Here is a 72,089-nt window from a genome sequence, read left to right on the forward strand (position 1 = left end):
ACTCCTTTCTCCCACCATGCATAGCCCCCAGAGTCAACTGATCCCACACTTCGACACTCCGAAGAGCTATTCACTTTTCCAATTAGAGATACGGGCCTCTCTCCCAGTGCACTTGAAGCGGGGCAAGATGAGATCGCATGTAGAGATGCACAAATATTTGAGCAGCCATGTGCACATGAAGGCAACGGTGGGAATGTGTAACAAGAGGTGGACAATGATGAAACACAATAGCTGGAAAGTCAGGAGGAGGACCAGGGTGTGGAAGTGGAAGACAAGGTGGTGGATGATATAGTAACTGACCCAAGCTGGCAGGAGGACATGCAGAGCGACAACAGCAGCAAACAGTTGAAGGGAGTCATAGCACCCCAGCAGGCAGGAAGAAGCAATGTGGTGGCTGCAGACAAAAGACAGTCAACTATTCCCCGTAACACCAACACGATGGAAGTTGCCAGTACAAGTGTTAGGTGTTTTTTAAAGACTCTGCCGATAACCCCAAACAGGCCATTTGCACCACCTGCCATGCCCACATCAGCAGGTGTAGCAAAACTACCAGCCTGACCACCACCAGCATGATCAGGAACATGGCAGCAAAGCACCCGACTTTGTGGGCCAAATCCCAGGGTCCAGGAACAGTTTGCAAGTGACACACCTGATGCTTCCGCTCTTGTGCGTGTAAGTGAATCCCCTGTCCATAGTGCCTGCAGAGATGCCTCCTGCACTGCACCTGTCATTGCACACACTCAACTAGCACCATCATCAAGCACGTCCACGTCCTTGTCCCAGTGCAGCATTCAGTTGTCCATACCCCAGTACTTGGAACGCAAGTGTAAACATGCTGCCAATGCCCCACAGGCCATCCTACCAAATTCACACATTTCTCATCTGCTTGCGCTCAAAATATTGCCATTTATGCTCATGGAGATGGAAGCTTTCCGCAACCTGATGGGGGTGGCCATCCCAATGTACTTAGTCCCCAGCTGCCACTATTTCTCCTGGTGCACCATCTCCGCATTACACAAGCACATGTCCCACAACATTAGCCATGCCCCCAACAATGCTGTTACTGGGAAAGTGCACCTAACCACAGACACGTGGACAAGTGCTTGTGGGCAGGGACGGTACATCTAACTGATGGCACACTGCGTTAACATAGTGCAAGCCAGAACCCAGTCGGACCTTGGGATGAAACACGTCCTCCGACGCTGAGGATTGCAGGCCGTACGTCAATCAGGGTTGACCTCACAATCCATAACTCCTGCACCTCCTCCTCCTCTTCAGCCTCCATCTTCAAAATGATCACATCAGTCACAAGCTGGAAGCACTGCAGTACTGCCTTAGGCAAACGGCAACAGGCTTTTCTGAAGATAATATGCTCAGGTAACAAACTGCACAATGCTGAAGAGTTGTGGACAGCTCTGAAAGAGCAGGCAGATCTGTGGATGACAACACTGAACCTACAGCCATGCATGGTCATGTGTGACAATCGCTGTATCCTGATGGCGGCTCTGAGGCGACACGAGCTCACACACATACCATGCCTGGCCCATGTGCTTAACCTCATTGTTCAACAGTTTCTCAAAAGCTACCCAGAGCTGCCGGATCTGCTTGTGAAAGTACACTGCATTTGTGCCCATTTTAGAAGGTCAGCTACAGCTCCACCGCCCTTGGCAGTTTTGCAGCTTCCAACTCACCGACTGATGTGTGATGTCCCCATGCAATGCAACTCTACAATGCATATGTTGGAAAGAATTTGTGAGCTGAAGAGGGCAGTTGTTGACTACCAGCATCAACAAGGCCGTCGGTATTTAGTTCAGACTCCACACATAAAACCTCAGGAGTGGACATGGATGTCAGACATATGTACCATCCTCCAAAATATTGAGAGGTCCACCAAGAAGGTGAGCGGCGATGATGCCTTAAATACTATCACCATTCCGCTTTTCTGTGTTTTGAAATGCTCTCTGCTCACAATCAAAGGGGATGCATTGCAGGCGGAGCATGATGAGATGGAGCAAGGAATCATACAGGGTGATTACGCACAGCCCAGCCTCATGTCATCCCAACATGGATTGGGTGACAATGAGGAAGAGGAGGATGAGGAAGAACAGGAGCTACTTTCATGCTCTATAAACAATACTACCTGCACAACTGTCATACCGTCTGTTCAGCGTGGATGGCCTGAGGACAGGGAGGAGGAGGAGAGCATGGTCAGTTGTCCTCTTGGTGAGGACATGGAGGTCTTGCCTGTTAGCAGTCTGGCACACGTGGCTGACTTTATGCTGTGCTGTCTTTCTAGTGACCCTCGTATTCTCCATATTTTGGGTGACATTCATTACTGGTTGGTGACATTTCTAGACCCACTCTACAAGTTATACTTTCAATCTCTTCTTCTAAAGGCAGACAGGTGTACTAAAATGTTGCAGTACCAGAAGACCCTTGTTGTGAAATTATTAAAAGAATTCCCATCTGAAAACGCTGGTGGCAAAGGTCCCAGTTTGTTGGACAACCAAGGAGTACAGGCAAGAGAGACACAACTCCATTCCAGCAGAGGCAGGGCAACACTGACAAAGATCTGGGAGAGTTCTCTCAGACTCTCCCATCGCAGTGGCCCAGAGATGGGGGGTACTGTCACAAGGAGTGCAAAGTTTTGGAAGATGCTGAGGGAGTACCTTGCTGACCACACCAACATCCTCCTTGTTTCTTCTGTGCCTTTTAATTATTGGGTATCCAAGCTGAATACGCGGCATGAACTGGCTCTTTACGCTTTGGAGGTCCTGGCCTGCCTGCCGCTAGTGTGGAGCGGGATTTTAGTGATGCTGGTGGAATTATAACTGATAAGCGCATCTACCTGTCAACTGAAAATGCTGACAGGCTGACTCTTTTAAAAATGAACAAGAGCTGGTTTGGGCCACACTTCTGTACACCACCAAATGATAACAGCAAAGCATAACCTCAAATCCAGTGTCATTTTTGGGAGGTATATTCACATGCACATCTTCACACCCTCACATGGTTATACACTTTCTGATTTGGGCTATTTGCTGTTATCCTCCTCCTTCTCCCCATCCTAATCATCCAACATAACTAGATCACCATCGTGACTGTGGTCCTCGATGGAATAGCCATGTTATTGTGCTAAAGAGTGTTCTTGATGCACGTAAAATAAATGTTTACACAGTATGTTGATGTGAACCCCCAGGGATAAATTTTTTCAGCCCATACACTTATATGTACATACTATATGTATACACTACACTTACAAGTGTAGGAGACCCGCTCCTTTAAATTGGGAAAAGATTTTTAGGAGGTCCTCCTCCACGTCTCTTGCAAAGGATATTGGGGTGCATCCAAACTTTGAGCAGGCCTTGCGTTCACTTAATGGGCAAACGTTCTGAGAGTAAAAAAAAATCATAATAATGGGAACTTTGATTTCATGTGGCCATCCAGTGAGTTGGTTCAAAGGGTTTTTGGAGTGCGTTAAACTTTGGGGCAGGCCTTGCATTCACTTCATGAGCAAACTTTCTGGTAGTAAAAATAAACATAATAATGGGCACTTTGGTTTCATGTGGGCATACAGGACTTCTGTTTTTTAGGTTAATGGAGTGCTTCCAAATTTTGAGCAGGCCTTGCACTCACTTCAAGAGCAAACTTTCTGGGTGGTAAAAAAAATTCATAATAATGTGAACTTTGGTTTCATGTGGCCATCCAGTACATTGGTTAAAAGGGTTATTGGGGTGCGTGTAACTTTGGGGCAGGGCAGGCTTTGCATTCAATGCATAAGCAATAACAGTATAGGCGACACACTGTTTAATAATGGGAACAAGAAAGCATAGCCGGCTGAAGGCCCTTAGTGAGGAACAACTGCTGTCCCTTTAAGAATATTAAAGTAGTTCAGAAATGAAACAGGATGTGACTGATGATGTGTCACATGCACCATGGCCAGCTAAGGTTGTAAAATGTTAAAATTACATTTCACAGTGAATGCATTTGTCTTGGTTGAAAGCAATGCTAAAGTTGAAAAAAAAGCATCAAAAACGCTATCATAACCCAAGTGGTGGAGGAACATTTTTGTTTTGAGTTATTTATTTTGCCTAACATACATATCATTACCCTGGAAAGGATGTTCCATAACATATTTCCCAGGAAAATCAATTTTGGTTTTGTTTTTGGTATGTTTTAATGTGCGCCCAGAAAAATGGCGTAAAACTCTGACAACATTGTTCACAGCAGTGACCTGGAAATGCTTCCAGGGCTCTTTGCCATGTAGTTCCCATGTCATTTGAGAACTGTTCCCATCGATTTCTGACATTTTTAGACCATAATAAGACCCCCAGGGTGTTGCAGCAAAAATGACATGGTTTCCCATAGATTTACATTGGGCTTGTTGATCGGGTCGAGCACCCGAGTATTCCAATTTGCTCGACCCGAGCAATGAGCACCTAAGCATTTTAGTGCTCGCCCATCACTACAGATGACATCAAGCTCACGGCTTATTAATGGAGAAGCATCTTTAAGACATCTATCCATTACTAATACTATAGTTGTATTGTAAATAAAGACACAGCCAGAATAAAGTATTTTATTAGAAATAAAACAAAACACACTTTTACTTTTTATTTAAAAATAACAAACACAGTTATACTCACCAAACGCCTATTCCACCGAAGACCTCGTTATCCTATAATAAATTACAAATAAAAAAACAACAATATTCCTCACCTCTCCGTTCGGTCCCACACCGTAATCCATGTCTGGGGGAAAAACAGTTTTCAATCTGAACGGTGCCAACATGCGACTGTCCAGGCTGAGAACCACTGGTGAATGAGCTGCTGCAAGTTCAGTGTCAGGGACCGGCGGTGACGGCATTGAGGTTACCTCCAATCAGTGAAGCTGCGTTCCCAGCCGGGCTGAGTTTTTTGCTCATTGTGTTAGCAGGGATCTCACCGAGATCACGGCAGTTCAGCCCAGCCTCAGTGACCTTTTCTGGGCAGTTGTTATCTGCTATTTTTAGGCTGGGGGGCAAATATCCATGGCCTCTTACCAGCCTGAGAATACCAGCTACCAGCCCTCAGCTGTCTGCTTTAGCAAGGCTGGTTGTCAAAAATGGGGGGGACCCCACGCCATTTATTTTTTTTAAATTATTTATTTAAATAATTAAAAAATATGGCATGGGGACCTCTATACTTGATAAACAGCCTTGTTCAAGCTGACAACTGTGGGCTGCAGCTCCAAGCTGTTAGTTTTGCCTTGCTGGTTATCAAAAATACAGGGGAACCCATGCCATTTTTTTAATTATTTATTTTCAGCACAGGACCCAAATAATGAATACACCCACAAGTCACTCCTCGCTGTTATTAGTGACAGCAGGTGTCAAATGTTGAGAGCAGTAGTCCCATCCACTGACATCAGTAACCAGAGGTAAACTTTATACCTCCGATTACAGCTGAGCACTCATGCTATCTTTTGACGGAGTGGGAACTGCGTCTCTCTGACTGGCGGGGATGATTTCACTGCCAATCACAAGTAACCTTTGCCACGCTGTCATGCACATGACAGCATAACAAACACCCTTTGTTCGGGCAGCTGAACCCGAACAGTAACATGGACCTCCTGATGAAGTCTGTGTTCAGTGTCCGTGCCAGACATCTCTACAGCCTATTATTGCTTATTCTTCATTTTCAGTAAAAAAAAATGATATTGTGTTCATTTTTTAATTTGGAATTGAATGTGCAGTGCCCCCAGTGCTTTTGTGTATATGGAAGTAAATACTATATGAGGATTGAGCTTTTGCTTATTTGTTTTAAACACATTGTGGGGAGTTCTGAAGCAAAAAGTGGAGCATCTCTCTCCATACAGAAACAAAGCTGTAAAATAGGTTGTTCTTGAAGATGTTGCAACATGTCACCAACTTGTTCATTCCATCCCTAGAAGACTTGGTGTTGTCCTTAAAAATCATGGAGGTTATATATAATAAATACTAGATGTATTTTTTTATGTTCATTTTTGTATCATCTAATTTGAGTAAAAATGAAGACTTTGTTTTGAAAGGGTCACTGATGGGCGAGATTTCCATCGCGAATGCCGGAAGTGCACTTTAAATGCCGATATCAGAGTTTGACAGCGGCATTTAATGGGTTATCTGAGGGAGAGACGAGGGGAAGGGAAAAGTTGGAGCTGAAGTAGAGAAGGAGGAAGGGAATTTACAGCACGTCAATCCAGTGCAGGTAAAATTTCCAAGTTTATTAGAATATTTTAAAAAACAATTTTTTAAAAAGAGAGAGAGAGACTCTCTGCATGACGCATTTCGGCGCACCACGGCACCCTTAGTCATAGGATCTCGCCATGGTGCCCCAGAAATGCGTCAGGAAGAGAGTCTCTCTCTCTCTCTTTTTTAGAAAATTGTTTTTTAAAATGTTCTAATAAACTTGGAAATTTTACCTACACTGGATGGACGTGCTGGAAATTCCCTTCCTCCTTCTCATTTAATGGGTTAACAGCCGCAGGTGGATCACGATTCCACATGCAGCTTTTCCGGTCACATATCATCTTGGTTAAGCTCTCCCTCCTTGTCACAGTTAGACGCACAGCTAACCCTTGCTGATCAGACAGTTTCATGAAAAAGGCCCAGTTGGTGGACATTTTCCTGCCACCTGAGTTGCACCTGGGGTGCGTGTCCCTCCCCTGTAATCCTTGTGGGTGAAAAGATCTGGTACCTCTGCCAGCAGCAATGTCTGAGGGTAATCTTTTCAGCAACTCTTTAACAATAACCATTTGGCATGCATGCACTGAAAATGGCACGTCTGACTCCTACATGAGAAAATATATTTTCTCCTTGTTCCATGGGTCAAGAAAGGTGCATAACCAGTATTTCATGGCGGACAAAATGTCTTTCAAATGTTGGTCTTAGGGAAATGTCATGTGTGGCAGACCACAAAGAGTAAAACCTTCAATGTCCCCACTACGACGGAAACTAACCATCCTCTTCTCCTCACGGTGCCTCGCATCCTCCTTTTCCTCCTTTGCTTCAGGCTAAAAATGCTGAAGAGGAATGAAGCTGGGATTGGAAGCCCATCTGTTGCACAGACCAAAAACTCTCCTCATCCTCCTCCTCTTCATCCTCTTCTTTCTCGTCATCACCCAATGTGGCCTGAGAATATTGTCTGAGGCTGGGCTGTGTGATATTAGCCAATGTGAAATATTGCTCCAGTGCCACCTGCTCGGCATTCAAAGCTTCCTGTTTGAGATTCTGCAGTGAACATTTTAATATACAAAGCAGCAGTATGGTAACACTGAATATAGCATCATCAGTGCTCACCATCTTGGTGCAGTACACAAAGATTTGAAGAACCTTTAAATAGGTCAGAGATCCATAAACACTCAGCAGCTGTTATGTATGGGGACTGAGTATTACTCTGATGTGCATTGATGTGTATTGAGAAGCTGGAATTGAGGCACTGTCCTCTGCTGCTTAGTAAGCCTTGCCAACATATGAAATGTCGAATTCCATCGCATGAAAAGGTCACAAATCAATTGGTGATGAGGCAAATTAAAGCGCTGCAGCAGCGCAGCAAGTCTAAAAACCTGAGATAACTTTCTGAAATGAGAACTGATGCAGTGTACCTTGTGTTGGTCCGGCAAGTCAGGATAGGTTATTAAAAACCACTGTACAACCAAGTTCAGCACAAGGGCAATGTATGGAATGTGTACCAGCTTGCCAGCTTTAAAGCCGCCATCAAGTTACAACCATTATCGCACACATCCAGACCTGGTTTGAGGTTCAGCTGGGAGAGCCATTAATTGGTCTGGTCTTTTATCCCTTCCATCATCTCTTTTACGTTGGGAGCTTCATCACCTAAACAGATGAGCTTCAGCAGAGCATGCTGTGACTTCACCAAGGCAGTGCTGCCAAGCTCCCAGCTGGGGAGTGATGGGGCAGCTAGTTCAGCGGAGGATGAGGAGGAAAGACATGAACTGGCATACGAGGAAATTGAAACCCTGATGGAAGTTGGGCATGCTGTTTTGGTATGGGCAAGATGTGTGGTGTCCCAAACTCTGTCTATGTCCTAGCCTCCACCAGGTTCACCCAGTGTGCCATCAGGGAAATGTAGCGCCTCTGTCCACAAAAAACTTGTTCACGTGTCTGTTTAGGTGGACGTTCCCTGTGACTGCATTGGCAAGTCTTACCTGATATTGTCTAACACATGATTCTGTAATGTGGAGATGGCACATTGGGAAAAATAGTGACAACTGAGAAGTGAGTACCATGCATCTGCCACTGCCAAGAGGTCAAGACATGACTCTGTTCCCACAAGTCAAAATGGCAACATTTCCAAAGGTAGCAATCTGGCAATGTGGGCACTTAGCATTTGGGTCTGTGGGTGGGTTTTTCTGCTTCCTGTTAAACATCTGGGGCAGGGACAACTGAACACTGTGCTGTGACTTCAAAATAGATGTGGTTGCTGACTGTTGAGTCTGTGCAACCACAGATTGTGGGCAGGAGGCATCATCTTCCTGAACAGCAGATTTGGGAGGCTGTAACACAGGAAAAGGGGCAGTGGTTACACCATCAGACACAGATTTTGTACACAGGCGTTCTGTCCACCTACTGTGGTGTGTTGGATGCTTGACTGCTATGTGATTCCGGCTGCTCATGGTGCTCAGGTTGGCAGCGTTCTTGCCTTTTCTCAGTTTGGTATGACAAATGCTGCAAATAACAGTTGTTTTGTTTGAATGCCTTTCGGAAAAATACTGTCATACAGGAGAACAACGCACCCTTGAGCTTTTATCTAGCAGAGTGGGGGGCTCTGTTGGACAGTTGACCGAGTTCTCCCTCTGGTCAAACAACTACCTCTCCTTGCCTGTTTGCATTCTATGGATTCATTTCTCTCTGCAATGCTGTGCTTGCTATGGTTACAACGGTGCCAGGTTGGATCAGTGGTCTCATCATCGACCACGTTGTTTTTCCAATTCATCAATCTGATCCTCCTTCTGAGTTTCGATTTTAGGCTGACCTGAGGGCAACTGTGCATCAATATTATCCTCCATTTCTTCAGACATGAATTAACGTTCCCCTTCTTGGCTTTCTTCTGGCGGTGGGTGCTCAAATGTTTGTGCAACATTGCACTCCACCTCCTCATGACCATCTTTAATGGTAAAGGGTGAGAGGCCATAATAATTACAAAGGAGCATAAACAGTTCCTTGGAGTGGCCAACTTTGGGTTCATATGTCTCCTGTGACTGTTGATGGGGGGAGGAAGGAGGGCCAGGTTGAGGATTGTGAGTCCCAGCTTCTTGGCCTCTGAGACTAGACCGTATGGAAGACTTTGTGGTGCAGCTTGTTAATACACTGGAGCCTTTGTCTGCCATCCAACTCACAACATCCTCACACTTGTCTAGGTTCGACTGTGGTGTGGCATGCAGACTAAATTTTGAAGGGGGCTAGAACTTAATAAAGTCACCTTCTAATCTCTCACATGGCTTTGGCTGGCACTACCACATCCACATTTACATTCCTTGACATCACTATTCCCCATATTGAATGCATTATGAAAATAAATTCTGGCTTTATTTTTCACCAGTACTCTCACAGAGGTGCTTTGTACAAATTCCCTTTGTCTAGCAATGTGTGGGTACTTACACATGCCAACAGCAGTCTCAAGAAAATTACTGGTAAATATTAACATTTGCGTATCTCAGCAGGCATTGCACCAGTCGTGCAACTGCTTGATAAATATATACTATTTAACCAATAAGCAGAGCAATTTTTTAAATATCACTTTTATTTTATATCGCCTTTATTACACACGACAAAAGCAGACACAGGAAAATGACTGGTAAATAGTGATGTTTGCGTATGTCAGCAGGTTTTACGCCAGTCGCACAAATTCTAGATAAATATATGCTACTAGATGGTGGCCCGATTCTAATGTATCGGGTATTCTAGAATATGTAGGTAGTATATAGCACAGGCTACGTACTATATTGCACAGTGACGTAATATAACACACAACCAACGTAGTATATAACATAGCTATGTATTATATAACATAGCCACGTAGTGTATTGCACAGGCACGTAGTATATTGGTCAGCCACATAGTATATAGCAGAGCCATGTAGTATATAACATAGCCACGTAGTATATTGTAGAGACACGAAGTATATTGCACAGGCACGTAGTATATTGCACAGCCACGTAATAAATAACACAGTCACGTAGTATATTGCACAGCCACGTAGTATATAACACAGTCATGTAGTTTATTGCACAGCTATGTAGTGAATTGCACAGCTATGCAGTATATTGGTCAGCGATGTAGTATATAGCAGAGCCACGTAGAACATAACATAGCCACGTAGTATATTGTAGAGGCACGTAGTATACTGCATAGCTACGTAGTATATTGCACAGCCACATAGTGTATAACAGAGACACGTAGTATATTGCACAGTCGATGTAGTATATAGCAGAACCGACACAGCCACATAGTATGTTGCACAGCTACTTAGTATATAACACAGAGCACGTAGTATATTGCACAGCCACGTAGTATATTGGACAGTCAAGTTGTATATTGCCCAGCTACATAGTATATAGCACAGAGATGTAGTATATAACAGAGCCCACGCAGTATGTAACACAGCCCACATAGCGTATAGCAATGTGGGCACTATATGCATGGTTAAAAAAGACTTAAAATAAAAAATAAACATATACTCACCTTCCAAAGGCCCCTTGAAGTCCTGGCGCCGATGTGCGGTGCATGCGGCAGCTTCCGGTCCCAGGGTCGGTATGAGGGCAGGACCTGTGATGACGTCACGGTCACATGACCGTGTCTTCATTGCAGGTTCTTCTTGCATAGCATCCTTGGCACCGGAACCTGCCGCTTGCACTGCCCAGGACAGCGTGCGATGTCAGATGGTGACAATAACCTTTTTTATTATTATTATTTGTAACACTAGATCTTTTTACTATTGATGCTGCATACGCCAACACTAAGTCAGAGTCAATAACGTTCATGGACGACCCGCAAATCACGAAGGCAGAAGTAGGCACAGAGCCACTCCCACAGCAAAGTTCCACTTCCAACAAAATTTTTGATCATGCAGAAAAAGGTACCTGAGAGTCTGCGTGACTTCTATGGTAATCACACAGACTCGGCCGCTTGGTAGTCGGTGGACAGGAGGGGCAGTCCTTTTTCCAATGTCCAGAACCTATGCAGTAAAAACACATCTTTCCTACACGTCACTGTCTCCTCTCCTCCTCTCCAGAACCAGCAGGGAGCAACGGAACCTCTCACTGTGTAACAACTCTCTCCCACAGTCTCCGATCCATACAGATAGCCTGAGTCATAGCTTCCTCCTATGAGCTGAGAGGTGGATGTAGAGCCAGAGTGTCCTTCAGGTAATTTGACAGTCCACTCCTAAACTGAAATCTCTGCGAGGAGTCATCCCTGGACACCTCAGTGGACTATCGACAGAACTCAGAGCTGTACCACTCGGCTAAGCACTTTCCCTGAACCAGACCCAAAATAGTGTCCTATGCCAACCTGATATGGTCTGGTTCATCATAGATAAGTCCTAGGGCCTCAAAGAATCTATCTAACGACATCCATTCAGGAGCAGTAAGGGGCAGTGAGAAAGCCCAAGATTGGGGACCCTCCCTAAGTAAGGAGATAATAATCCCTATCTGCTGAGTCTCATTCCCAGATGATCGGGGTCAAGAGAAAACAATAATTTACAATTCTCCCTGAACATACAAAATGTATGTTTTTCTCCAGAAAAGGTGTCAGGAAGCTTAACTCAGGGTTCGGGAGACTGCAAAACAACATCTACTGAATCACCAGGTCGACAGCATGAGGGGTGGTTCCCTCCATGGGCTTAACAGTTTCCGTCAGCTTTTTTCTTAAGTGAATATGAGACGTGGCAAGTGTCCGATGTTCCACCAAAAAAACCTGCATCATCTGTGTCAAACTGGACACTTGATGTTACCAAGCGGATCCATGACCAGAGATAAAAAAAGCAAAATCCCCTTTTAAATGTGTGGTCAGTGATGATGTGATGTGGCTGTAGTACAGTTTAGGGCAACCTCCACCTTGGGGTGCTGGTGAGGGAAGAGAGGTTGAACACTCACAGCGTAGCAACTCTGAGCACAGGTGACACAGGTAACGAAAGAGTGGTCAGATGAGCAGAAACTGTCAGGGACAGAAGTACCAGATGTAACAGCAATGCACGAAGTCAGAGACAAACCAGAAGTCAGAGCCAAACAGGAGTGCAGTATCCAAAACATGAGACGCAAGACAAAGTCAGAGTACAAGCCAGAAGTCAAAGCCGGTCGGGGAGCTAGGTATCAGAGATGGAAAGCAAGAGGCGGAGTTCAGAGATCAGGCACATCATATACTGTAAGGAAAACCACCAGATGAACACTAAGTCAAGGATAGGGAACGGGTCTCACACAAATACCGGAAGTCAGAGGCAGAAGGATCACCAGGGTATATGGGTCATCTGCTCTAGACTGGAAGCATGAACTATCACTGATGCTGGCCAGCAGACTGCAGAGGATTGAAAAAGCCCAGCCAGCTCCAAAATGAGGCAGAGGGGGTTAACCCCCGCATGACCAGTCCAGATAGAGAATAGCAGAAAACAAACTCTGGACAGGATCATGACATCACTCCTGGCTTTTTTCTAAACCCAGATAACCACCTAACACATGTTTATGTGCCAAATGTAACATCTTGCATCTCTATGGCCCTTGCACCAGTAACTGCTCGATTACCTCCCCTCTCAGCTTGGTGACCCGGGATAGTAACTCCCCATTTATGGCAAAGTATGGGTATCGGGTGTCAGCTCCCGGCTCTTGAGCAACATCGTTAAGTATAGACACTTTATCAAATGCCCTTTTAGGGTTAAACCCCTGAGATGGGCATTTCCAAAGTTTCTCTGCTACACCTCCAGCTCAAGGATATTGACCTCTGGGCATGATACCTCATCTTCATTGCCAACAAGCACACAAAAGGAAAACTGGTCAGCGGGGGCCTGCATTGAGGTTCTTTTAGAAGCGACCTGGCTGTTGTTAGGGCAAACAGATGTCCTCCCTTTCCCTCACAAGTCCCAAAATAATGCAAATTCTCGCACAATTAAAACAGAGTGGGATAGGTCTTTGACTACGCCCACCTCACGGGACTCGGTGCCTCAGTTTGTGTCTATGACCACTCAGACCACAGTGTAGTCCTTAGCATCCTCATGGATACAGAAGATGCTCACCATCTTCCCAAGATTTAGCAGATGAAGATTTGTGGCCCTTATTAAACTTACCAAACTACCCGAATCCAACAGGCCAATTATTTGCAATCTGTTAACTGTTACAGGACATACCTGTGGCCCCTCACTTGGTTGAGGGACAGCACTGCAGGCAGTATATACCAATACCATGGGTCCAATAGTTACATAATGGGGTCTTGTAACATCCTTATAAATTAATTAAATATCGCTATCGCAGTTGACAGAAGCATTTAAAGGATTAATCTGCCCTGATCGGATCCAAAGCCAAGGCCTATTTCATTGGGTGTCAGCTGTCATGTACTACAGCTTACATATGTGGAAATTTCAGCCTCGGAACAGCACTATACCCTTATTCCACAGCACTGCTAAAATGTGGTGCTGAGAAATAAGGCCCCTTTAAAAGGTGTATCCACCGTCATTAAGGGGTTATATCTTCTCAGAATAATTTTATTGCAATAAGTACCCACAATAATATGTAAAAATATTTCGCTGCTACCTTTTGTTTTCATTAAAGTTTCCTTTTAAGTCTAAAAAAGTGAGCATTTGTTCGTCCTCAAAAAACGTGATTCTAGTCCCCTATCAAGCATTACCAATTAGATTTTACTTGACTGTTACAAATATAATTAAGAAAAACAGCCATCCGTAAAAATTTAGAAGTTCTGTTTTTCTTCTGATTAATATGTAAATGCAATTTTTTTGTAATGTGATTTGTTCGTCTGAATGACCAGCCAGAATTTTAAATTGATATGAAATAAATAAACAAATCTCTTGTAACCATGTTTATTTTTAATTTGTAATTTTCTAAAGCACATTACATTCTGGAGTATGGAGAATTATAAAAACTGCATGCATACTAATCATTTAATTTAAGCATTATCATTCCTACTATTAGTAGTTCAATTGTCAAATTTTTGCTCCCATATTTATCTTATTAGAATGTTGCAAACTGTTTTTGTATGAATGGATCATACTATGAATTATCTCACTTTAAGTGCTCATACTCATCATGGGTAAAAAATCAGTCCGATGTTGTTACTGAAAAGTTGGCTGGTAATGTTATGGCCATGTCATGCGAGTACAATGTGATTTTTCTCACCTATAAGTCATATGACATCTGTATGACATGTGTATGCAATGTGTTCTTAGCATCAGCTTTCACATACAGGTACTCTCTATGCCATTTAAAGTTAATTTAATAACTGATAAAGCAATCCTAGATACATATGTGGCACCCCAGAGTCCAGTTGTCACGGTGACATTGCCTCCTTCTGAAGGGTGATGTCATGCCTGGAAGCGGGAAGAGGTCCCCATGCAAGGTAAAACAAAGCATGCATCACAATACCTGCTCCAGGCCAGAAGGGGGAGCTCTAGAGCCGACTTCAGGGGAGCTGCTCTCTCTGTTCGGGAGGACGAGTCAATGAAAGCTGTTAGGAAGTTAGTCGGAGGAGAGGAGAGAGTGGAGCGGAGACAGGGCTCTGGGGAATTGCAGCTGCGTCAGAGCTGACCCCAGGGAGGAGTGCTGACAAGAATGAAGCCAGAGTCCTTGGCTGTGCGGGTGCTGTTTGCCCTGACAGCCGAATCTGGAGGGCAGAGGATTGCAAGCTCCCTGGTCACACCGAACACCCGGAGGCACCGCAGCATACCAAGAGCCCAAGTCTGCTAGTAAACAGGCAGTGCCCGTGATAGAATCGCTCTGTCTGCCATACAGGTCAAAGCCAACACACAGGAGAGGACCTCAGCTAGCTAAAGGCAGCAGGGACCCACAAATAGAGTGCAGCAGGAAGGTCCCCAACCCCACTTGGAAATTCCCTGAATGCTTCCAGGCTAGCCAGACTCCTGCTGTTATCTGTAACTGGTAACCTGGACTGCATGTTCATCTACCAAGAAGTAAAAGTAAAGAAAGCTGCACTTATTCTCTGCACCACAACTTTCAGCACCACCTAAACTGACTGGTATATCTGCCCTGGGGCCCTGCTCTACCCATGGAGAGCTGTACCATCTTTGCTGCATCACCAACGGCCCCAGTGGACCTGAACCACAGTGTTGGCCATCCCTTGCTGAAGTCGCTGTAACATGTGCATAGTTGAATTCCATGATATTGTCACATCGCATATCAACCGGTTAACCGGTAGGCCAAAAAGTTTCTATACCAGCTTAAGTTGATGACCCCAGGGTTGAGAATGGCAGAAGTGAGCACACAACAACAGTAGTTTCTGCAGCAGCACATCCAGGCTGGGACAGAGGAATTGCTGTACCATCAGGTTGAGGATGCAAACCATGTAGGGCACATGTGTGTGGTTGCCCCAGCCTAGAGCCTCCACCTGGTTTGCATCATTATTGCACACAGCCTTCCCTGGCTCCTGGTTCATTGGAGACAGCTATTGCTCAAACCCGGCATGGATACCTGTCCACAACTCTTGATCCATATGACTGCGATCTACAAGGCATAATAATTTAAACTGCCTGATTGCGATGAGTCCTGGCTGTGCTGTAGAGGGGGTTCTGTCTGCAGTTTTGGAACATGAGTCTCATTAAGGCAGAGGATGAGGGTGCAGGTGGAGGCCCTAGAGGAGGTAGAGGAGGTGGAGGAAGCAGAAGCACTGGAGGAAATGTTAAGACAGAGGTTTGTCCCACAAGCCCTTGGGATTCCAAGTCTTTGTGTCTACTGACAGCTTGGTTTAGTTCTCCATGTTCTGGTGTGCATTTGTTTTGTTCTCCAAACCTAGCAGTTTAGTAAATTAGTTCTCCAACCCCTGTTGTCTATCAGTTTAGTTCCCCATGTTCTGGTGTTTATTTGTTTTGTTCTCCAACCCTAGCGGTATAGTAGTTTAGCTCTCCAACCCCTGTTGTCTAGTAGTTTAGTTCTCCATCTTATGGTGAGTAGTGGTTTGCGCTCTGCAAGCCTTGGGGATTCCAAGACTTGTGGAGCAGTCCCTTCCCCACCTGCCCTCACAGCGACGAGAGTCACTCAGTGCCCAGTCAGCGAGATGTAATGCTCCAGGCCCTGCTTGCTTGCTGGCACGCACCCTGTAAAACCTAAATTATTTCAAGGAATGGGTGATGTTCTTTGATGGAGAAAGGCAAATCCATTGATGATTTCATCCCAGCACAAAAATGAATGCACTTTTAATGGCCATGCTTAGTGTTGAGCATTCCGATACTGCAAGTATCGGGTATCGGCCGATACTTGCGGTATCGGAATTCCGATACCGAGTTCCGATATTTTTGTGATATCGGAAATCAGAATCAGAAGTTCCCAGTGTATGGTTCCCAGGGTCTGGAGGAGAGGAGACTCTCCTTCAGGCCCTGGGATCCATATTCATGTAAAAAATAAAGAATTAAAATAAAAAATATGGATATACTCACCCCTCCGGTGGCCCCTGGACCTTACTGATGTAACCGGGAGCCTCCGTTCCTAAGAATGAGGAGTTTAGGACCTGCGATAACGTCGCGGCTTGTGATTGGTCGCGTGAGCGGTCACATGAGCGGTCACGCGACCAATCACAAGCCGCGACGTCATTTCAAGTTTTTCACTCACTCATTCTTAGGAACGGAGGCTGCCGGTTACAGCGGTTACAACCAGGGCCCATCCGAGGGTGAGTATATCCCTATTTTTTATTTTTATTCTTTATTTTACACATGAATATGGATCCCAGGGCCTGAAGGAGAGTTTCCTCTCCTTCAGACCCTGGGAACCATCCAGGATACCTTCCGATACTTGTGTCCCATTGACTTGTATTGGTATCGGGTATCGGTATCGGCGATATCCGATATTTTTCAGATATCGGCCGATACCATCCGATACCGATACTTTCAAATATCGGAAGGTATCGCTCAACACTAGCCATGCTTTCTAATTTATTGGAACAATAGCATCACTGAGATCTTGGGATCCAATTCCTACTTAGTAACAGTGTAGAAATGTCTTCCATCTGTTTATGGGTTTTCTTTCTTCACAGGCTGGTGTAGCGCAGGCACAGCTTTCTTATAGAAGTAATGGCAACTGGGCAACTGGTACTGTGGGACTGCAGCGGACATCAGCTTTCGGAAACTACCGTGGAAAGTAACGAAAAAGCTAGCACACAATCAATGAAGTTCACGGTGCTAGTGAACGGGATGTTGAGTCCCCAAAGTCATCAAATTCAAAAGATCACTGCACTCGTATAGTTTTCAAATGCATAATTTCAAAAGCTTATTAAATTTGTGTGAGAGAGAAAAAAGGTTCCTGGCGAATTGACGTTTCGGCTAACCCGTAGCCTTGTTCACAAAAATCGCTGTAACAAGTGAAAGATAAAACAATGTCACTCACAGATAAGTATATACATATTTACAATTTGTACACAAAAGAAAGAAATCCATGTCACGGTGATACAATCGCCGATAGTTGGGCATATCATATAGGGATTATCGACTAGGAATCACATATTTTCCAAGGCATATGAACAAATCGACGAACGAGAGGGGGAGTTTGAGAGAGGGAGTTCATGTTGGATCTGGAGAGAACACTTATGGAGGAAGAACATACCCTGTTAGAACTGTATTGCATACAAAGAGAGGACCCTTTTGGTGAGTCAAATAAAACGATGAAGAGGCATAACCTGGAAGGAACAATATAGCATAAAGAGGCAGCAGAGTCATACAGTACATAGCAGAGGGGGAGGCATACGCCCAACCCCTAGTATAATACTGACAGTAATTCCCTCCTTAGATGCTGGTTATTCTCATCACCACCCCAAAAAAAAAAAAAAAAAAAAAAGAGTAGTACATCATAGAAATACTGACCTAGTAGGGGTGCTAGCGAACATAAGCCCATACACAAAAACCGTATCAGCGGCTGGACCGAGACTTGTGGCTGCAATATATACATATAAGAACAATGAGGCCCAATAGTGTAGACAGATAGAACTGTGGGGTATATGGAGCTATTGGAATACCTGTCCAGTGGATGCAGTCAATACTTGATGTCAGTCTGTATCCGTTCAGTATTTTTTGCGGTGTCCCAGATCTAGTGTGATGGTATAGTGCTATGTGTGAGAGAAGGGGGGAACAGTTATAAAAGGGACCATGTCTCCTATATGGAAATGGTATGGAGGACACGTTATAATGCCTGTTAAAGATCTAACTCAGTACCTGTGTCACCAATCGTTGCAGGGGACCACACAAGTGCTGGCCACTGGTTACAGTGGTATCTCCTCACTATAATGGGAAATGCTGCCTGTAAGTTCCGGATTAATGTACCTGTATAGAAGGGATGATGGTATGAGCTATATAGTTCCTAGGGTTAGTAGTATACTTATCAAGTCACTGTGCTGTAGTCTCACGTCCTGGTCCTGTGTGCAGGTAGGGGGCAAGCGTTGGTGGCGTAGTGGAGGAAGCCGACACAGTCCTGTGTCACGGCGGTGAGGCAGCTCAGCGTGCTGTATGGCTACTGGCATCTTATTTGTTTTCCCCGCCGGTCACATGACCGGAAATGCAAGGGGATGCCGGCGCCTGCGCACAAGAGTGCCCTCACTGTGTGTGGGCAGGCAGAGCGGCGCCTGCGCACATCATACAGGGCAGAACGCTGGTGTACGGCGCCTGCGTGTGTCTCCATGGCGGGTGCCTGCGCACGAGAGGTTCCTCCCTGTGTGTGGATACACAGAGTGGCGCCTGCGCACACCCCACATGGCAGGGCGCTGGTCTGCAGCGCTAGTGTCTGTGAGCTAATCGGGCTGTATAGGTCATGAGGCCGGTATGTGCACACATAACAGTGTGTCAGCGCTCGTACACTATATCATGTGATCACACAGGACCCTGCTGGAATGCTATGTATAATGGGGGAATATAAGCGTCTGTTGTCTGGGTCATACCCAGTGTGCCCCTGATTGTATAAGAGGGATATTAGGGGACAATATGCTAAATATAAGTGGACCCCTTGTGGGACTGCAGCGTAATGCCAAATTGCAGGGCACAAGGCTGCACGAATGAACACATCATAGTAATGCATATACACCAAGTCACATGAGATACAGCACAATAACATATGTAATGGTAGGAGTCCAAACCTTAATGAAGAAAATAAAGAAAAAGTAAAAGAAAAGAAATGAAATAAAAGTAATGAAATAAAGGAAATGAAATGAACTAATGAAATGAATATGAACTGAAAAGTAAAAAATAAAAAATAAAATAACAAAAAATAAAAAATAAAAAATAAAAAATGAAACGGGGGTTGATAAAATGGGATTTAATATATTGACCTAAAGGATGAAGCCTATTATGCAAACAATGGAACCAAAAAATGAATGAAAAATAAATGAAAAAAAGAAAAAGGAGAAAAAACTTTTTTTGGGGAAATTTTTTTTTTAAAAAAACATAAGGAAACTTATAAAAGGACTATTAGGGTATGTATCTTACCAACCACAACGCGTTTGTCATTGAAGACGGTTGTGCAGGTGGTCAGTTGGCCTACGTAGGAGAAAAATCAAATTAGCCAATCCATCTCGCGGTTCAAGCCCCGTGGGTGCAGGGTGTCAAGCGTATAGATCCAAAAGGTTTCTCGCTGCTTTAGTAACTTTATATGATTACCTCCTCGCCTAGGTCGGGGAACTCGCTCTAAGACCTGAAATCTTAATTGTGCTACATTGTGGTTGGCTTCTTTGAAATGAAGAGGGAGGGGGAGCCATATTTTCCCACAGCGGATAGTAGATTTATGGTTAGAGATGCGGTCCCTAACCGCTTGGGTGGTCTCCCCCACATAAAGTAACCCGCAGGGGCACTTTATGATGTACACCACAAAATTTGTTTCACAGGTGTAGTAGTCCTTGATTCTATATGATTTGTCTGTTCTTGGGTGTACTACTTCACTGCCCTTAATTACGTTTGAGCAGCTCATGCAGCCCAAACACGGAAAAGTCCCTGTGCGTTTTTGACCGGAAAGTGTTCTATGTGTCAATGTTTTCTGTGTACCCAAGTCTGCTCTGACGACCCTGTCTTTTATGTTCTTCGGCCTCCTGGTGCACATTAGGGGAGGTTCCTTAAATATAGGGATGGTAGGATACGCTCTAGTTAAGAGAGGCCAGTGTGTCCTGATCAGGTTATGTATTCTACACATCGTAGGGTGATGACTATGCACGAATGGGAGCCTTGGGTTCTTTTGAATTTTTATTGTCCCATCCTCTATTTCATTGAGAACCCTAGTGGATTCGGTATTCAGGAGGTCAGCTGGGTAGTTGCGTGCTCTGAATTTATTGGACATCTCCTGTAATCTGGTGGCCTTCAGGTCAGGATTGGAGACAATCCTTGACACTCTCTTAAACTGAGATCTTGGGAGACTATTTTTTGTGGATTTAGGGTGACAGCTGTTATAGAGCAAAAGGCTATTACAATCCGTGGGTTTCGAATATAGATCAGTATTTAGATTACCCATGTCGTCCTTGAGGACTTTGGTATCCAAGAACGTGACTTCACTCTCGTGGTATGTCATTGTGAAGGTAAGTTCAGGTCGAGTAGTATTGATGGTGTCAAAGAATTCCTGAAGGCTGGTGTGGGTACCCCGCCAGATACAGAATATATCGTCGATATATCTGTACCAGATTAAAGCATTTTGTTGAAAAGTGGGGTTGGCGTACACATGCTCCCTTTCAAATTGATCCATGTAAAGATTAGCGTATGCTGGGGCCACATTGGACCCCATAGCAGTGCCACACGTCTGCACAAAGAAGTCATCTTCAAAGAGGAAGAAGTTTTCTCTGAGCACCAGGTTTAGAAGATCTATGCAAAGGTCGTGCGAGTTCCTATCCAAGCCTGCTTCCTGCAAAGTATGTGAGACAGCTGTAATTCCTCTATCATGTATGATAGAGGTATATAGGCTGTTGACATCCAGGGTACATAGGAGGCTGTCAGGAGGGATATTAGAGATGTTGCGAATTTTAGATAAAAAGTCACTAGTATCGAGTATGAAGGATCTGGTCAACCGAGTGTATGGTGTAAGTACTTTTTCCAGAAATTTAGAAAGGGGATTGAGTACTGAGTCAGTTGAGGCTACGATAGGGCGGCCGGGGGGGTTCTGAAGATTTTTGTGTATCTTTGGGAGAATATACAAAACTGGAGTCACTGGATAATGATTAATGAGGTAAGTTTTGGATTTACTGTCTATAGTACCCAGGCCCATATATTTATCAATTACATTCTTGATCTTCCGCTGTACGGAGTATGTGGGATCCCCCTGGAGCTTTTTGTAGGTGCCTGTATCGGAGAGTTGGCGTCTCACCTCAGTAACATAATGGTGTTTGTTCATAACGACAATGGCTCCCCCCTAAACTTACCTCATTAATCATTATCCAGTGACTCCATACACTCGGTTGACCAGATCCTTCATACTCGATACTAGTGACTTTTTATCTAAAATTCGCAACATCTCTAATATCCCTCCTGACAGCCTCCTATGTACCCTGGATGTCAGCAGCCTATATACCTCTATCATACATGATAGAGGAATTACAGCTGTCTCACATACTTTGCAGGAAGCAGGCTTGGATAGGAACTCGCACGACCTTTGCATAGATCTTCTAAACCTGGTGCTCAGAGAAAACTTCTTCCTCTTTGAAGATGACTTCTTTGTGCAGACGTGCGGCACTGCTATGGGGTCCAATGTGGCCCCAGCATACGCTAATCTTTACATGGATCAATTTGAAAGGGAGCATGTGTACGCCAACCCCACTTTTCAACAAAATGCTTTAATCTGGTACAGATATATCGACGATATATTCTGTATCTGGCGGGGTACCCACACCAGCCTTCAGGAATTCTTTGACACCATCAATACTACTCGACCTGAACTTACCTTCACAATGACATACCACGAGAGTGAAGTCACGTTCTTGGATACCAAAGTCCTCAAGGACGACATGGGTAATCTAAATACTGATCTATATTCGAAACCCACGGATTGTAATAGCCTTTTGCTCTATAACAGCTGTCACCCTAAATCCACAAAAAATAGTCTCCCAAGATCTCAGTTTAAGAGAGTGTCAAGGATTGTCTCCAATCCTGACCTGAAGGCCACCAGATTACAGGAGATGTCCAATAAATTCAGAGCACGCAACTACCCAGCTGACCTCCTGAATACCGAATCCACTAGGGTTCTCAATGAAATAGAGGATGGGACAATAAAAATTCAAAAGAACCCAAGGCTCCCATTCGTGCATAGTCATCACCCTACGATGTGTAGAATACATAACCTGATCAGGACACACTGGCCTCTCTTAACTAGAGCGTATCCTACCATCCCTATATTTAAGGAACCTCCCCTAATGTGCACCAGGAGGCCGAAGAACATAAAAGACAGGGTCGTCAGAGCAGACTTGGGTACACAGAAAACATTGACACATAGAACACTTTCCGGTCAAAAACGCACAGGGACTTTTCCGTGTTTGGGCTGCATGAGCTGCTCAAACGTAATTAAGGGCAGTGAAGTAGTACACCCAAGAACAGACAAATCATATAGAATCAAGGACTACTACACCTGTGAAACAAATTTTGTGGTGTACATCATAAAGTGCCCCTGCGGGTTACTTTATGTGGGGGAGACCACCCAAGCGGTTAGGGACCGCATCTCTAACCATAAATCTACTATCCGCTGTGGGAAAATATGGCTCCCCCTCCCTCTTCATTTCAAAGAAGCCAACCACAATGTAGCACAATTAAGATTTCAGGTCTTAGAGCGAGTTCCCCGACCTAGGCGAGGAGGTAATCATATAAAGTTACTAAAGCAGCGAGAAACCTTTTGGATCTATACGCTTGACACCCTGCACCCACGGGGCGTGAACCGCGAGATGGATTGGCTAATTTGATTTTTCTCCTACGTAGGCCAACTGACCACCTGCACAACCGTCTTCAATGACAAACGCGTTGTGGTTGGTAAGATACATACCCTAATAGTCCTTTTATAAGTTTCCTTATGTTTTTTTAAAAAAAAATTTTCCCCAAAAAAAGTTTTTTCTCCTTTTTCTTTTTTTCATTTATTTTTCATTCATTTTTTGGTTCCATTGTTTGCATAATAGGCTTCATCCTTTAGGCCAATATATTAAATCCCATTTTATCAACCCCCGTTTCATTTTTTTTTTATTTTTTATTTTTTATTATTTTATTTTTTATTTTTTACTTTTCAGTTCATATTCATTTCATTAGTTCATTTCATTTCCTTTATTTCATTACTTTTATTTCATTTCTTTTCTTTTACTTTTTCTTTATTTTCTTCATTAAGGTTTGGACTCCTACCATTACATATGTTATTGTGCTGTATCTCATGTGACTTGGTGTATATGCATTACTATGTTGTGTTCATTCGTGCAGCCTTGTGCCCTGCAATTTGGCATTACGCTGCAGTCCCACAAGGGGTCCACTTATATTTAGCATATTGTCCCCTAATATCCCTCTTATACAATCAGGGGCACACTGGGTATGACCCAGACAACAGACGCTTATATTCCCCCATTATACATAGCATTCCAGCAGGGTCCTGTGTGATCACATGAGATAGTGTACGAGCGCTGACACACTGTTCTGTGTGCACATACCGGCCTCATGACCTATACAGCCCGATTAGCTCACAGACACTAGCGCTGCAGACCAGCGCCCTGCCATGTGGGATGTGCGCAGGCGCCACTCTGTGTATCCACACACAGGGAGGAACCTCTCGTGCGCAGGCGCCCGCCATGGAGACACACGCAGGCGCTGTACACCAGCGTTCTGCCCTGTATGATGTGCGCAGGCGCCGCTCTGCCTGCCCACACACAGTGAGGGCACTCTTGTGCGCAGGCGCCGGCGTCCCCTCGCATTTCCGGTCATGTGACCGGCAGGGAAAACAAACAAAACGCCAGTAGCCATACAGCACGCTGAGCTGCCTCACCGCTGTGACACAGGACTGTGTCGGCTTCCTCCACTACGCCACCAACGCTTGCCCCCTACCTGCACACAGGACCAGGACGTGAGACTACAGCACAGTGACTTGATAAGTATACTACTAACCCTAGGAACTATATAGCTCATACCATCATCCCTTCTATACAGGTACATTAATCCGGAACTTACAGGCAGCATTTCCCATTATAGTGAGGAGATACCACTGTAACCAGTGGCCAGCACTTGTGTGGTCCCCTGCAACGATTGGTGACACAGGTACTGAGTTAGATCTTTAACAGGCATTATAACGTGTCCTCCATACCATTTCCATATAGGAGACATGGTCCCTTTTATAACTGTTCCCCCCTTCTCTCACACATAGCACTATACCATCACACTAGATCTGGGACACCGCAAAAAATACTGAACGGATACAGACTGACATCAAGTATTGACTGCATCCACTGGACAGGTATTCCAATAGCTCCATATACCCCACAGTTCTATCTGTCTACACTATTGGGCCTCATTGTTCTTATATGTATATATTGCAGCCACAAGTCTCGGTCCAGCCGCTGATACGGTTTTTGTGTATGGGCTTATGTTCGCTAGCACCCCTACTAGGTCAGTATTTCTATGATGTACTACTCTTTTTTTTTTTTTTTTTTTTGGGGTGGTGATGAGAATAACCAGCATCTAAGGAGGGAATTACTGTCAGTATTATACTAGGGGTTGGGCGTATGCCTCCCCCTCTGCTATGTACCGTATGACTCTGCTGCCTCTTTATGCTATATTGTTCCTTCCAGGTTATGCCTCTCCATCGTTTTATTTGACTCACCAAAAGGGTCCTCTCTTTGTATGCAATACAGTTCTAACAGGGTATGTTCTTCCTCCATAAGTGTTCTCTCCAGATCCAACATGAACTCCCTCTCTCAAACTCCCCCTCTCGTTCGTTGATTTGTTCATATGCCTTGGAAAATATGTGATTCCTAGTCGTTAATCCCTATATGATATGCCCAACTATCGGCGATTGTATCACCGTGACATGGATTTCTTTCTTTTGTGTACAAATTGTAAATATGTATATACTTATCTGTGAGTGACATTGTTTTATCTTTCACTTGTTACAGCGATTTTTGTGAACAAGGCTACGGGTTAGCCGAAACGTCAATTCGCCAGGAACCTTTTTTCTCTCTGACACAAATTTAATAAACTTTTGAAATTATGCATTTGAAAACTATACGAGTGCAGTGATCTTTTGAATTTGAAGCCTTCGGAAACTGTCTATCAACCAGGCAGAAAGGCAGCATTTCCGTGGCCAAGAGATTTTAGATGGTGAAGCTCAAGCTCTTTGCTTTGGCAAGTGTAAGAATAAAAAATATTTTACATGACCACAATTGTGGGATTGAGGGCTTCAAGCTGTGCTGAGAGAGGATGGAATAGGCTGAAAACGATAAGCTGCTGGACTGTGAGAGAGGTGCAGGCAGAGATGCTATGGTGGATTGAGAAAGATGGGGTGTACTCTGTATCTGAGATTAGTCAAAAACAACAGGCATGTCCACTTCTGTAACAGCCGACGGGCTCTTGCTTGCCCCAACTGTAGCAAGTAAACAAGTAGAAGTTCTGCGGCCAGAGACCTGTGTGAGAACATTTGCCATCGTGAGGTAGGCGGAAGAAGCAGGAGATGCTGTTGATGGGGTGGTCAGTAGTTGGCAAGACCCGCTAGTCTGCATTTTAGCTCAGTGAAATTCCCATATTAATGCATGTTGATTAGTGTTGAGTAGTGTTGAGCGATACCGTCCGATACTTGAAAGTATCGGTATCGGAAAGTATCGGCCGATACCGTCACAGTATCGGAATCCAATCCGATACCGATACCCGATACCAATACAAGTCAATGGGACTCATGTATCGGACGGTATCCCTGATGGTTCCCAGGGTCTGAAGGAGAGGAAACTCTCCTTCAGGCCCTGGGAACCATATAAATGTGTAAAAGAAAGAATTAAAATAAAAAATATCGCTATACTCACCTGTCCGACGCAGCCGGGACTTCAGCGAGGGAACCGGCAGCGTTGTTTGTTTAAAAATCGCGCTATTACTTGGTTACGTGAATTCCCGGCTTGTGATTGGTCAGGTCGGCCATGTTGCCGGGACGCGGACCAATCACAGCAAGCCGTGACGAAATTACGTCACGGCTTGCTGTGATTGGTCCGCGTCCCGGCAATATGGCCGCCCTGACCAATCACAAGCCGGGACGTCACGGGAGGCTGGACACGCGCTCATTTTAAAATGGGCGCGTGTCCAGCCTCCCGTGACGTCACGGCTTGTGATTGGTTGCGCCGCGATCAACCAATCACAAGCCGGGAGGCTGGACGCGCTCATTTTGAAATGGGCGCGTGTCCAGCCTCCCGTGACGTCACGGCTTGTGATTGGTTGCGCCGCGATCAACCAATCACAAGCCGGGAGGCTGGACGCGCTCATTTTGAAATGGGCGCGTGTCCAGCCTCCCGGCTTGTGATTGGTTGACCGCGACGCAACCAATCACAAGCCGTGACGTCACGGGAGGCTGGACACGCGCCCTTTTTAAAATGAGCGCGTTTCCAGCCTCCCGTGACGTCACGGCTTGTGATTGGTTAATGGCGGCCATGTTGCCGGGACGCGGACCAATCACAGCAAGCCGTGACGTATTTTCGTCACGGCTTGCTGTGATTGGTCCGCGGCCCGGCAACATGGCCGCCCTGACCAATCACAAGCCGGGACTTCGCGTAACCATGTAAAAGCGGGAATTGTAAACAAACAACGCTGCCGGTTCCTGCGCTGAGGTCCCGGCTGCGTCGGACAGGTGAGTATAGCGATATTTTTTATTTTAATTCTCTCTTTTACACATTTTAACATTAATGTTGTTCCGATACCCGATACCCGATACCACAAGAGTATCGGAATCCCGGTATCGGAATTCCGATACAGCAAGTATCGGCCGATACCCGATACTTGCAGCATCGGAATGCTCAACACTAGTGTTGAGCGATACCGTCCGATACTTGAAAGTATCGGTATCGGATAGTATCGGCCGATACCCAAAAAGTATCGGATATCGCCGATACCGATACCCGATACCAATACAAGTCAATGGGACACCAAGTATCGGAAGGTATCCTGATGGTTCCCAGGGTCTGAAGGAGAGGAAACTCTCCTTCAGGCCCTGGGATCCATATTTCTGTGTAAAATAAAGAATTAAAATAAAAAATATTGATATACTCACCTCTCCGGAGGCCCCTGGACATCACTGCTCGTAACCGGCAGCCTTCTTTGCTTAAAATGAGCGTGTCTAGGGCCTTCCATGACGTCACGGCTTCTGATTGGTCGCGTGCCGCTCATGTGACCGCCACGCGACCAACCACAAGCCGCGACGTCATTCTCAGGTCCTAAATTCCTAGAATGAGGAGTTTAGGGCCTGAGAATGATGTCACGGCTTGTGATTGGTCGCGTGGCGGTCACATGAGCGGCACGCGACCAATCAGAAGCCGTGACATCATGGAAGGCCCTAAACGCGCTCATTTTAAGCAAAGAAGGCTGCCGGTTACCAGCGGTGATGTCCAGGGGCCTCCGGAGAGGTGAGTATATCAATAATTTTTATTTTAATTCTTTATTTTACACAGTAATATGGATCCGATACCGATTCCCGATACCACAAAAGTATCGGATCTCGGTATCGGAATTCCGATACCGCAAGTATCGGCCGATACCCGATACTTGCGGTATTGGAATGCTCAACACTAATGTTGATTGCACTTGTGACAGTTTATGCATGTAGTAGTCAAATTCTTTTTAAACTTTAATCTGTCGTTTTCAACAATGTTGCCAGATAAGGTGAGTTGTGTCATTTTTGACGGTCTGAAAAAAACCCAGGCTAGGCAACTGCAGACCCGAGAACGCTGCTTGCCACTGACAGAATTGGGGCTGAGGATGCAGTTCTTGTCGTGATTGTATCATTCTGTGCTGTGCGGGAAGACACATCATAATCTCCTTGTATTCCTCCTCCTGTGAAGACATCACAGGAAGACCTGTGAATACTCAGACTTCAAGGTTAGATTTCAGAAAGGCAGATTTTAAGGGACTCAGAAAGATAATTGGAGGGATCCAAAGGCTGGATATCCTTAAGGAAAAAATAGCCAGAAAGGATGGGCAATCTTGAAAAATGAGATTCTCAAAGCACAATCATTAACAATTCCGAAAAGAAGGAAGAATAGGAAGCATTTAAGGAAACCAGGATGGATGAACACAGAACTTAAACACATGCTAAAAAGGAAGAAAGAAATGTTTATCAAATGGAAAAAGGGAGGCATATCTAAAAAAGAATATAATGCTGTCTGCAGAACTGCATGGCAAACATCAGATTATCTAAAGCTGACAATGAATTATGCCTTGCAAGACATATCAAAAGCAATAAAAAAGGATTTTGGGGATATGTCAAAAGTAAAAGAAAAGTCAAAGATGCTATAGGATTTTTACAGGATGAAAATGATGAAATGGTAAGAAAGGATGTTGAGAAGGCCGAACTTTTAAATTCCTATTTTGCACCTGTTTTCCCTCAGAAAGAAAATGTAACATCAACTGATTTTCACTGTCCTATTAAGGGAATAGAAGAATCCAGGATATCTATAAACAGAAAGATAGTGAGGAAACACTTAGCTAACATAAATGAATTCAAGTCTCCAGGTCCAGATGAACTACACCCCAGAGTACTGAAAAAGATAGCAGAAGAAATGTTTGAACCACTCTCTATAATATTTGAAAATTCTTGTTGAACAGGAGAAGTTCCAGAAGACTGGAAAAGAGCAAATGTTGTTCCTATCTTCAAAAAGGGGAAGAAGGTGGACCCAGGGTACTATAGGCCGGTGAGTCTGACGTCTATACCAGGAAAGATCTTTGATCAAATTATTAAACAACATGTATGTAAGTACCTGGATAAGAATGAAGTGATTACACAGAGTCAGCATGAGTTTGCAACTAATAAGTCATGTCAGACTAACTTAATTTCCTTCTATGACAGAATCACTGACTGGGTGGATCATAGAAATGCTGTAGATATAGCATATCTTGACTTCATCAAAGCATTATACAAAGTATCTCACACAATCCTTATTGAAAAAATGACTAAGTATGGAATGGACAAGGAAACTGTTAGGTGGGTTCATAACTGGCTTAGTGATCAGACCCAAAGAGTGGAGGTAAATGGCTGCACATCCAGTTTGAAGAATGTCTCAAGTTGGGTACCACAGGGCACTGTCCTGGGCCCTATATTGTTCAACATCTTTATCAATGATTTAGATGAAGGAATTGAGGATAAACTGATTAAATTTGCCGATGGCACAAAGCTAAGAGGAATGGCTAACACTAGAGAACAGAGAGAGAGGATTCAAAAAGATATAAATAAACTGGAGCAGTGGGCAGCAACTTACAGAATGATTTTTAACAGGGAAAAGGGCAAAGTACTACATCTGGGCAATAAAAATGAAAAAAGCATATATAGAATGGGAGGAATAGGACTAAGCAACAGCACATGTTAAAACGACTTGGGTATACCAATAGATTACAGACAGAACATGAGTCAACAATGTGATGCAGCTGCAAAAAAAGCAAATGCAATTCTGAGATGTATTACCAGAAGCATACAGCGTAGATCACGTGAATTCATTATTGCCCTCTACTCTTCTTTGATCAGACCTCATCTGGAATACTGTGTCCAGTTTTGGGCACCACATTTTAAAAAAGACATCAACAAACTGGAGCAAGTACAGAAAGGAGTGACCAGAATGGTGACTGGTCTGCAAACCATGTCTTATGAGAAACGTTTACAGGATTTGGGAATGTTTAGCTTGCAAAAAAGAAGACTGAGAGGAGACTTCATAGCGGTCTACAAATATCTTAAGGGCTGTCACATTGTAGAACGATCATCTTTATAATCATTTGCACAAGGAAAGACTAGAAGCAATGAGATGAAACTGAATGGGAGGAGACACAGATTAGATATTAGAAAAAAAAACTTTTTGACAGTTAGGGTGAACAATAGTGTTGAGCGATACCGTCCGATACTTGAAAGTATCGGTATCGGAAAGTATCGGCCGATACCGGCAAAATATCGGATCCAATCCGATACCGATACCCGATACCAATACAAGTCAATGGGACTCAGGTATCGGACGGTATTCCTGATGGTTCCCAGGGTCTGAAGGAGAGGAAACTCTCCTTCAGGCCCTGGGAACCATATAAATGTGTAAAATAAAGAATTAAAATAAAAAATATCGCTATACTCACCTGTCCGACGCAGCCGGGACCTCGGCGATTGTAAGCGGCAGCGTTGTTTCTTTAAAATTCGCGCTTTTACTTGCTTACGTGAATTCCCGGCTTCTGATTGGTCAGGGCGGCCATGTTGCCGGGACTCGGACCAATCACAGCAAGCCGTGACGAAATTACGTCACGGCTTGCTGTGATTGGTCCGCGTCCCGGCAATATGGCGCCGTGACCAATCACAAGCCGTGACGTCACGGGAGGCTGGACACGCGCGCTTTTCAAAATAAGCGCGTGTCCAGCCTCCCGTGACGTCACGGCTTGTGATTGGTTAATGGCGGCCATGTTCCTGGGACGCGGACCAATCACAGCAAGCCGTGACGTAATTTCGTCACGGCTTGCTGTGATTGGTCCGCATCCCGGCAATATGGCGCCGTGACCAATCACAAGCCGTGACGTCACGGGAGGCTGGACACGCGCGCTTTTCAAAATAAGCGCGTGTCCAGCCTCCCGTGACGTCACGGCTTGTGATTGGTTAATGGCGGCCATGTTCCTGGGACGCGGACCAATCACAGCAAGCCGTGACGTAATTTCGTCACGGCTTGCTGTGATTGGTCCGCATCCCGGCAATATGGCGCCGTGACCAATCACAAGCCGTGACGTCACGGGAGGCTGGACACGCGCGCTTTTCAAAATAAGCGCGTGTCCAGCCTCCCGTGACGTCACGGCTTGTGATTGGTTAATGGCGGCCATGTTGCCGGGACGCGGACCAATCACAGCAAGCCGTGACGTAATTTCGTCACGGCTTGCTGTGATTGGTCCGAGTCCCGGCAACATGGCCGCCCTGACCAATCAGAAGCCGGGAATTCACGTAAGCAAGTAAAAGCGCGAATTTTAAAGAAACAACGCTGCCGCTTACAATCGCCGAGGTCCCGGCTGCGTCGGACAGGTGAGTATAGCGATTTTTTTTATTTTAATTCTTTCTTTTACACCTTTTTACATTAATGTTGTTTCGATACCGATATCCGATATTACAAAAATATCGGATCTCGGTATCGGAAATTCCGATACAGCAAGTATCGGCCGATACCCGATACTTGCAGCATCGGAATGCTCAACACTAGTGAACAATGAGTGGAACAGGCTGCCACAAGAGGTGGTGAGTTCTCCTTCAATGGAAGTCTTCAAACAGAGGCTGGACAGACATCTGTCTGGGATGATTTATTGAATCCTTGAGCAGGGGGTTGGACCAGATAACTCAGGAGGTCCCTTCCAACTCTACCATTCTATGGTTCTATGATTCTATGATTCCTCCGCCTCCTCTGCTAGGCAATGCATATAGTACTGTCCTCCCACCTCCCCTCTTGCTCCCTCTTTGACTGCTTACAATCTGGCTTCCAACTGCACCATTCCACTGAAACTGCCCTAACTAAAGTCACCAACAACCTACTAACCGCCAAATCCAAGCGAAGCTACTTTGTCCTCCTCCTGAATCTGCCATCTGCATTTGACACAGATGACCATTCCCTCTTACTACAGACTTTCTGATCTCTTGGTATTACAGACTTGGCACTTTGTTGTATCTACTTGTACCTATTAGACAGGTCATTCAGTGTCTCCCACTCCCACACTACCTCCTCATCTCCCCCCTATGTGTCGGTGTCCACCAAGGTTCAGTTGTAGGATCCCTGCTCTTCTCCATCTTCTCCTTCGGCCAGGGACAGTTGATAGTCTCACGGATTTCAGTATCACCACTTGCAGGCCCCCAGGCACTATGTTTGAGGCACGCATGCTCCCTCCCTCTTTAAAGGACCGAGCATATCACCCAGAGGTGTCCCTTGATAATTTCTGTCTTTCTGCCTGACCAGCTCATACCTGCCAGTGCTTTTCTGTCTAACACCCGGTCCAGCTTCCACCTGCCAGTGCCCATCTGTTCAACATCCAGTTCAACCCACACCAGACAGTGCCCATCTGTTCAACACCCTGTCTAGTCTGCACCTGGCAGTTACCATCTGCTCAACACTCGGTCCAGTCGATCCATCCTGTACCTGCCAGTGCTCATCTGTCTAACTGCCTGTTCATCTTGTATCTTTCATTGCTCATTTGTCTAACACATGGTCCAGCCTGAACCTGCCTTTTTTCCTCTGTCTAAAACCTGGTCCAACCCACACCTGCCAGGGCCCATATGTTCAACACCCAGTCCAGCTTGCATTTGCCAGTGCCCATGTGTCTAAAACCAGGTCCAGTCTGCACCTGTCAGTGCTTTTCTGTTCCTTAGCCATCTTTCCCATCTGTAACCATGGTTCCAATGTCCCTACACTGCCTGCCTTCATTCTTTGGCCCTCCTTCGGACCGTAACAGCCTTCCCACAGCCTTCCCACTACAGGGGAACAGCTGTCACCCTCTGTAGGTCAGTCCTAGAGTGGCACCTGATGCCACAACCTAGTCCCTCCTTGGGTTGCGGTATCACCTGCTGCTGCTTATCTGAGATCAGATTTAGCATGCCACCTAGTTTTGCCCTACCAGGGCTACAGCACAGTGGTTCTACCACCTTGCCAGTTACAGTCTCCATCTGCTGGGTTAATTGCAGTGAAAGAGTTGTCAGTCCCCATTATACTAGTTCTACTATAGCTAAATTGATGCCACTTTGTTGGTGTCTGCCACTAACTCTTAGAAATGTGGGTCTCCTTCTTGAGAATTACGTGAAGCAGTAGATCTCAAAGGCCGGCAGGCTTCCACTTACTTTCAGTCAACTAAACGTGTTATTATCCTTATATTTTTCTGTCTACAAAACTGATATTTGTGCCACCTGAGTGTGGCTGAGCATAAAAGCAGATTCAGCTGCTGCACATGATATCAGGGCTTCCAGCACAGCAGGCCTTCACTGATGCCTCACCCACCTCATCTTAATTTGAATTTCAATTCAAAGCTGTAAATGTTAGCCCTGACCCTATATTTGTACAGTGGGTCAATTGAGGCCACTTTCCTGGTATCTGCCCCTAATTTGATGTGTTTTGCCAGCTTTTGGGCCCACTTGAAGATATGTATGTGTTTGTTTTTGCCTCTCAATGACACCAGTGGCGTTCAGCTATGTTCAACGAATATTCGACCAATAAATCAGCAGATTTCCGAATTGGCGATCGCAATCCGAACTGAATTTTAAAATATTAGCTCATCTCTAGTAATAAAAATGGAGCTTTCCAGGCTATTAATATCAGCTCACAGATGATGACATAGCCTTTGCTGATTATTAAAAGGGGGCCCAAATAAAATTTTGTTCGGTCACCATTATAATTAGCAACCAGCAAATGCTAGGCAGACAGCTGCAGGCTGATATTAATATACTAGGAATGGATCATGGATACTGGTGCACAGTTTAAAAAAAAAAAATATTAGCTCACTCCCTGTGAGTCTCAGTGTTGGAAGCACAGGATCATATATCTGCCAGGTGTCAATTATACTTGTAAGAAAGGTAAAGATCCAGCTTCAGTCCTTAAAATCCATAAAGTTTTATTGTTTCTTTTGAAACATAGCAAGCAGTACTGCATACATTTTAACATAGGTTTGACTTTGGGCTGAGGGGTGTGAGGGAAACTCCGGACAGGTTTTGAATGATTAATGCTTTCTTAGACTCGGCGAGATAAAATGAAGACAAAAAGGGAGCAATTTAAAAGCATGACATGACCAGAATGATTGATTAATAGTTATGAGCGAGCGTGCCCGTCACTACTGTGCTCAGGATGCTCATTACCCGGTGAGTATTTTTTTAATTCTCCAGTGGAGATCGAGTCCCCGCCCTGCACTTTTTAGACATCCAATGAACATGTGGTGATTGCCTGCCAGTTACTTTAAATCAGTAGCCATTTTGGTTGTGGCATTACTGTGATTGGTTAGCCGCATAGCGTCATCAGGTCTATATAAGACCCATGACGCCATGCTCGGCACTCTGTACCCTGGACACAGCAAAGGAAGAAGTGTTGATGCAGAATTGTAGCCAAGAATTCAATCACATTCAACAACAGTCCTTCTTAGGGCTAGTTATAATGCATATTAAAATTGCTGTTAGCAGCACTTACGGAGAGATTGTGCTGAAGTTATCGTGTAGGACAGGATAGCGTGAATACTTTGCCCTTTATGCTGCAGTCTGCAACAGATACCAAAACTCCTTCTTAGGCATAATAATATTTTTTTCTTAATCCTGCAAATTTTTATGAGCAGGGAAATATTATGCACCATTTTTACTGAAGCAGTTGTGCATCAAAAGCATACAGCCCGACTCAATAGCTATATTGATAATGCATTCTCATCGATCCACCTCAATTGTGCAAATTTGCCAGGCATTGTGATACTGCAATTTTTTTGAATTTTATACTCCATTTAGTGTTACAGTTGTGCCTCAAAAATTCCCAAACAAAAGTCTCTTTCAAAAATTGCCTTATTATATTTTTACTTCAGTCTGATACGTCTATCTGATTTGTGCAAATTTGCCTGGAGTTGAAATAGAGCTTTTTTTTAGCTGTAGATTTTATACAGAATATATTGTGCCACTGTTTTGCCTAATTCCCCTTCACAAAAAAAGATTGTTTAAAAAAATTGCATTGCTATATTATAGTGCAGTCTAATACGTCCGTCTGAGGTGTGCAAATTTGCCTGACATTATAATACAGCCTCTTTTGGAGCTGTAATATTTTATACATAATTTAGTGTGCTACACTTGGACCTCAAAAACCCCCCCAAAAAAATTGTTAAAAAAATGCATTGCTAAATTTCTACTGCAATCTGATATGTCGTCTGTTTGAGGTGTGCAAATTAGCCTGCCATTGTAATGCAGAGGGCTTTATGAGCTGTGAAATGTTATGCACCATTTATCCTGCTAGAGTAGGCCTCAAAAGCACCCCAAAATACAGAACCTTTGTTAAGGAAAAAATCAAATTGTTATTGTTGTGGACTGACCTGAATGGGAGAAGTGATATTGCAACCACTAGGGGCAGCAACGGTAGATAGTGTAGTCTTTAATAGCAAGAAGTTGGTACACAGGAGCAGCAGTATAGTTGGGAGTAGTTGGGAGGGTATGCAGGCTGCGTAGTCAGGAAATAGCCATTGATCGGCACACGTTAGCAGCAGCATAATCTTGTGGATAAGCAGCGGGTGAAAAGAAACTAGACAAAAGGCTGGGAGCTCAATAATCTCATAAGAAAGGAAGTGCAATGCCAAGGTAAGTAGAGAGTTCAATCAGGAGATCACAGGGTTGAGTCAATCAGGAACTCAGAGTGGTGATAATTAGGAACTCAGGGTACAGACAATCAGGAAAAACACAGGTACTAGTAATGCAAGGAAATGTCCAGCAGGCTGAATAGCTCAGAGGGAAGACCTGAAGCCTGCTGCACAAGAGTTGTTGTGTCCAAGTCCTGAAGAGAGGAAATGATCCAGCTTCCAAGCTTGAAAAAATTAATTTTAATAAAAAAAAATAATAGATTCTATCATGAGTGTAGACACAGCTACGCGTTTCGAACATCCATTGCGTTCTTTAACCCCTTAACCCCAGAGCTTTTTCTGGTTTTCCATTTTCGTTTCTCACTCCCCTTCTTCCCAGAGCCATATTTTTTTTTTATTTTTCCATCAATATGGCCATGTTAGGGCTTTTTTGTGGGATGAGTTGTACTTTTGAGTAACGCCATTAGTTTACCATGCTGTGTACTAGAAAATGGTAAAAAAATTCCAAGTGCGGTGAAATTGCCAAACAAAGTGCAGTCCCACACTTGTTTTTTGTTTGGCTTTCTTACTAAGTTTACTAAATGCTAAAACTGACCAACGATTATGATTCTCCAGGTCATTACGAGTTCCTAGACACCAAACATGTTTAGGTTCTTTTTTATCTAAGTGGTGAAAAAAAATTCCAAACTATGTTAAAAAAATTGCACCGTTTTCTGATACCCATAGCGTCTCCATTTTTCATTATCTCGTGTTGGGTCAGGGCTAGTGTTGAGCATTCCGATACCGCAAGTATCGGGTATCGGCCGATACTTGCGGTATCGGAATTCCGATACCGGGATTCCGATACTTGCCGCGTATCGGATACCGGAATCGGAAGTTCCAAGATTCAAAATGCAGAAATTCAGCCAATGAGAATGATTCCAAGTGTGGGCACATCCTGTTTAGCATGGAGGGCATGAAACTACTGGCAAGGCTGTGATTGGCTGCTGAAATGATGTCATGATGCAGTTTAAAAGTCGCTGGCGCCATTTTGCGATCACTCTGCTGTGAATTCAGTTAGTGACAGGACGCTGTTTGCTGACTGAGGGACAGTTTAGAGATAGCGATTTGCTTCTTTGTGCTTTCCAAAGGCTAATTTAGCAACCGCTGTGTTCACCTATTATTCACCTAGCTTTTGCCTTGTAGCGCTGTTTTCACAGCGATCTGCAAGGTCTGTGTGTGTGTGTGTGTGTGAGTGCAGCCCACTCTCTAGTCTGAGTGCAGCCACATAGGCCATCCATAGCTGGTTGTATTCAGTTCAGGGAGGGTGGTTCATTGCCTCATACTGTTCTTTTTTTTTTTTTTTTCAAGTAGTGTAGTCTGCTGCTAATTTATTCAAAAAAATCCTATTAGTGTCTTTCCACCCGTCTCCAGCTAATTTGTGGAAAAACACTACATAGGATAACGTAGAGGAGGGTTTTTGGGCCTTGCAGCACCGTTTACGGCTGTCTGCACGGTCTCCGTGTGACTGCAGCTCACCCTGTAGTCTGTGAGCAGCCGTAGCCTGGTTGTCTCCAGCTCAGGGTTGTTCACTGCGTCATACCGCCAAATCAATTTTCATTTTGTTTTAAGTAGTGCAGGCTGCTGCACATTTTTTCAAAAAATTCCTATTAGTGTCTTTCCACCCGTCTCCAGCTAACTTGTGGAAAAACACTACATAGGATAACGTAGAGGAGGGTTTTTGGGCCTTGCAGCGCCGTTTACGTCTGTCTGCACGGTCTCCGTGTGACTGCAGCTCTATCCGTTGTCAGTTCAGCCCCCAAAAAATAAATAAATAATAAAGTTCACCAAACACACCAGTTACACCACTTTACATTTGTGTAGGCCACATTAGCTCATATTAAAGTCTAGTCCACACTTTAGAAAATTAGTGTTTCTTATACCTGTTAGGAGGAGTTGCTCAGGAATAAGCACACAAAGCCGTTAGTACTTTTCTGCTTATCTTTATCAGTCAACCAAGATGAAGAAGGCAGTGAGTAAGGCACGTGGGCGTGGGCGCGGAGCAGGGAGGGGACGTGGGGATTCTGTGCCTGCTGCGGGCACCGGTGACTCATCAGCACCCACATTCACCAGGCAACAGTCGTTCATGCGCAGCTTTGTTTCAGAGCGCCCTACACCGCTGCTGCGTGAAGACCAAATTGAAGCCGTTGTCGGATGGATGGCAGCTAATGCATCAACTTCAATTAGTGCCACATCCTCTCAGACACAGAGCACTGGAGAGCAGCCATCTGTCTCTTCACCACCTGCCAAATTGCCCAGGCAGACAGAGAGCCCAGGACAGGAGCGCTGTTTTCACAGCGATCTGCAAGGTCTGTGTGTGTGTGTGTGTGTGAGTGCAGCCCACTCTCTAGTCTGAGTGCAGCCACATAGGCCATCCATAGCTGGTTGTATTCAGTTCAGGGAGGGTGGTTCATTGCCTCATACTGTTCTTTTTTTTTTTTTTTTTCAAGTAGTGTAGTCTGCTGCTAATTTATTCAAAAAAATCCTATTAGTGTCTTTCCACCCGTCTCCAGCTAATTTGTGGAAAAACACTACATAGGATAACGTAGAGGAGGGTTTTTGGGCCTTGCAGCACCGTTTACGGCTGTCTGCACGGTCTCCGTGTGACTGCAGCTCACCCTGTAGTCTGTGAGCAGCCGTAGCCTGGTTGTCTCCAGCTCAGGGTTGTTCACTGCGTCATACCGCCAAATCAATTTTCATTTTGTTTTAAGTAGTGCAGGCTGCTGCACATTTTTTCAAAAAATTCCTATTAGTGTCTTTCCACCCGTCTCCAGCTAACTTGTGGAAAAACACTACATAGGATAACGTAGAGGAGGGTTTTTGGGCCTTGCAGCGCCGTTTACGTCTGTCTGCACGGTCTCCGTGTGACTGCAGCTCTATCCGTTGTCAGTTCAGCCCCCAAAAAATAAATAAATAATAAAGTTCACCAAACACACCAGTTACACCACTTTACATTTGTGTAGGCCACATTAGCTCATATTAAAGTCTAGTCCACACTTTAGAAAATTAGTGTTTCTTATACCTGTTAGGAGGAGTTGCTCAGGAATAAGCACACAAAGCCGTTAGTACTTTTCTGCTTATCTTTATCAGTCAACCAAGATGAAGAAGGCAGTGAGTAAGGCACGTGGGCGTGGGCGCGGAGCAGGGAGGGGACGTGGGGATTCTGTGCCTGCTGCGGGCACCGGTGACTCATCAGCACCCACATTCACCAGGCAACAGTCGTTCATGCGCAGCTTTGTTTCAGAGCGCCCTACACCGCTGCTGCGTGAAGACCAAATTGAAGCCGTTGTCGGATGGATGGCAGCTAATGCATCAACTTCAATTAGTGCCACATCCTCTCAGACACAGAGCACTGGAGAGCAGCCATCTGTCTCTTCACCACCTGCCAAATTGCCCAGGCAGACAGAGAGCCCAGGACAGGAGCCGTCTCTACTTCTGTTCTCTGAATCTCTTGGCTTGGAAACAGGGGGCCAGCCAAGCAGCATTGGAGAAATGGAAGAAGAGGCAGGGTGCAGTGATGCCCAACAGCTTTTTCTCTCTTCCTCTGAAGAGGCGGGTGGGCCAGTGGCTCCGGTCACCACATCGCAGGCCGCATCAGCTGATGATGACACTCAGGTGCCACTTACTGGTGCGTGCTCTGCTGCTGAGACTACCCAGGAGGAGCAGTTGGGGGCAGAGGGTAGTGTAGATGATGAGGTCCTTGACCCATCTTGGCGTGAGGGACAGGAAGGTGGTGGGAGCAGCTCTGAGGAAGAGATTCCCCGTACGGCCCAAAGAGGGAGAGGGAGGGGGAAGACTGCGGATCCTGCAGCCTCCGCTTTGGCACCCGTTAGGAGCATGTCTCTTCCAAAAGCCAAAAAGGGCGCTCCCAAGACTTGCAGTGCCTGGGCCATTTTTGACACAGTTGCAGATGACATTTGCTATGTCAAATGCAAGGTGTGTCATCACAAAGTAAAAAGAGGTCGAAATGTCAGCAGCCTCAATACCTCCAACATGTGGAAACATGTGCGCACCAGGCACCCGGCGTTGTTAGAAAAACACACTGAAGAGCTAGGCCAACCAACAGCGGCAGCTACCACCTCTTCAGCTCGTGTTGCCTCTTCCTCCAGCTCACACGCAGCTGGTTCGGCTTCCTCCCAGGATCGCCGTGGAAGAACCTCTGGCCCTGTTGTCCAGAGACCCGCTGTAATTCCACCCGCAGCACCACTTTCCCAGTCATCCACACACTCCCAGCCCAGTCTACAGCCATCGGTAGTACAGGCATGGGAGAAAAGGCGGCCTTTCTCGTCAAACCACCCATGAGCACAGGCTCTGACTGCAGGCATTGCCAAACTTCTGTCACTGGAAATGCTGTCATTCAGGCTGGTGGAGACTGACAGCTTCCGTGACTTGATGTCATTGGCAGTCCCACAGTACAATGTGCCCAGCCGCTTTTACTTCAGCAGGCAAGCCGTCCCTGCCCTGCACAAGCATGTGGAGGGACACATAAAACACGCGCTACTGAACGCCGTCAGTAGCAAGGTCCACCTCACCACCGATGCGTGGACCAGTCAACATGGACAGGGGCGATACCTTTCCCTCACTGCCCATTGGGTTAATGTCGTTGAGCCGGGTACAGACCGTGCGAGTGGCGCAGGACGTGTCCTGCCCACTCCAAGGATTGCAGGAATCCATTCTGTACGCATTGACTCCTCCTCTTACACCAGTTCCTCAGAATCATCGCTGCAGGAGCCGTCACAGTCCACCTCCACATGGACCCGTGATGATCGTGTACCTGTTACGACCGACATGAGCACAGCCGTGGCCAAACGTCAACAGGCCGTCTTGAAATTAATTTTTTTGGGGAATCGTAGCCACACAGCGCAGGAGCTCTGGAATGCCATCAAGCAGGAGAGCGATGTGTGGTTTGTGCCAGCGAATCTCCAGCCAGGCATGGTAGTGTGTGATAATGGCCGAAATCTGGTGGCAGCTCTGGGCCTCGGCAACCTCACTCACATCCCATGTCTGGCACATGTGCTCAATTTGGTCGTGCAGAGCTTTTTGAGGGACTATCCGGATCTTGATGCAGTGCTGCACAAGGTCCGCCTAGAGTGTGCTCACTTGCGGCGTTCCAGCACGGCAAAAGCGCGCATTGCGGCTCTGCAGCGCCGACACCGCCTGCCGGAACATCGCATCATATGTGACCCACCTACCAGGTGGAATTCCACGTTACATATGTTGGAGCGGTTGTGTGAGCAGCAGCAAGCTGTAATGGAGTACCAGCTGCTTCAGGCGCAAAGAAGTCGCACTCAGCGCCGTACAGACTTCACAACCACAGAGTGGGCCACTATGAATGACGTCTGCCAGGTTTTGCGTCCCTTTGATTATTCCACGCGGATGGCGAGTGCAGATGATGCACTAGTCAGCATGACTGTCCCCCTTATCTGCCTGCTTGAAAAATCACTGCAAGCGCTAAGGGATGATGTTGTGGAAGAGGTGGAGGATGAGGATTCACCATTTCCATCATCTTCTGGACAGTCAGCGCCACGTGGTTCCTCACAAACGCGTAGGCAGGGGACAGTTTGTGAGGAGGATGAGGAGGAGTCAATGGAGGAGGAAGACATCCGTCCAGAGGAGGGAGTTACCGAATTGTCCAGTACTCAGTGTGTACAGCGAGGGTGGGGTGATGACGAGCGGGCAGAGATCACGCCTCCAGCAGGGGACAGCGTTTCTTGGGCAGTTGGCAGTCTGCAGCACATGGTGGATTACATGCTGCAGTGCCTGAGAAACGACCGCCGCATCGCCCACATTCTCAACATGTCTGATTATTGGGTGTTCACCCTCCTCGATCCTCGCTACCGGGACAACGTAGAAAGCCTCATCACACCGTTGAACCGGGAGCGAAAAATGCGGGAGTACCAAGACACACTGGTCAATTCCATCATCTTCTCCATTCCAACTGAGAGAAGTGCTGCTAGTGCATTCCAAAGCAGCTCAGTGCGTCCAGGCAGTGGTGGAGGCTCTGCACAAAGAGGGAGCAGAAGCAGTGCCTCTGCCCAAGGCAAGACCAGTATGGCCCAACTGTGGTACAGTTTTCTGTGCCCCCCACAAAAGTCTACACCATCACAGACGGCTCCAGTCAGCAGGAGGCAACGGTTCCGTCAGATGGTGACAGACTACATGTCTTGCCCTCTTGCTGTACTCCCAGACGGCTCTTCCCCTTTCAAGTTTTGGGTCTCAAAGCTGGATACATGGCCAGAGCTAAGCCAGTATGCATTGGAGGTGCTGTCTTGCCCTGCGGCCAGTGTATTATCGGAACGCGTCTTTAGTGCTGCAGGTGGTGTACTAACTGACCGTCGCATGCGACTATCCTCCGATAACGTTGACCGGCTTACTTTCCTGAAAATGAACAAGGCCTGGATCTCGCAGGAATTTGCCACTCCTCCTCCTGATTAAATAATTAGGTCACTGTATACGTTATCCAGGTCTCCTGTTGTGTTCATCTTTCTACCACCTGAACTTAAATTCCTGGGCTCCAACACCGCCAGTTGAGGCTCAGAAGTGCCGTCTGCACAGTCAAAACATACGACCCAGTGTTATTGGGTTTCAGTAACGTCAGCTGATCCCCAGCTGTGTAGCCGGCAATGTGTCATGCGACCGCCACACTGACACAACAACTGAAATGTAAGGGAATCTGTCCCCCCCCCCCAAGGCGTTTGTTACTGAAAGAGCCACCTTGTGCAGCAGTAATGCTGCACAAGGAAAAGGTAGCTATTTTGTTTTAGCTCCTTGCACACGCAGAACTTAACACTTATAAAATGTGTCCACTGATACCGTAAAACCGTCCCGGAGGTGGGACTTTCCTTCGTAATATGACGCAGCACAGCCGTTATTCCTACCCCCCCGGCGCCGCGCCCCGGCTCCTCAGCGTTGTTTGATTCCGTCCCGGAGCCTGCGCTGTTATGTTATCCCGTGGCCAGGCACACTTAGCGCTGCCCGTCTTCTGGCATCATTTGGTGTCAGGATGGCTGCGCCTGTGCGGCCGCGCTGGCCGAGAGCCCGCCTCGCAGTGTCTTCTGATTTAATCCCACTGGGGGCCTGGGATCCATGGACATGCGCAGTGCATATCTGAACCTCCACCTCTCACTCATCTCCCTATGGCTTCTTCAGACTGTTCGGTGTCAGCTGGTCCCTAATAGCATGCCACGGCCGTGACACCGCACAGTCTTAAGAAGCCGTAGGGAGGGGAGTGAGAGGCGAGGATATGCACTGCGCATGGCCATGGATCCCAGGCCCCCAGTGGGATTAAATCAGAAGACACTGCGAGGCGGGCTCTCGGCCAGCGCGGCTGCACAGGCGCAGCCAGCCTGACACCAAATGATGTCAGAAGATGGGCAGCGCTAAGTGTGCCTGGCCACGGGATAACATAACAGCGCAGGCTCCGGGACGGAATCAAACAACGCTGAGGAGCCGGGGCGCGGCGCCGGGGGGGTAGGAATGACGGCTGTGCTGCGTCATATTACGAAGGAAAGTCCCACCTCCGGGACGGTTTCACGGTTTCAGGGGACACATTTTATAAGTGTTTAGTTCTGTGTTTGCAAGGAGCGTGATGAAAAGAGCCACCTTTTCCTTTTGCATCTTTTGTGCTGCACAAGCTGGCTCTTTCAGCTACAAACGCCTTGGGGGGGGGTTAAAGGTTCCCTTTCGACTTTCTCAGGCTTCGGCCTACATTGTGTTCCTCTGCTTTTCCACCTGTCCCTGGGCTCCAACACCGCTAGTTGCCGTCCAGAAGTGCTGTACGCACAGTCAACAGTCGCTCCTCTGTTATTGGGGTTCAGTAACGTCAGCTGTTCCCCTGCTGTGTGTGTGGCAATCCCTCCTACCTGCTCCTACCTCCTCCTCCTCCACCTGTCCCTGGGCTCCAACACCGCCAGTTGCCGTCCAGAAGTGCTGTCCGCACAGTCCCAACAGTCGCTCCTCTGTTATTGGGGTTCAGTAACGTCAGCTGTTCCCCTGCTGTGTGTGTGGCAATCCCTCCTACCTCCTCCTCCTCCACCTGTCCCTGGGCTCCAACACCGCCAGTTGCCGTCCAGAAGTGCTGTCCGCACAGTCCCAACAGTCGCTCCTCTGTTATTGGAGTTCAGTAACGTCAGCTGTTCCCCTGCTGTGTGTGTGGCAATCCCTCCTACCTCCTCCTACCTCCTCCTCCTCCACCTGTCCCTGGGCTCCAACACCGCCAGTTGCCGTCCAGAAGTGCTGTACGCACAGTCAACAGTCCCTACTCTGTTATTGGGGTTCAGTAACGTCAGCTGTTCCCCTGCTGTGTGTGTGGCAATCCCTCCTACCTCCTCCTCCTCCACCTGTCCCTGGGCTCCAACACCGCCAGTTGCCGTCCAGAAGTGCTGTACGCACAGTCAACAGTCGCTCCTCTGTTATTGGGGTTCAGTAACGTCAGCTGTTCCCCTGCTGTGTGTGTGGCAATCCCTCCTACCTCCTCCTACCTCCTCCTCCTCCACCTGTCCCTGGGCTCCAACACCGCCAGTTGCCGTCCAGAAGTGCTGTCCGCACAGTCCCAACAGTCGCTCCTCTGTTATTGGGGTTCAGTAACGTCAGCTGTTCCCCTGCTGTGTGTGTGGCAATCCCTCCTACCTCCTCCTACCTCCTCCTCCTCCACCTGTCCCTGGGCTCCAACACCGCCAGTTGCCGTCCAGAAGTGCTGTCCGCACAGTCCCAACAGTCGCTCCTCTGTTATTGGGGTTCAGTAACGTCAGCTGTTCCCCTGCTGTGTGTGTGGCAATCCCTCCTACCTCCTCCTACCTCCTCCTCCTCCACCTGTCCCTGGGCTCCAACACCGCCAGTTGCCGTCCAGAAGTGCTGTCCGCACAGTCCCAACAGTCGCTCCTCTGTTATTGGGGTTCAGTAACGTCAGCTGTTCCCCTGCTGTGTGTGTGGCAATCCCTCCTACCTCCTCCTCCTCCACCTGTCCCTGGGCTCCAACACCGCCAGTTGCCGTCCAGAAGTGCTGTACGCACAGTCAACAGTCGCTCCTCTGTTATTGGGGATCAGTAACGTCAGCTGTTCCCCTGCTGTGTGTGTGGCAATCCCTCCTACCTCCTCCTCCTCCACCTGTCCCTGGGCTCCAACACCGCCAGTTGCCGTCCAGAAGTGCTGTACGCACAGTCAACAGTCGCTCCTCTGTTATTGGGGTTCAGTAATGTCAGCTGTTCCCCTGCTGTGTGTGTGGCAATCCCTCCTACCTCCTCCTACCTCCTCCTCCTCCACCTGTCCCTGGGCTCCAACACCGCCAGTTGCCGTCCAGAAGTGCTGTCCGCACAGAGCCAAACACCTCGCCAATGTGTTAGTGGGGTTCAGCACCGCCAGCTGTTCCCCTGCTGTGCAGCCGGCAACGTGTACTGCGACCGCCACGCAGGCACAACAAGTTAAATTTAAGGGAACCTGTCCCCCCCCCCCCACGCGTTTGTTACTGAAGGAGCCACCTTGTGCAGCAGTAATGATGCAAAGGTAAAAAGTGCCTCTTTTCGTGGTGCTCCTTGCACATGCTGATCCTAACACTTATGAAAAGTGTCCCCTCCTACCGTGATACCGTGCGGTAGGTGGAACTTTCCTTTGTGATGTGACGCAGCACAGCCGTCATTCTCACCCCCTTGGCGCCGTGCGCCGCCTCCTCAGCGTTGTTTGAATCAGTCCCGGAGCCTGCGCTGTTAGGTTAGCCCTTGGCCATGCACACATTTTGCGCTGCCCGTCTTCTGACATCATTTGGTGTCAGGCTGGCTGCGCCTGTGCGGCCGCGCTGGCCGAGAGCCCGCCTCGTACTGTCTTCTGATTTAATCCCACTGGGGGCCTGAGATCCATGGACATGCGCAGTGCATATCTGAACCTCCACCTCTCACTCATCTCCCTACGGCTTCTTCAAACTGTGCGGTGTCAGCTGGTCCCTAATAGCATGCCACGGCCGTGACACCGCACAGTCAGAAGAAGACGTAGGGAGATGAGTGAGAGGTGGAGGTTCAGATATGCACTGCGCATGTCCATGGATCTCAGGCCCCCAGTGGGATTAAATCAGAAGACAGTACGAGGCGGGCTCTCGGCCAGCGCGGCCACACAGGCGCAGCCAGCCTGACACCATATGATGTCAGAAGACGGGCAGCGCAAAATGTGTGCATGGCCAAGGGCTAACCTAACAGCGCAGGCTCCGGGACTGATTCAAACAACGCTGAGGAGGCGGCGCACGGCGCCAAGGGGGTAAGAATGACGGCTGTGCTGCGTCACATCACAAAGGAAAGTTCCACCTACCGGACGGTATCACGGTAGGAGGGGACACTTTTTATAAGTGTTAGGTTCAGCATGTGCAAGGACCATAATTAAAAGAGCTAAGTTTACCTTTTCCAGCATTAGTGCTGTACATGATGGCTCTTTCAGCTACAAACGCCTGGGGGGGGGGTTAAAGTTTCCCTTTCAACTTGCTCCAGTGCAGGCTTCGGCCTACACTCTGCTCCCTCTCCTCCTCCTGCTGACCCTGGGCTCTAACACCGCCAGTTGGGGCCCGGTACTGCTAGCTGCACAGAGCCAAACACCAGCCAATGTGTCAGTGGGGTTCAGCACCGCCAGCTGTTCCCCTGCTGTGCAGCCGGCAACGTGTCCTGCAACAGCCACGCAGGCACAACAGACCCAAAGCTGCCGCCAGTGCAGGCTTCGGCCTACACTCTGCTCCATCTCCTCCTCCTGCTGACCCCGGGCTCTAACACCGCCAGTTGGGGCCCGGTACTGCCAGCTGCACAGAGAAAAACACCAGCCAATGTGTCAGTGGGGTTCAGCACCGCCAGCTTTTCCCCTGCTGTGTAGCCGGCAACGTGTCCTGCGACCGCCACGCAGACACAAGAACTGAAATTGAAGGGAACCTGTCCACCCTCCCCCAGGTGTTTCTATGTTTTACAGCCACCTTGTACAGCAGTAATGCTGCATGTGTGCAAGGTGGCTCAGAAACGTATTCTCCTTGCACTCGTGGAACTGAACACGTCTAAAATGTGTCCTCTGTGACCATTAAAACGTCCCTCAGGTGTGATTTTCCTTTGTATTGACACGCAACAAGCTCCTTGGTAACGCTGCCCGTCTTCTGGCATCATTGTTTGGCTGGGTGCGCCTCTGCGGCCGCCTTGCCCCACACAACGCCCCTCGGTGTCTTATTTATTTTGACTGTGAGGGTGTGATTGACGGGCATGAACGGTGCATTTCTTCGCCTGTCCCTCATCTCCTTCCGCCTTCTTCGGACTGTGCGGCTTCATGGCCGTGGCATGCGATAAGGGATCAGCTGACGCCACATAGTCTGAAGCAGGTGTAAGAACCCAAGCGAGAGGCGAACATATGTACTGCGCCAGGCCATGAATCCCAGCCCCGCAGTGTTTTAACTATGTCAAGACACTGCGGGGCTGGGATTCATGGGCATCGCGAACCGCACCGGCCGACATCAAATGATGTCAGAGGACGGGCAGCACTAACAGCGCTAGGCCAGGGGATAACACGACAGCGCAGACTCCTGTACAGCAAATAACAACGCTCAGGAGGCTGCACCCAGCACCAAGGTGGGATTCTTGACATCTGTGCTGCGTCTCATTACAAAGGGAACTCGCGCCTCCAACACAGTTTGACTGTATAAAGGGCTAAATGTTATACGTGTTTCATTCAGCGTGTGCAAGGAGCAAAATTAAAAGAGCAACCTTTGACTTGTGCAGCACTACTGCTGCATAAGCTGTGGCTCTTCTACTTTGTAACCCCTGAGGGGGGGTTAAAGGTTACCTTTGAAATTGGTTCAAGTAGGCTTCGGCCTACACTCTGCTCCCCCTGCAGAGCCCGGGCTCCAACACCGCCAGTTGGGGCCCGGTACTGCTAGCTACACAGAGCCAAACACCAGCCAATGTGTCAGTGGGGTTCAGCACTGCCAGCTGTTCCCCTGCTGTGCAGCCGGCAACGTGTCCTGCAACAGCCACGCAGGCACAACAGACCCAAAGCTGCCGCCAGTGCAGGCTTTGGCCTACACTCTGCTCCATCTCCTCCTCCTGCTGACCCCGGGCTCTAACACCGCCAGTTGGGGCCCGGTACTGCTAGCTGCACAGAGAAAAACACCAGCCAATGTGTCAGTGGGGTTCAGCACCGCCAGCTGTTCCCCTGCTGTGCAGCCGGCATCGTGTCCTGCAAAAGCCACGCAGACACAAGAACTGAAATTGAAGGGAACCTGTCCCCCCTCCCCCAGGCGTTTGTACATTTTTAAGGCCACCTTGTACAGCGGTAATGCTGCATGTGTGCAAGGTGGCTCATAAACGTATTCTCCTCGCACATGTGGAACTGAAAACACGTCTAAAATGTGTCCTCTGCGTGACCATTTAACCGTCCCGGAGGTGTGACTTTCCTTTGTAATGACACGCTGCAACCCCCTTGGTAGCGCTGCCCGTCTTCTGGCATCATTGTTTGGCTGCCTGCGCCTCTGCGGCCGCCCTGACCCACACAACGCCCCTCGGTGTCTTATTTATTGGGACTGCGAGGGTGTGATTGATGGGCATGAATGGTGCATTTCTTCGCCTGTCCCTCATCTCCTTCCGCCTTCTTCGGACTGTGCGGCTTCATGGCCGTGGCATGCGATAAGGGATCAGCTGACGCCGCACAGTCTGCAGCGGGTGTAAGGACCCGAGTGCGAGAGGCGAACATATGTGCTGCGCCAGGCCATGAATCACAGCCCCGCAGTGTTTTAACAATGTTAAGACACCGCGGGGCTGGGATTCATGGTCATCGCGAACCGCAGCGGCCGACATTAAATGAGGTCAGAAGATGGGCAGCGCTAACAGCGCTAGGCCAGGGGATAACACGACAGCGCAGACTCCTGTACAGCAAATAACAACGCTCAGGAGGCTGCACCCAGCACCAAGGTGGGATTCTTGACATCTGTGCTGCGTCTCATTACAAAGGGAACTCGCGCCTCCAACACAGTTTGACTGTATAAAGGGCTAAATGTTATACGTGTTTCATTCAGCGTGTGCAAGGAGCAAAATTAAAAGAGCAACCTTTGACTTGTGCAGCACTACTGCTGCATAAGCTGTGGCTCTTCTACTTTGTAACCCCTGAGGGGGGGTTAAAGGTTACCTTTGAAATTGGTTCAAGTAGGCTTCGGCCTACACTCTGCTCCCCCTGCAGAGCCCGGGCTCCAACACCGCCAGTTGGGGCCCGGTACTGCTAGCTGCACAGAGCCAAACACCAGCCAATGTGTCAGTGGGGTTCAGCACCGCCAGCTGTTCCCCTGCTGTGCAGCCGGCAATGTGTCCTGCAACAGCCACGCAGGCACAACAGACCCAAAGCTGCCGCCAGTGCAGGCTTCGGCCTACACTCTGCTCCATCTCCTCCTCCTGCTGACCCCGGGCTCTAACACCGCCAGTTGGGGCCCGGTACTGCTAGCTGCACAGAGAAAAACACCAGCCAATGTGTCAGTGGGGTTCAGCACCGCCAGCTGTTCCCCTGCTGTGCAGCCGGCATCGTGTCCTGCAAAAGCCACGCAGACACTTGCTCTTGTACCTTCTGCTCCCCATCCTGGTTCCAGTACCGTCAGCTGGTTCCGGGCAGAGCCTTTGGCTTAGGTGCCTCCCTCTGGGTATCCGAGTTCCACCAACGTCAGGTGGTCCTTGGTAGTGCTTTCAGGCACGGGTACCTCCTGCTTAGTACCCAGGTTCCAGTAACGTCAGCTGGTCCTCGGTAGTTCCATTGGCTCTTGGACCTTCGGCTACCCATCCGGGTTCCAGCACCGTCAGCTGGTTCTCGGCACTGTCTTTTGCTCTTGTACCTTCTGCTCCCCATCCTGGTTCCAGTACCGTCAGCTGGTTCCGGGCAGAGCCTTTGGCTTAGGTGCCTCCCTCTGGGTATCCGAGTTCCACCAACGTCAGGTGGTCCTTGGTAGTGCTTTCAAGCACGGGTACCTCCTGCTTAGTAACCGGGTTCCAGTAACGTCAGCTGGTCCTCGGTAGTTCCATTGGCTCTTGGACCTTCGGGTAGCCATCCGAGTTCCAGTTCCATCAGCTGGTTCTCGGCATTTTCTCAGCCTTCTTGTACCTTCTGCTACATTTCCAAGTTCAAGAGACTAATCACGATGACCCGGAAGACCACCCCTAAGATGACGACGACACCAGAGACGACAACCACCGTGATGACGACGACCCTGGAGACGATGACCCTGAAGACCACCCCGATGACGACGACCCCAGAGACGACGACCCTGAAGACCACCCCGATGACGACGACCCCGGAGACGACGACCCTGGAGACGACGACGACCTGGAAGACCAAGAAGCAGAAGAACAAGAGGCTGCAGAACAAAGAGCAGAAGAACATTAAGCATAACACTAAATATCAGAGCAAAAAATATTATCTAAATTATAAGCAGAAGAAGACTAAGCAGTGTATGGGGGTGAGTCCGTTCCTCCTCGTGGTGCCCCTGGATAAAGCCTGATGCTGCAGGCCAAACTGAACGCGGACAAATGTAACTGTTTTGTGACAGGCAGAACGGAAGGTGTAATCTTCAAACTTTTATAGATAACAACTACGGGAATGCCTGTCACAAATAAGAATATGATGAAGAAGTTGAATATGAAGAAGATAATAGTAAAATAAAAAGAATATGAACAATGTATGTAACAAAAAAAATAATAGGTAGAAGATGAAGAAGAAGATGAATAAGGTGAAGAAGTTGATGTCAAAGAAGCTGATGATGAGGATAATGAAGAAGAAAGTGTGGGAGAAGTAAAAAAGAAGGTGAAGGGCGTGGAAGTAGTGAAACATCAATATCTGACAAAATAAAAAAAAAATTAACATAGTCAAAATTAGTGTTGAGCGATACCGTCCGATACTTGAAAGTATCGGTATCGGAAAGTATCGGCCGATACCGGCAAAGTATCGGATCCAATCCGATACCGATACCCGATACCAATACAAGTCAATGGGACTCAGGTATCGGACGGTATTCCTGATGGTTCCCAGGGTCTGAAGGAGAGGAAACTCTCCTTCAGGCCCTGGGAACCATATTAATGTGTAAAAGAAAGAATTAAAATAAAAAATATCGCTATACTCACCTGTCCGACGCAGCCTGGACCTCAGCGAGGGAACCGGCAGCGTTGTTTGTTTAAAATTCACGCTTTTACTTGGTTACGTGAGGTCCCGGCTTGTGATTGGTCAGGGCGGCCATGTTGCCGGGACGCAGACCAATCACAGCAAGCCGTGATGAAATTACGTCACGGCTTGCTGTGATTGGTCCGCGTCCCGGCAACATGGCCGCCATTAACCAATCACAAGCCGTGACGTCACGGGAGGCTGGACATGCGCGTATTTTGAAAAGCGCGCGTGTCCAGCCTCCAGTGACGTCCCGGCTTGTGATTGGTTAATGGCGGCCATGTTGCCGGGACGTCACTGGAGGCTGGACACGCGCGCTTTTCAAAATACGCGCATGTCCAGCCTCCCGTGACGTCACGGCTTGTGATTGGTTAATGGCGGCCATGTTGCCGGGATGCGGACCAATCACAGCAAGCCGTGACGTAATTTCGTCACGGCTTGCTGTGATTGGTCCGCGTCCCGGCAACATGGCCGCCCTGACCAATCACAAGCCGTGACGTCACGGGAGGCTGGACACGCGCGCTTTTCAAAATACGCGCATGTCCAGCCTCCCGTGACGTCACGGCTTGTGATTGGTTAATGGCGGCCATGTTGCCAGGACGCGGACCAATCACAGCAAGCCGTGACGTAATTTCGTCACGGCTTGCTGTGATTGGTCCGCGTCCCGGCAACATGGCCGCCCTGACCAATCACAAGCCGTGACGTCACGGGAGGCTGGACACGCGCGCTTTTCAAAATACGCGCATGTCCAGCCTCCCGTGACGTCCCGGCTTGTGATTGGTTAATGGCGGCCATGTTGCCGGGACGTCACTGGAGGCTGGACACGCGCGCTTTTCAAAATACGCGCATGTCCAGCCTCCCGTGACGTCACGGCTTGTGATTGGTTAATGGCGGCCATGTTGCCGGGACGCGGACCAATCACAGCAAGCCGTGACGTAATTTCGTCACGGCTTGCTGTGATTGGTCCGCGTCCCGGCAACATGGCCGCCCTGACCAATCACAAGCCGGGACTTCACGTAACCAAGTAAAAGCGCGAAATTTAAACAAACAACGCTGCCGGTTCCCTCGCTGAGGTCCAGGCTGCGTCGGACAGGTGAGTATAGCGATATTTTTTATTTTAATTCTCTTTTTTACACATTATTACATTAATGTTGTTGCGATACCCGATACCCGATACCACAAAAGTATCGGATCTCGGTATCGGAAATTCCGATACAGCAAGTATCGGCCGATACCCGATACTTGCAGTATCGGAATGCTCAACACTAGTCAAAATCTTTCTAACGCCGAACGTCATAAAAAAACCCAAAATCCTGCTATTCTATTACATTGGGCTAAACCTCTGTGCCTTTAATGTCTCCGCCACGTCCCCCAATACATCCTACATTATTCTTAGTTGTTTTCCTTCATGTAGAATGAACCTACAAGGAAAGAAAGGGTTTATTTTAATTCCGATATTTTCGTCCCATTGACTTGCATTGGGATCGGGTATCGGTATCGGATTAGATCCGATATTTTGACGGTATCGGCCAATACTTTCCAATACCGATACTTTCCGATATCGGAAAGTATCGCTCAACACTAGTCAGGGCTTAATTTTTGAATGCTGAGATGACATTTTGGTGCAGATATGATCTTTTGATTGTCCATTATTGAATTCTAATGCAATGTCATGGAGACCAAAAAAGCACAATTTTGGCATTTTGACTTTTTTTCTCGTTACGCAGTTTAGCAATCAGGTTAATCCTTTTTTATTGATAGATGGTGCGATCCTGAAGGTGGCAATACCATATATGTGTATGTATGATTTCATTTATATTGTTTTACTTTGAACGGGGCGAAAGGGGGGTGATTTGAATTTTTATATATTTTTTATATTTTAAAAACATTTTCTTTTACTTTTGGCATGCTTCTATAGTCTCCATAGGAGACTAGAAGCTGCCAAAACCCGATCGGCTCTGCTTCATAGAGGCAATGATCAGATTGACTCTATATAGCAGATTTACTAACTTGCTATGAGCGCCGACCACTGGGTGGCGCTCACAGCAAGCCGGCACTGACAACCATAGAGGTCTCCAGGAGACCTCAGGTTGTAATGCCAACACACCGGTGACCCGCGATCACGTAACAAGGGTCACCGGTGTGCATATTTCCGGCACAATTGCCGCTGTCAGAGTTTGACTGCGGCATTTAACTGGATAATAGCCGGGGGTGGATTGCGATTCCACTTGCGACTATAGTGGGCACATGTCAGCTGTTTAAAACAGCTGACATGCCCCCAGAAAGATGTGGGCTCTCCACCACTGCCTGTCACCCCCAAAATCGAAGATGAGCTAAGCCCACCAGAATCAGGGGTTTATCTACAGCATTCTGTAATGCTGTACATAAGCCCCCGATGTATCCTGAAAGATGAGAAAAAGAGGTTAGATTATACTCACCTGGGGGGGAGGTCCGATCCAATGGGCGTCGCGGTCCGGTCCACGGCCTCCCATCTTCTTACGATGACATCCTCTTCTTGTCTTCAGGCTGCGGCTGCAGTGCAGGTGTACTTTGTCTACCCTGTTGAGGGCAGAGCAAAGGACTGCAGTGCGCAGGCGCCGAGAAAGGTCAGAGAGGCCCGGCACCTGCGCACTGCAGTACTTTGCTCTGCCCTCAACAGGGCAGACAAAGTACGCCTGCACCGGAGCCGCAGCATGAAGACAAGAAGAGGACATCATCCTATGAAGATGGGAGGCACTGGACCCGGACCGCTGTGCCCATCGGAAAGGACCGCAGCGGGACCACCCCTGGGTGAGTATAATATAACCTCTTTTTCTCATCTTTCAGGATACATCAGGGGCTTATCTACAGCAGTACAGAATACTGTAGATAAGCCCCTGATGCCAGTGGGCTTAGCTCATCTTTGATTTTGGGGGTGACAGGTTCACTTTAATAAAGCTAAACCTGTGCTGAATGCAGAGAAATTGGATGACACAACATAATAAAAAAAACTCACACAATCCTTTACCTTTTCATCACAAAGACACATGACTTGATTTCTGAAGTTTTTTATCTGGGAGTAATCACTGAAAAATAAAGAGACTAGGGTTGAGCAACTTTTCATTTTTTCCATCCACCAGGGGGCGCATCACCAGGACTGAAGGTAACTATAGGTCATTGACCTACATTTCCTTCATTCGCCGGGGTTTACAGGCACGAGCACAGCTGCATTATAGCAGAGCTCCTGCCTGTAAACTATTTTAACCCCTTCAGATGGATTTACCTCGTGGGACATGACAGTTCATCAGAGGGTATGTATATTGTTGGTTTATTATTTTTCCAAGCGAGGGTCTTCAGGTGGATTGACAGAGCAATAAAATATTAAAACAACCTGTGTGTTTATTTCATTAAAATACTTTTTAATCATGTGTGTGTGTGTTTTTTAACCCTTTCATACAATTGGATTAATAATGGATAGGTGTCAGAATTGACGCCTCTCCATTATTAATCTGGCTTAATGTCACCTTACAATAGCAAGGTGGCATTAACCCTTCATTACCCCATATTCCACCGCTACACGGGAATGGAAAGAGAGTGGCCAAGTGCCAGAATAGGCGCTTCTTCCAGATGTGCCTTTTCTGGGGTGGCTGGGGGCAGATGTTTGTAGCCACGGGGGGGCCAATAACCATGGACCCTCTCCTGGCTATTAATATCTGCCCTCAGTCACTGTCTCTACCACTCTGGCGGAGAAAATTGCGCGGGAGCCCACGCCAATTTTTCCGCGATTTAACCCGTAAATTTAATAGCTACAGCGCCGAAATTTTGCACATACACACTACTAACATTAGTAGTGTGGAATATGCAAAAAAAGGGGGATATGACATGGTTTACTGTATGTAAACCATGTCTCATATCATGTCAGGTTTAGGCAGGAGAAATGAAAAGCCGGCAATTGAATTACCGGCTTTTCAACATTATCGCGCTGAATTAAATATAAATATATATATATATATATATATATATATATGTGTCTCTATGACATATATATATATATATATATATATATATATATATATATATATATATATATATATATATATATAATGAAACCCGACTTTGGATTACAGATCGTGTACCGCCGACCCGATCCCAGAGTGGGATCGGGTCGGGTTTCACGAAACCCGACTTTGCTAAAAGTCGGCGACTTTTGAAAAGTGCCGATCTGTTTCGCTCAACCCTAAAAGAGACAATTTAATTGTGGATCACACATTCCTTGATTATATGGTCTTCCCAAAATGCATAAAGGGTACAAATGGTACCTGGTTTCTTAAAAGACTCATGTGATGAGACAACTATGTAGGCTCCCAAATATACCTGGGTGACCTGTGATGTCACATCATTGTACACTTGCATTTACATTTCGACATTGCCTCAAGCCATGGAATATCATCTAAAGAACTTTGGCAACTATACCACTGACATGTGCAACTTTTATGCATGTTATTTCATTCCTTATGTATTACTTCATGTATTCTCAGGATTATTTTCTGCAGTGCAAAGGTGTCTCAATGGATGCAAAATATTTGCCTTTCTTTGTGAACCTTGTCATGTCCTTTTGGAAATCAATTATTTATACAGTGTCAGTAATACCTTTTTGCTGTGCGTCTTTAAGTTTGGCAGATACAACAATGGAGGGGCGATGTTTCTGCCATACCGAACTTCGTCCAGTACATCAACAATAATTCGTACAATCTTTTTTTACTTATACATTCAATCAACACATTTCTTTTTTTTATCTCAATCTAGAGGGAACTCATCACAACATATCTATCTCCACTCATTTTAAGCCCATGTCAGGCAACACTATTCTGCACGCAAACAGCGGTCATCCCCGACTTACTATCAGAGCAATACCAGTTGGGGAATTCTCGTGTATTAAACACAACTTTAGTAATATTGATAAGTAGGGTTGAGCGACTTTCATTTTTTTAAGATCGAGTCTGGTTTTGTGAAACCCGATTTAGTCCAGAGTCGAGTCGAGTGAAGTCGGCCGATTATCGCTAAAAGTCGGGGATCGACCGAAACACGAAACCCAATGCAAGTCAATGGGGAAGCATAGCCGGCAGTGAGTGGAGGCCAGGAAAACACCTACAGTGCACATTTTACTGCCAAAAACATCCATTCTTGTTTTCTGAAGCTTGTCAATCTTAATTAACTTTATAATAATAGTTGGGCACTGGAAATTGGTGGTCATTTGGCAAAAGTTGTGGGGGTAGGGCTGGTTCAAGGTTTTAGTGGGCCCAGGAAACATGGACTACGTCATGGCGGTGGAGCAGAGAGAGGTAAGTATTTCAACGTTGCAAGTGCTGTGATCCTGAGCAAGCAGGGGGGGCCCACTCGTTCGCATTGGCACTGGCACAGGGCCCCTCAAAGTACGGCGGTGTGTTTGCATGGCGGGGGCGCCTCCCACCAGCAGCGACACTTTTGCGTACTCTGAGTGGCCCTGTGCCAGTGACGTCGCCAACGAGTATGCCCCCCCCACCTGATGAAGGAACCTGCACTTTCATCTGCACCTTCCTCTTTGTCCCTGTGTAAGGTGGTATAATATGCGGGAAGGGGAACCTTACTTTCAGCAGGGTCAGATTCTGGCTGTGTAGAGTACAAGGGGAATGTAGTGGTCTAGGTCAATGTACCAGCAGACTCATCTAGCAGTGGCTGGGCAATGGGCAGGATGATGAGGAAACAGATATAGGGCCAAAGAATAAAGTAGGCTAAATGCAGATCAAAATTGGTAACAGGACTAAACAGGCGGCATTGCTTTGTTCAGTGGAGTAGCAAACCCAAGAGCAGCAGACACTGTTTCAAGGGCCTAACCACACTAGTAGGCCAAATGCAGTTTAATATCTGATAGTATAGGCCGAAAGCCAGAATGTGGAAGCTCAGCTTTGTTCAGTTGAGGACAACACCAGGGAGGGGCAGACACCGTTAGTAGGCCCTAACCACCATTTTGTTTTTTAAAAAACACTTAATGAGAGCCAGAAGGTTGAAGCTCAGCTTTATTCAGTTGAGGGCAACACCAGGCAGGGGCAGACACCGTTAGTAGGCCGGAACCACCATTTTGTTTTTTAAAAAACACTTAATGAGAGCCAGAAGGTTGAAGCTCAGCTTTATTCAGTTGAGGGCAACACCAGGCAGGGGCAGACACCGTTAGTAGGCCGGAACCAGCAATGTGTTTAAAAACAGCAGTTAATCAGAGCCGGAAGGTAGAAGCTCAGCTTTATTCAGTTGAGGGCAACACCAGGGAGGGGCAGAAGCCGTTAGTAGGCCCTAACCACCATTTTGTTTTTTAAAAAACACTTAATGAGAGCCAGAAGGTTGAAGCTCAGCTTTATTCAGTTGAGGGCAACACCAGGCAGGGGCAGACACCGTTAGTAGGCCGGAACCAGCAATGTGTTTAAAAACAGCAGTTAATCAGAGCCGGAAGGTAGAAGCTCAGCTTTATTCAGTTGAGGGCAACACCAGGGAGGGGCAGAAGCCGTTAGTAGGCCCTAACCACCATTTTGTTTTTTAAAAAACACTTAATGAGAGCCAGAAGGTTGAAGCTCAGCTTTATTCAGTTGAGGGCAACACCAGGCAGGGGCAGACACCGTTAGTAGGCCGGAATCAGCAATGTGTTTAAAAACAGCAGTTAATCAGAGCCGGAAGGTAGAAGCTCAGCTTTATTCAGTTGAGGGCAACACCAGGGAGGGGCAGAAGCCGTTAGTAGGCCCTAACCACCATTTTGTTTTTTAAAAAACACTTAATGAGAGCCAGAAGGTTGAAGCTCAGCTTTATTCAGTTGAGGGCAACACCAGGCAGGGGCAGACACCGTTAGTAGGCCGGAACCAGCAATGTGTTTAAAAACAGCAGTTAATCAGAGCCGGAAGGTAGAAGCTCAGCTTTATTCAGTTGAGGGCAACACCAGGGAGGGGCAGAAGCCGTTAGTAGGCCCTAACCACCATTTTGTTTTTTAAAAAACACTTAATGAGAGCCAGAAGGTTGAAGCTCAGCTTTATTCAGTTGAGGGCAACACCAGGCAGGGGCAGACACCGTTAGTAGGCCGGAACCAGCAATGTGTTTAAAAACAGCAGTTAATCAGAGCCGGAAGGTAGAAGCTCAGCTTTATTCAGTTGAGGGCAACACCAGGGAGGGGCAGAAGCCGTTAGTAGGCCCTAACCACCATTTTGTTTTTTAAAAAACACTTAATGAGAGCCAGAAGGTTGAAGCTCAGCTTTATTCAGTTGAGGGCAACACCAGGCAGGGGCAGACACCGTTAGTAGGCCGGAACCACCATTTTGTTTTTTAAAAAACACTTAATGAGAGCCAGAAGGTTGAAGCTCAGCTTTATTCAGTTGAGGGCAACACCAGGCAGGGGCAGACACCGTTAGTAGGCCGGAACCAGCAATGTGTTTAAAAACAGCAGTTAATCAGAGCCGGAAGGTAGAAGCTCAGCTTTATTCAGTTGAGGGCAACACCAGGGAGGGGCAGAAGCCGTTAGTAGGCCCTAACCACCATTTTGTTTTTTAAAAAACACTTAATGAGAGCCAGAAGGTAGAAGCTCAGCTTTATTCAGTTGAGGACAACTTGAATTAGGGACTGCATACAGACTTAGCAGGCTGTCCCCTGTGTGGACCATGCATCCAATACATTAACCCATTGAGCCACAAAGGACACGTAACCTTCCGTGGCCATGCCTACAGGTCCATGTGTCTGTTGTCAGGTGTACCTTTGTCAGTGTAGGCCTATTGGAAGGAGGGACCGCAGACAGGCTTCGAAGGCCTAACACAATAAAATGGGCTGGCTGTAGGCACTTTAAAATTGGTTCCAGGGGTACACGGGCAGCAGTGGTCTGGTCAGTGGAGGCCTAGTGGAAGGAGGGACCGCAGACAGGCTTCGAAGGCCTAACACAATAAAATGGGCTGGCTGTAGGCACTTTAAAATTGGTTCCAGGGGTACACGGGCAGCAGTGGTCTGGTCAGTGGAGGCCTAGTGGAAGGAGGGACCGCAGACAGGCTTCGAAGGCCTAACACAATAAAATGGGCTGGCTGTAGGCACTTTAAAATTGGTTCCAGGGGTACACGGGCAGCAGTGGTCTGGTCAGTGGAGGCCTAGTGGAAGGAGGGACTGCAGACAGGCTTCGAAGGCCTAACACAATAAAATGGGCTGGCTGTAGGCACTTTAAAATTGGTTCCAGGGGTACACGGGCAGCAGTGGTCTGGTCAGTGGAGGCCTAGTGGAAGGAGGGACCGCAGACAGGCTTTGAAGGCCTAACACAATAATATGGGCTGGCTGTAGGCACTTTAAAATTGGTTCCAGGGGTACACGGGCAGCAGTGGTCTGGTCAGTGGAGGCCTAGTGGAAGGAGGGACCGCAGACAGGCTTCGAAGGCCTAACACAATAAAATGGGCTGGCTGTAGGCACTTTAAAATTGGTTCCAGGGGTACACGGGCAGCAGTGGTCTGGTCAGTGGAGGCCTAGTGTAAGGAGGGACCGCAGACAGGCTTCGAAGGCCTAAAATAACAAACAATAGGCTCATGGCAGTTTTACAGCGGTTACATGGATACACGGGCAGGCAGCTTGGTGGTGAGTGGAGGAGTATTTAAAGTAGGGACCGCAGACAGGCTATCAAAGGCCTAAAATAACAAACAATAGGCTCATGGCAGTTTTACAGCGGTTACATGGATACACAGGCAGCTTGGTGGTGAGTGGAGGAGTATTTAAAGTAGGGACCGCAGACAGGCTATCAAAGGCCTAAAATAACAAACAATAGGCTCATGGCAGTTTTACAGGGGTTACATGGATACACGGGCAGGCAGCTTGGTGGTGAGTGGAGGAGTATTTAAAGTAGGGACCGCAGACAGGCTATCAAAGGCCTAAAATAACAAACAATAGGCTCATGGCAGTTTTACAGCGGGGACATGGATACACGGGCAGGCAGCTTGGTGGTGAGTGGAGGAGTATTTAAAGTAGGGACCGCAGACAGGCTATCAAAGGCCTAAAATAACAAACAATAGGCTCATGGCAGTTTTACAGCGGTTACATGGATACACGGGCAGGCAGCTGGTGATGAGTGGAGGAGTATTTAAAGTAGGGACCGCAGACAGGCTATCAAAGGCCTAAAATAACAAACAATAGGCTCATGGCAGTTTTACAGCGGTTACATGGATACACAGGCAGCTTGGTGGTGAGTGGAGGAGTATTTAAAGTAGGGACCGCAGACAGGCTATCAAAGGCCTAAAATAACAAACAATAGGCTCATGGCAGTTTTACAGCGGTTACATGGATACACGGGCAGGCAGCTGGTGATGAGTGGAGGAGTATTTAAAGTAGGGACCGCAGACAGGCTATCAAAGGCCTAAAATAACAAACAATAGGCTCATGGCAGTTTTACAGCGGTTACATGGATACACAGGCAGCTTGGTGGTGAGTGGAGGAGTATTTAAAGTAGGGACCGCAGACAGGCTATCAAAGGCCTAAAATAACAAACAATAGGCTCATGGCAGTTTTACAGCGGTTACATGGATACACGGGCAGGCAGCTGGTGATGAGTGGAGGAGTATTTAAAGTAGGGACCGCAGACAGGCTATCAAAGGCCTAAAATAACAAACAATAGGCTCATGGCAGTTTTACAGCGGTTACATGGATACACGGGCAGGAAGCTGGTGATGAGTGGAGGAGTATTTAAAGTAGGGACCGCAGACAGGCTATCACAGGCCTAAAATAACAAACAATAGGCTCATGGCAGTTTTACAGCGGTTACATGGATACACGGGCAGGCAGCTTGGTGGTGAGTGGAGGAGTATTTAAAGTAGGGACCGCAGACAGGCTATCAAAGGCCTAAAATAACAAACAATAGGCTCATGGCAGCTTTACAGCGGTTACATGGATACACAGGCAGCTTGGTGGTGAGTGGAGGAGTAGTGCAAGGAGTGTCTGTCCCAGTACTCCCAAAATATAAATAGATGTTAATGTCTCGCAAAACAACCAAAACAAAAAAAAAGGTGGCATACTTAGGTACAGGGGTGGGCTCATCTACTGAGTTTCTGACATAGTAATTTGGCAGTAACTATTTAATGGTGCCAATATAGGACACAGACACAGACTACTTTAAGTAGCATCATAGATGTCTACAAATTTGTATTGTCAGTGCCAGACATTGAATGATGTCAGCGAATAGACTAAAGATTGGTGGAGCTGTGCGACATAATTTTGCACGTGGTAGAGCACATTTTGAGCTGGGGTAGGGGGGAACTCTCTTGAGGCCGGCGGGACCGCCCCAGGGCCCCTCATGTTACAACGGTGTGTCTGACGTTGGGTGCGCACCACCACCGCCAGAGACACTACATTGTACTATGAGGGACCCAGTAGCAATGCCGTCAACCAAAAGCGAGCACACCCACCTCTTCAGACAAACAGCAGTCTCACGGGTGCTTGCGCCAAGTCGCGATACCACGGCCCCGTGTGGGGAGTTTGGCCATTTAGGGAGGTGTAAACATGTCGTATGCTGTACAATCAGCTGCAGCAAATTAGACATTAGAAAAGTAATTCACAGGCAAGAGCTTTTCATAGGAAAGCTAGGTGTCGGCCGGGCAAGGTGGGGCAAAAGATTTCGAAATCCAGTTGTGGTTCATTTTAATGAATGTTAGATCGTCAACATTTTGGGTAGCCAGACGAGTCCTTTTTTCGGTTAATATTGAACCTGCAGCACTGAATACTCTTTCTGATAGGACACTTGCTGCCGGGCAAGCAAGCTCCTGCAATGCATATTCTGCCAATTCTGGCCAGGTGTCTAATTTGGAGGCCCAGTAATCAAATGGGAATGACGGTTGAGGGAGAACATCGATAAGGGATGAAAAATAGTTAGTAACCATACTGGCAAATGTTGTCTCCTGTCACTTTCAATTGATGCAGCAGTACCTGTCCTGTCTGCGGTCATAGCAAAATCACTCCACAACCTGGTCAGAAAACCCCTCTGTCCAACGCCACTTCTGATGTGTGCACCCCTAACACTCCTAGTCTGCTGCCCCCTGGAGCTCGTGTGAGAACGATCACGTGCGCTGTGTGCTGGGAATGCCTGAAGCAAACGGTCAACAAGAGTTGATTGTTTGGTTGCTAATATTAGTTCCAAGTTCTCATGTGGCATAATATTTTGCAATTTGCCTTTATAGCGTGGATCAAGGAGGCAGGCCAACCAGTAATCGTCATCGTTCATCATTTTCGTAATGCGTGTGTCCCTTTTTAGGATACGTAAGGCATAATCCGCCATGTGGGCCAAAGTTCCAGTTGTCAAATCTCCAGTTGTGATTGGTTGAGGGGCAGTTGCAGGCAAATCTACGTCACTTGTGTCCCTCAAAAAACCAGAACCCGGCCGTGACACGCAACCAATTTCCTGTGCCCCCGGGAAAGGTTCGGCATTAAAAATATACTCATCCCCATCATCCTCCTCGTCCTCCACCTCCTCTTCGCCCGCTACCTCGTCCTGTACACTGCCCTGACCAGACAATGGCTGACTGTCATCAAGGCTTTCCTCTTCCTCTGGTGCAGACGCCTGCTCCTTTATGTGCGTCAAACTTTGCATCAGCAGACGCATTAGGGGGATGCTCATGCTTATTACGGCGTTGTCTGCACTAACCAGCCGTGTGCATTCCTCAAAACACTGAAGGACTTGACACATGTCTTGTATCTTAGACCACTGCACACCTGACAACTCCATGTCTGCCATCCTACTGCCTGCCCGTGTATCCTCCCACAAATAAATAACAGCACGCCTCTGTTCGCACAGTCTCTGAAGCATGTGCAGTGTTGAGTTCCACCTTGTTGCAACGTCTATGATTAGGCGATGCTGGGGAAGGTTCAAAGACCGCTGATAGGTCTGCATACGGCTGGCGTGTACAGGCGAACGTCGGATATGTGAGCAAAGTGCACGCACTTTGAGGAGCAGGTCGGAGAACCCAGGATAAGTTTTCAATAAGCACTGCACCACCAGGTTTAAGGTGTGAGCCAGGCAAGGAATGTGTTTCAGTTGGGAAAGGGAGATGGCAGCCATGAAATTCCTTCCGTTATCACTCACTACCTTGCCTGCCTCAAGATCTACTGTGCCCAGCCACGACTGCGTTTCTTGTTGCAAGAACTCGGACAGAACTTCCGCGGTGTGTCTGTTGTCGCCCAAACATTTCATAGCCAATACAGCCTGCTGACGCTTGGCAGTAGCTGGCCCATAATGGGACAACTGGTGTGCAACAGTGTCATCTGCCGATGGAGTGGTTGGCAGACTGCGTTCTGTGGAAGAGCTGTAGCTTCTGCAGGAGGACGAGGAGGAGGAGGAGGAGGGGGTGCGAACGCCTACAGCCAACTGTTTCCTAGACCATGGGCTAGGCACAACTGTCCCTAAATTGATGTCGCCTGTGGACCCTGCATCCACCACATTCACCCAGTGTGCCGTGATGGACACATAACGTCCCTGGCCATGCCTACTGGTCCATGCATCTGTAGTCAGGTGCACCTTTGTACTCACAGATTGCCTGAGTGCATGGACGATGCGCTGTTTAACATGCTGGTGCAGGGCTGGGATGGCTTTTCTGGAAAAAAAGTGTCGACTGGGTAGCTCGTATCGTGGTTCAGCGTACTCCATCAGGGCTTTGAAAGCTTCGCTTTCAACTAACCGGTAGGGCATCATCTCTAACGAGATTAGTCTAGCTATGTGGGCGTTAAAACCTTGTGTACGCGGATGCGAGGATAAGTACTTCCTTTTTCTAACCAGAGTCTCATGTAGGGTGAGCTGGACTGGAGAGCTGGAGATCGTGGAATTTTCGGGTGTGCCGGTGTACATGGCAGACTGAGAGACGGTTGGAGACGGTATTGTTTCCGCCGGTGCCCTAGATGCAATATTTCCTCCTACAAAACTGGTGGTTCCCTGACCCTGACTGCTTTTGGCTGGCAAAGAAACCTGCACAGATACTGCCGGTGGTGCGGAAAATGGTGGCCTTACAGTGACGGAAGGGATGTTGCGTTGCTGACTAGCTTCATTGGCCGAGGGTGCTACAACCTTAAGGGACGTTTGGTAGTTAGTCCAGGCTTGCAAATGCATGGTGGTTAAGTGTCTATGCATGCAACTAGTATTTAGACTTTTCAGATTCTGACCTCTGCTTAAGCTAGTTGAACATTTTTGACAGATGACTTTGCGCTGATCAGTTGGATGTTGTTTAAAAAAATGCCAGACTGCACTCTTCCTAGACTCGGATCCCTTTTCAGGGATTGCAGACTGAGCTTTAACCGGATGGCCACGCTGTCCTCCAACAGGTTTTGGCTTTGACAAGCGTTTTGGGCCAGATACGGGCCCGGCAGATGGAACCTGTTGCGATGTTGATGCCTGCTGCGGCCCCTCCTCCACCTCCGCTTCTGAACTACTGCCGCCTGCACCCTGTTCCCCCAATGGCTGCCAATCGGGGTCAATAACTGGGTCATATATTACCTCCTCTTCGAGCTCGTGTGCAACTTCGTCTGTGTCACTGTGTCGGTCGGTGGTATAGCGTTCGTGGCGGGGCAACATAGTCTCATCAGGGTCTGATTGTGGATCTGTACCCTGAGAGGGCAATGTGGTGGTCTGAGTCAAAGGAGCAGCATAGTACTCTGGCTGTGGCTGTGCATCAGTGCACTCCATGTCAGAATCTACTTGTAATGGGCATGGCCTGTTAAATGTTTCACTTTCTAAGCCAGGGACGGTATGTGTAAAGTGCTCCATGGAGTGACCCGTTGTGTCGCCTGCTGCATCCTTCTCTCTTGTTGTAGTTTTTGCTGAGGAGGACAAGGAAGCGACTTGTCCCTGACCGTGAACATCCACAAGCGACGCGCTGCTTTTACATTTACCAGTTTCGGAAGAGGAGGCAAAAGAGCTAGAGGCTGAGTCTGCAATGTAAGCCAAAACTTGCTGTTGCTGCTCCGCCTTTAAAAGCGGTTTTCCTACTCCCAGAAAAGAGAGCGTTCGAGGCCTTGTGTAGCCTGACGACGAAACTGGCTCCACAGCTCCAGACTTAGGTGGAATATTTTTATCCCCACGACCACCTGATGCTCCACTACCACTACCATCATTACCAGCTGACAATGAACGCCCACGACGACCTCTTGCACCAGACTTCCTCATTGTTTTAAAATCTTAACCAAAGTAACTTTATTTGTTGCTGTCAAACAACTTACACGGTGAGCTATAACTTCAGTATGATTTCAATATCCCTTAACAGGTTGGTGAGACCACAAGGAAAATCAGGCACAATGTTACACACTCTGTTTTCTGTGGCACAAAATCACAGAGATGACACACACGCAGGACTGTCACTCAAGCACTAATGTCAATATTAATCTCCCACCTAATTTATTTATTTTTTTTTCTCAGGGAGACTTTAGAAACCAAATAATATTAAAAAAACCAAAAAAATAAATAGCCTTTCTATGGCCCACTGAATGAGAGAGAGAGGTGGCACACCCAGGAGTCAAGACTGGCACACAAGCTGAAATGGCAATATTACTCTCCCACTGTTTTTTTAGGTATTTTTTGTTTTTTAAGGGAGACTTTAGAAACCAAATAATATTAAAAAAAAAACAAAAAAAAAAAGGCTTTCTATGGCCCACAATTAGAGAGAGAGAGGTGGCACACCCAGGAGTCAAGACTGGCGCACAAGCTGAAAGGGCAATATTACTCTCCCACTGTTTTTTTAAGTTTTTTTTATTTTATTTTCAGGGAGACTTTAGAAACCAAATAATATTAAAAAAACCAAAAAAATAAATAGCCTTTCTATGGCCCACTGAATGAGAGAGAGAGGTGGCACACCCAGGAGTCAAGACTGGCACACAAGCTGAAAGGGCAATATTACTCTCCCACTGTTTTTTTAGGTATTTTTTTTTTCAGGGAGACTTTAGAAACCAAATAATAAGAAAAAAAATAAATAAATAAATAGGCTTTCTATAGCCCACTGAATGAGAGATAGCACACACAGCAGTGGCACACAAGCCCTGACTGAGGCCAATATTTTTCTCCCACTGATTGATGTAGTGTTTTTGTGTTGAGGTAGATTTTAGAACACAAATCAAGGAAAAAAAAAAATGCTTTCTATGGCCCACTGAATGAGAGAGAGGTGGCACACCCAGGAGTCAAGACTGGCACACAAGCTGAAAGGGCAATATTACTCTCCCACTGTTTTTTTAGGTATTTTTTTTTTCAGGGAGACTTTAGAAACCAAATAATAAGAAAAAAAATAAATAAATAAATAGGCTTTCTATAGCCCACTGAATGAGTGATAGCACACACAGCAGTGGCACACAAGCCCTGACTGAGGCCAATATTTTTCTCCCACTGATTGATGTAGTGTTTTTGTGTTGAGGTAGATTTTAGAACACAAATCAAGGAAAAAAAAATAAATGCTTTCTATGGCCCACTGAATGAGAGAGAGGTGGCACACCCAGGAGTCAAGACTGGCACACAAGCTGAAAGGGCAATATTACTCTCCCACTGTTTTTTTATGTATTTTTTGTTTTTTAAGGGAGACTTTAGAAACCAAATAATATTAAAAAAACCAAAAAAATAAATAGCCTTTCTATGGCCCACTGAATGAGAGAGAGAGGTGGCACACCCAGGAGTCAAGACTGGCACACAAGCTGAAAGGGCAATATTACTCTCCCACTGTTTTTTTATGTATTTTTTGTTTTTTAAGGGAGACTTTAGAAACCAAATAATATTAAAAAAACCAAAAAAATAAATAGCCTTTCTATGGCCCACTGAATGAGAGAGAGAGGTGGCACACCCAGGAGTCAAGACTGGCACACAAGCTGAAAGGGCAATATTACTCTCCCACTGTTTTTTTATGTTTTTTTTTTTTTCAGGGAGACTTTAGAAACCAAATAATATTAAAAAAACCAAAAAAATAAATAGCCTTTCTATGGCCCACTGAATGAGAGAGAGAGGTGGCACACCCAGGAGTCAAGACTGGCACACAAGCTGAAAGGGCAATATTACTCTCCCACTGTTTTTTTATGTTTTTTTTTTTTCAGGGAGACTTTAGAAACCAAATAATATTAAAAAAACCAAAAAAATAAATAGCCTTTCTATGGCCCACTGAATGAGAGAGAGAGGTGGCAAACCCAGGAGTCAAGACTGGCACACAAGCTGAAAGGGCAATATTACTCTCCCACTGTTTTTTTAGGTATTTTTTGTTTTTTAAGGGAGACTTTAGAAACCAAATAATATTAAAAAAACCAAAAAAATAAATAGCCTTTCTATGGCCCACTGAATGAGAGAGAGAGGTGGCACACCCAGGAGTCAAGACTGGCACACAAGCTGAAAGGGCAATATTACTCTCCCACTGTTTTTTTATGTTTGTTTTTTTTTCAGGGAGACTTTAGAAACCAAATAATATTAAAAAAAACAAAAAAATAAATAGCCTTTCTATGGCCCACTGAATGAGAGAGAGAGGTGGCACACCCAGGAGTCAAGACTGGCACACAAGCTGAAAGGGCAATATTACTCTCCCACTGTTTTTTTATGTATTTTTTGTTTTTTAAGGGAGACTTTAGAAACCAAATAATATTAAAAAAACCAAAAAAATAAATAGCCTTTCTATGGCCCACTGAATGAGAGAGAGAGGTGGCACACCCAGGAGTCAAGACTGGCACACAAGCTGAAAGGGCAATATTACTCTCCCACTGTTTTTTTTATGTATTTTTTGTTTTTTAAGGGAGACTTTAGAAACCCAATAATATAAAAAAAAAAAAAAAAAAAAAAAAAGGCTTTCTATGGCCCACAATTAGAGAGAGAGGTGGCACACCCAGGAGTCAAGACTGGCACACAAGCTGAAAGGGCAATATTACTCTCCCACTGTTTTTTTATTTATTTTTTTTTTCAGGGAGACTTTAGAAACCAAATAATAAGAAAAAAAATAAATAAATAAATAGGCTTTCTATAGCCCACTGAATAAGAGATAGCACACACAGCAGTGGCACACAAGCCCTGACTGAGGCCAATATTTTTCTACCACTGATTGATGTAGTGTTTTTGTGTTGAGGTAGAATTTAGAACACAAATCACGGAAAAAATAAATAGGCTTTCTATGGCCCACTCAGTGAGAGATGGCACACACAGGGATGGCACTGTAGCAGAAATGCCAATCTTAATCTCCCACAAAAAAAAAAAAAAAAAAAAAAAAACAGGGACTGTCCTACAATTACTATCTCCCTGCAGTAATGTAAGCCAGGTATGGCAGGCAGCAATAGGAGTGGACTGATGCACAAATTAAATAAAAAGTGTGGACAAACAAAAAAGATAGCTGTGCAGAAAGGAACAAGAGGATATGTGCTTTGAAAAAAAGCAGTTGGTTTTCACAGTGGCGTACACACAGCAATACAGCTATCATGGAGCCTTCTAGGGCAGCCCAATGAGCTACAGCGCTGAGGAAAAAAAAATAAAATAGCTTCCACTGTTCCTGCACACCGAAGGTGGTGTTGGACAGTGGAAATCGCTACAGCACAAGCGGTTTGGTGGTTAGTGGACCCTGCCTAACGCTCTCCCTGCTTCTGACGAAGCGGCAGCAACCTCTCCCTAAGCTCAGATCAGCAGCAGTAAGATGGCGGTCGGCGGGAACGCCCCTTTATAGCCCCTGTGACGCCGCAGACAGCAAGCCAATCACTGCAATGCCCTTCTCTAAGATGGTGGGGACCAGGATCTATGTCATCACGCTGCCCACACTCTGCGTTCACCTTCATTGGCTGAGAAATGGCGCTTTTCGCATCATTGAAACGCGACTTTGGCGCGAAAGTCGCGTACCGCATGGCCGACAAGCACAGGGGTCGGATCGGGTTTCATGAGACGCCGACTTAGCCAAAAGTCGGCGACTTTTGAAAATGATCGACCCGTTTCGCTCAACCCTATTGATAAGTATAATAAGGGAATTGAGGAATGCAAAGCAAGATTGTCCAATAGGGGATACCCCATTTTGACTCTGGATAGGGCATCTAAAATCACAGACAAGAAAAATAGAACAGACTTGAGACTTAATGGAGCTCTATCGCCACACAACAGGTGCAGTGCACCACCCAAATTATTATTGACTTTACAATATAGCCCACATTTCTGTCAAATAAAAAATATAGTCATGAAGTATCTGACCCTGTTGCATGGTGATGCGGTTATGTCTCAGATTCTGTATCCTGGTGTCCAAGTGATAGCTAAAAGGGACAGAATTTTGGGAAATATCTTATCCCCCAGTTTCCCTAATAAAATGGAACAACATCATACTTGGCTTGATTGTAAAGGTTTTTTCAAATGTAGTATTAAACAGATGCGGCATATGCCACCTCGCACTGGTCACCATAAACTTTTCTGATAGCAACAAAACTCAAATATTTAATATCAAACAATACATCAACACTTTATCATATGACTGACCACCTGTGTTCCAATTATTTTATGTTTGTAAAAATTACTCTGCATTCAGCACGTTTAGATTTGTTAAAGAACGCAATGGATGTTCGAAACGCATAGCTGTATCTACACTCGTGATGTAATCTATTAATATTTTTTAATCCAATACATTTTTGCAACTTGGAAGCTGGATCATTTCCTCTCTTCATTTCTACAAGTGGTTCCTTGCAGATCTGTGCCTCCTGGAACATTTAGCTGGGGTGAGCTGGTTAATGCTTTTCTATCTGCCATTGTAATACTGCAACTTTTCCAGCAGTGACATTTTATACCACATTATTTTGTAAAAGAGTTAAGCCTCAAAACACACAAAAGAAATGTGATTTCAATTAGCATTGATATATTGATACTACAGTCTGTCTGTAATTTTTTTTGCAACAGGGAAATGTCATATGTAATTTAAAATGGGCAAGGCGCATGATAGGGGATAGGGAAGTGGACATAATGCTGATTGTAAGCACAGAGGAAGAGGATGTGGGCAAGGTGAAACTGTGCATGCCGTGGAAGAACAACAAACACACACACCATCATGTTGATCTAGTTTCCTGTCCCACTTTGTAGGGGGGTGCAGGACAACACTCTTGAAGCCAGACCAGTGTGAAAAGGTTGTTGGATGAATAGCAGATAATTCTTCCTGTCACTTAAGGTACCTTCACACTAAGCGACGCTGCGGCGATACAGACAACGATGCCGATCGCTGCAGCGTCGCTGTGTGGTCGCTGGAGAGCTGTCACACAGACAGCTCTCTAGCGACCAACGATGCCGAGGTCCCCGGGTAACCAGGGTAAACATCGGGTTGCTAAGCGCAGGGCCGCGCTTAGTAACCCGATGTTTACCCTGGTTACCAGTGTAAAATGTAAAAAAACAAACAGTACATACTCACATTCGCGTCCCCCGGCGTCCGCTTCCTGCACTGACTGTGAGTGCCGGCCCTAACAGCAGAGCGGTGACGTCACCGCTGTGCTGTGCTTTCACTTTACGGCCGGCGCTCAGTCAGTGCAGGAAGCGGACGCCGGGGGACGCGAAGGTGAGTATGTACTGTTTGTTTTTTTACATTTTACACTGGTAACCAGGGTAAACATCGGGTTACTAAGCGCGGCCCTGTGCTTAGCAACCCGATGTTTACCCTGGTTACCATTGTAAAACATCGCTGGTATTGTTGCTTTTGCTGTCAAATACAACGATACACGGCGATCTGACGACCAAATAAAGTTCTGAACTTTAACCAACGACCAGCGATATCACAGCAGGATCCAGATCGCTGCTGCCTGTCAAACTCAAAGATATCGCTAGCCAGGACGCTGCAACGTCACGGATCGCTAGCGATATCGTTTAGTGTGAAGGTACCTTTAGTCAGTACCACCCTGTCTACTACACGATCCAGTCCCAGTATCTGTGTTTCTGGACAACACAATTCCTACCCGTAATTCTCAATCCTCCCATCATGTAAAGTGCCCAGAGACAAGTGATCCCACACTTGGACACTCCAAAAAGCTGTTCACATTTCCATCTATAAATTCTGGCCTCTTGCCTTGCCGGTTCCAACTGGGACATGGGGAGATCACATGCAGCAATGCTCAAATATTTCAGCAGCCATACTCACAAGAAGGCGAGAGTGAGAAAATGCAATTACTCTCCCAATAGCTGGATGATGATGAGACACAATTGATAGCAAGTGGTGTTGCTACGTCAGCAAGTCAGGAGAAGGACTTAGGTGCAGAAGTGGAAGACGAAGTGGTGGACGATGAATTCACTGACCCAACCTAGGAAGGTGACAAGAAGTATAAGGACAGCAGCGCACAGCATATAGGAAGAGGCTGTGGTGTGGCCACATAAGGTGGGCAATTAATCCTCAGAGAACTAACACGAGTGATATTGCCAAGCCAAAGGTTAGGTGTACATCAGTCTGAAGCTCTTTTATAGACAGTATAGTTAACCCAAAAAAGCCATTTGCAACATATGCCAGGCCACCATCAGCAGGGGCAGCACAACTACCACCCTGACTACCACCAGCATACTAAGACACATGCAAGTAAAGCATACCACTACTTAGGCTGAAAGCCAGGGTCTAAAAACTATATTTGTGGATGACTGACTCTTACCTTGTTCTATGGGCATATCAATCCTTTTCCCATGAAGTAAGTGAAGATGCCTCCCACCCTGCACCTGTTGTTGCACAGTTGCAACCACCATCAGCAACCATGTCCATTTCTTTGTCCCAGCGCAGTGTTCAGTTTTCCCTACCTCACCCACACACAGGCTACAATGCTGAATGGCCACATTTTCTGACTGTTTGCCCTGAAAATGTAGTTGTTTAGGCTGGTGGAGACAGAACCATTTCATAACCTCATAGAGCTCCTTGGTATTTGGTCCTCATCTGCCACTATTTCTCCAGGTGTGCCGTCCCCGCCTTACACAAGTAGGTGTCCTATAACATTAGCCGTTGCTTGACCAATGCTGTGACTGGGAAGGGCCACTTAACCATGGACACCAGGACAAGTGCTTGTGGCCAAGGACGCTACATTTCCCTGATTGCACACTGGGTGAATATTGTGGAAGCCGGGACTAGATTGGACCCTGGGAAGAAACACATGCTACCGACACCGAGGATTGTGGGCCCTGGTTCAATTAAGGTTGCTGCCACGCTCTACAGCAGCTCCTGTACCTCCTACTCTCCTTACCCTCCATCTCACAATCATCAACATCAGTCTTAAGCTGGAAGCACTGCCTCAGCCAAGCGGCAACAAGCTGTGCTAAAGCTT

At 46.7% G+C, this 72,089-nt stretch overlaps 2 long non-coding RNA genes across 2 annotated transcripts; one reads left to right on the forward strand and one right to left on the reverse strand.

Annotated features, from left to right (window-relative positions):
• Positions 1–17,999: 17,999 nt before the first annotated feature.
• LOC143777806 (uncharacterized) lies at positions 18,000–18,682 on the reverse strand. The gene is made up of 3 exons (XR_013216476.1): positions 18,602–18,682; positions 18,411–18,518; positions 18,000–18,304 (listed from the first exon to the last, which is right to left on the reverse strand). It is a non-coding gene; the product is annotated as an uncharacterized LOC143777806 (long non-coding RNA).
• A 5,497-nt stretch (positions 18,683–24,179) lies between these two features.
• LOC143777911 (uncharacterized) lies at positions 24,180–24,867 on the forward strand. The gene is made up of 3 exons (XR_013216480.1): positions 24,180–24,246; positions 24,330–24,437; positions 24,544–24,867. It is a non-coding gene; the product is annotated as an uncharacterized LOC143777911 (long non-coding RNA).
• The last annotated feature ends 47,222 nt before the right edge of the window (positions 24,868–72,089 follow it).

This window comes from Ranitomeya variabilis, chromosome 1 (genome assembly GCF_051348905.1).
Source record: "Ranitomeya variabilis isolate aRanVar5 chromosome 1, aRanVar5.hap1, whole genome shotgun sequence".
NCBI classification, from domain to species: Eukaryota; Metazoa; Chordata; class Amphibia; order Anura; family Dendrobatidae; genus Ranitomeya; species Ranitomeya variabilis.